At 38.9% G+C, this 58,050-nt stretch overlaps 2 protein-coding genes across 3 annotated transcripts; both read left to right on the top strand.

Moving 5' to 3' along the window:
• The first annotated feature begins 10,539 nt into the window (after positions 1–10,539).
• LOC111720801 (histone H2B-like) lies at positions 10,540–13,952 on the top strand. Its single transcript, XM_031969208.1, has 3 exons — positions 10,540–10,637; positions 11,394–11,536; positions 13,188–13,952. Exons 1-3 carry the CDS (start codon positions 10,631–10,633, stop codon positions 13,368–13,370), a joined length of 333 nt encoding a protein of 110 aa, XP_031825068.1. The 5' UTR covers positions 10,540–10,630; the 3' UTR covers positions 13,371–13,952.
• A 12,813-nt stretch (positions 13,953–26,765) lies between these two features.
• TMEM98 (transmembrane protein 98) lies at positions 26,766–50,927 on the top strand. Of its 2 annotated transcripts, none has more exons than XM_031967605.1 (7): positions 26,766–26,920; positions 32,442–32,619; positions 35,042–35,173; positions 36,406–36,439; positions 37,721–37,836; positions 47,112–47,171; positions 49,950–50,927. In XM_031967605.1, the coding sequence occupies exons 2-7, from the start codon at positions 32,489–32,491 to the stop codon at positions 50,155–50,157; spliced, it is 681 nt and encodes a 226-aa protein (XP_031823465.1). In that variant the 5' UTR covers positions 26,766–26,920; positions 32,442–32,488; the 3' UTR covers positions 50,158–50,927. The 2 variants fall into 2 exon arrangements, with proteins under 2 accessions (XP_031823465.1, XP_003770036.1); XM_003769988.4 differs by having other exon boundaries at positions 26,767–26,920; positions 32,424–32,619.
• Positions 50,928–58,050: the final 7,123 nt, after the last annotated feature.

Below are 58,050 nucleotides of genomic sequence, written 5' to 3'. Positions count from 1 at the left end.
CAGTTTACATCAGGGCCTTTCCAATCCTTCCCCCCAAAGATCAGGGGGTTTACATAATTCTCCCTTCAAGCAGTCACCCCAAATTCATTTGGGATAAAGGGAAGAAGGTCTCATCTTCTATAGATGTTTCAAGCTGAAAAAAGATCATAGAGTTATTCTTGAGTGTTCAAGTCAGTTGTTCCATGATTTTTAGATTGAATAGTAGTTGGAAGTTGGTAGCTTGGAGCCTGGAGGAAGCAAATCTCACAAACAGATTAAAAGTAGGGAGTTATCCAGGGTGGAGATAGTGACATTTGGGAATAGGGCCTTTGCAACTAATGCATCAGTGTACACACACACACACACACACACACACACACACACATACACACACACACACGTATGTATATACACCCTTCTCTCTACTTACAAAATCACTAACTCAGTTCATGCCTTCATTCCCTTTTGTCTGGATTATCACAATAGCCCTCTAATTGATTTTACACCTCTAAATATCTCAGCTTTCTGTTTCATATTGTACTCGGTTATACATGTGATTTTTTTTTTCCGAAAGAGAATTCTGGCCATGAGATTCTTTTACTCAATAAACTCTAATTGCTTCCTGTTACCTTCAAGGCCAAATATAAAATCTGTTCTCATTTAAAACTTTTCATAACCTGGTTTTTTAAATTTTTTTTTTATTTTTCCAGTATTCTTGAAATTTACTCCACTCTATATTCTCTACGAATCAGAGATACTGGCTTCTTGGTGTTCCTTCAATGCAAAACTCCATCTCCCAACTCTTGTGTCTTTTCATTGGCTGAATGAATGCCTGAATGCTTTCCCTCCTCATTTCAGCCTTTTTGATGTTCTTTAAATCTTAGCTTAAATTTCATCATCTACAGCAAGCCTTTCATGCCTCTCCTTCTCTTCCCCCAACCAGTGCCTTTCATCTAAAATTACTTCATATTTATGACATAGGGATGTGTGGCATGTCCAAGAAAAGTAAGTAATTCTGGTGTGAGGGTTTGCTGAGTCCTTTTCATTTTCGTGGCTGTGGCTCCAAAAAGCTGTAGCATGAATAGTGGCCTATCTAGTAAATTATCTCAGCAGATGGACTAAACAAGGTTGAAGTTAACCAACAGGACCTCAAATCCACTGGTGAAATAAGGGGTGTCTAGCTCAAACATGTGAAGATTTTCCTGTCAGAATGGGCAGATGAGACAAGATAGTTCCTAAGGACTTATGCTGTAAAAATGCCATCCATTTTCAGAACTGATGAACTCTGAGTGCAAATTGAAATACAATTTTTTCACTTTATTTTTTGCTTTTAAAATAATATAGCTAATATGGAAGTGTTTTGTATATTCCAAATGTATTATTGATATCATATTTCTTGCTTTCTCAGTAGGGATGGGAGAGGTTGAGAGAGGGACCCAATTTGGAACTCAAATTTTATTTATTTATTGCTGAGGCAGTTGGGGTTAAGTGACTTGCCCAAGGTCACACAGCTAGGAAATATTAAGTGTCTGAGACCACATTTGAACTCAGGTCCTCCTGACTTCAGGGCTGGTACTCTATCCAATGCGCCACCTAGCTGCCCTGGAACTCAAAATTTAAAAGGAAAAGGATGCTGAAAATAAACAAACAGTAAGTTGAAATGTTAAAAAAAAATCTTTCTGAGAAACAAAGCAAGTCTAAACAGAGTGTTGGACAACATAGATCCATGTCATATAATTATCCACATTGAAATGATAAGGGACGAATTGTAAAATGAAGTTTTATCAGGCCCTGAGGATCATTTGACTTGAATGACATTCTGTGCTACAAGTCATTAAAAATATTATTTTATTGCTACATTTTCTTATATATTAATGTCATTTTCTAGTGACCCTCTCTTAGTTATTACTTCTCTCTATATTCAAGAAAGACAACTGAGTAAACCACCCAATATGTTATCTATGTCCAATAATTCATGCCTCATATTGTACTGATATTCGTCTCCCTCTCTGTCAAGGGTAAAGAAATACATTTCACTGAGAGGATGCCATCAATGGAGAATGGTATATGAATGTTATAAGATATTATTGTTCTGTAAGAAACAATCAACAGAATGATTTCAGAGAGACCTGCAGAGATTCACATAAACTGATGCTAAATGAAGTGAGCAGAACCAGGAGATCATCATACATGGCAACAACAAGATTAGGTGATGATCAACTCTGATGGATGTGGCTCTTTTCAACAGTGAGGTGATTCAGGCCAGTTCCAATGGACTTGTGATGGAGAGAGCTATCTCCTCACAGAAAAAAGACTGTGGAGATTGAAATGTGGAACACAACATGATATTTGCACTTTTTTTGTTCTTGTTTGCTTCCTTTTTTCCCCTCTTTTTTTCTTTTTTTGATCTAATTTTTCTTGTGTAGCAGATAAATGTGGAAATATGTCTAGAAGAATAGCAAATGATCAACATATACTGGATTGCTTGCTGTCTAGGGGAGGGAAGGGGGAAAAGGGAGGCAGAAAAACTTGGAACACAGGGTATTGCAAGAGTGAATGTTGAAAACTATCTTTCCATGTATTTTGGAAATTAAAAGCTATTGTTAAAAATAAAATAAAATTTTAAAAAGATGTTTTTGCAATTGACCAATAGTGATGGCAGGATAACAGTGGAAAGAATATTGGAGGACCTGAATTTTTATCCTGCTTGTGAGGATTATCATTTATATGACCCTGGAAAAGTCTCTTTGACCTTCTGAGTCTATTTCCTAATCCTTAAAATGAAGGGATTGTACCAGATGGGTTCTAAGGTATATTCAAACTCTAAATCTGTGGTATGATTTTATGAGGCCAAGAAGTTGAAATGTGTCACTGTATTACTCAAAATTATGTTGCTTTCTTTTCAATTTTTGTAGTCATTGACAAAATTGTTGTCAATCTGCTCACTTTGGTCTGCATTAGTTCATCCAAAACCTCCCATTTTCCTCTGATTCTCCAAATCATCATTTCTAATAATCCACAATATTTTGGTCTAAGCTTTCATCATTAAAGTGAGCATCCATATAGATGTGCTTTAGGTGCTCCAGCAATGTGTTTGCTTGGTGATTGTTAGGGGAAAAAATGGTCATGAAGAAATGGAAGAGCAGAGAAAGCACTCAGCTGAGCTACCCCAATATTTTTCTCCAAACAGCTTTAAGATAATGCCTCAAATTGAACTCTGCAGTAGCAGAGGTAACCAAAAGTCAGTGAAAAAATTTTCCATTCCAAGACAAGATAAAAGGTCAGATAGAGAAATTTATGACATGAGGTAAGAGACTAATCTGGAGCCTTAGAAGATGAAACACCTTAGACTGTGGTTTGTGATTATGTGGTGGTAACAATCATCAGCAGCAATTTCAGGAGTCTCTCAAGCCAGAGGGAGTAAGGTAACATGGCAAAAGAAGAGAGAAAATTGAAGAATTTTTGGATTACCTAAAAGTCATGATCAAAGAAAGAACCTAGGCATTATATTTCAAAAAATTATCAAGGAAGACTGCTAATATCCGAGAACAAAGGGACAAAATAGAAAATGGAAAGACTACTAATCATTAAAACAATAAAACAAAAATAGATAAATCATTGGTTAATTTTGATTTTTAAAAAATAAAGGATAAAACCAAATTACTATTATCAAAAATGAAAAGATGTACCACCAATGAATTTGAAATTAAAACAACTGTATGCCAGTAAAACTGACACTTTAAATGAAATGGATGAGTATTTACAAAATAAAAACTGACCAGATTAACACGCAAGAAAATAGAATGCTTAAATAACCCTATCTTAGAAAAAGATTTTGAACAAGTCATCAATGAGCTAGCTCTCTAAGAAAAAATCTCCAAGATTAGATTCATAAGTGAATACTATTAAATATTTAAGAAACAATTAATCTCAGTGGTATATAAACTATTTGGAAAAAAGGAAAAGAGTCCTACTAAATTCTTTTTATGACTCAAATATGAATTTGATAACTAAACCAGGAAGAGCAAAAATTGAAAAAAATTACAGCTCAATATTCTTAATTAATATTTATGTAAAAATTTAAAATAAAATACTAATAAGGAGATTGCCGCAATGTGTCACAAAGATATATACTGGGATGAAGATCATATACTATGACACAATGGGATTTATACCAAGAATGCAAAGCTAGTTCAATATTAGGAAAACTATCAGTATAATTGACCCTATCAATAACAACAAAAATTGTGTAATTATATTAATAGATACAAAAAAAGCTTTTGACAAAATATACTATCTGTTTCTATAAAAAATAGTAGAATGCAGAAAAATCAATTGATTCTTTTGTGTGTGCATGCGAGGCAGTTGGGTTAAGTACTTGCCTAGAGTCATATAACTAGTAAGTGTTAAGTCTCTGAAGCCAGATTTTACCTCACTGACTCCAGGATCAGTATTCTATTTACTGTGCCACCTAACTGCTCCAAGCTATTCTTAAAATGATAAATAGTATCCATCTAAAACCAAGAGCAAACATTGTTCATAATGGAGATAAACTCGAAGCCTTTCTAATATGACCACGAGTGAAACAAGGATGTCCATTATCACCAATATTATTCCATATCATACTAGAAATTATAGCTACATCAATAAGAAAAGTAAAAGAAACTGAAGGAATAAAAATTAGGCAACAAGGAAACAGAAATATCATTCTTTGAAGATGATTTGATGATATATAGAGAATCCTAGAGAATCAACTAAAAAACTAGTTGAAACAATTAGCAACTTTGACAAAGCTGCAGGATATCAAATAATCCCATGTAAAAACCATTAGCAATTCTATATATTGCCAACAAAATCCAGTAGGAAGAGGTAGAAAAAAAATTCATTTAAAATAATTGCAGACAATGTAAAATACTTGAAAGTCTACTTTCCAAGACAAACCCAAGGATCACATAACACAATTATAAAACAGCTTTCAAACAATTAAAGACAGATTCAACAACTGGAGAAAGAATAATTGCTTATGGGTAGGCTGAGCATTGGTTTCTGGGAAGAATAAAAAGTCAAGATTTTCAAGGGAATCAATGAAAAAAAAAATGTTAAGGAAAGTGACCTAACAGTTCTAGATTTCAAACTATATTACAAAGTAGTAATCACTGAAACAAAGTAGCAATTACTAAAATAATTTGATACTGCCTAAGAAATAGTTATGGATCAGTGAAGTAGATTGGTATATGATATTGATATTCAGTTATTTCAGTCATATCTGATTCTTTAGGAGCCCATTTGGGGTTTTCTTGGCAAAGATACCAGAGTAGTTTGCTATTTCCTTTTCCAGATCATTTTACTAATGAGGAAACTGATGCAAACAGAGTTAAGATTCTTGTTCAGTATCACACAGTAAGTATCTGAGGTCACATTTGAACTCAGGTCTTCCTGACTCCAGCCCCATTCTTACCCCCACTGGGTCAACTAGTAGGACCCAAATTGACTTAGGAAACCATATATTAGTATTATCTACATTCTATCATATTTTCATTTGTTGTTAAATATTTCCCAATTACATTTTAATTTGGCCACAATTGGGAGTGCTGAAGGCTAATGTGTACTTTGGTATCTATGGTGTGGATGACCTCTAAATCCTGTTTAACTTTAAATCTGCACTTTCCCTCAGGGCCCATGATATCTACTTTCTAATCTGAGAAATGAATCAGAACCTATATTAACGAGAAAGGGCTAAACTAACTCTGGTGCACTATAATTTTGGCCTCCAGGAGACATCGAAGATTATCTCTCATTATCTCTCCTTTTGCCATTCTACACACTCATAAGCTCACTTGGCTTCCTTTTTTTATTCTCTTCCCTTCTCATTGAGGGTTATCTCTCATTATCTCTCCTTTTGCCATTGTACACATTTATAAGCTCACTTGCCTTCCTATTTTCATTTTCTTCCCTTCTCCCACTTTCTCCTATAGTGATCACATCATACCGATTCACTGCTCAAAAATGATTCCCAACTGAATACAATTTTGCCTGACATTCAAAGCATCAACAGCTTCAAAAGACCCTATTTCTCCTATATCTCTAGCTGTAGCTGATGCTATCCTCCATGCTCTAGCCAATCTGGAAGACTTGTGATCCTTTAAAAGACCAACCATCATCCAACTATTCCCAAGGTTAAGAATGTTCTCCCTCTTTGCTTTACCCTAAACTGCTTTTGCAGACCAACTCAAATCTCACCTCCTCTCTGAGCTATCCAAGAAGTAACAGCCTTTCCTGCTCCACAGTGCTCACATAGAACTATTTTTTACCCTTCTATTACATTTATTGTGTATTATTTTTTGTATAACAATTATCTACATAGATGACATATCCCCATGCTAAATCACAAGTGTCACAGAGACAGGAATGTTATATTTAAGAGATGATGTGCTAATAGAAGAGGCTAGAAGAATATTTTTTGGGCAGCTGAGTGGCAGGGTGGATGCATAGTATGCTGGGAATGGAGTCAGGAACACTCATCTTTCTGAGTTCAAATCTGGTTTCAGATATTTACTAGATGTGAGCAAGTAACTTAACCCTGCTTGCCTCAGTTTCCTCATCTGGAAAAAGAAATTGCAAACCACTCCTGTGTCACTGGCCAAGAAAACGCCAAATAAGGTCATGAAGAATCATATAGAAAACAACTCTCATAGAGCAAACAATTGAACAACAAGAACAGCACGGTCAATATATCTCCCTCTGTAATCCTTTTCATACAATTTAGTGAATGCAACTGGTCTAGACCAGCCCCTTCATTTTATAGATGAGAAATCTAGATTCCTAAGATAGCAAGTGAGTAGTCCAAGATCACACAGATAATAAGAAGCTGAATTGGGCTTTGAACCCAGATCATCCAGAGAGAAAAAGAGAGAAAGAAACAGAAAGAACCAGAGAGACAGAATCAGATAAAGAGAGAGAAAAAAAAAGAGGGAAAAGTCAGTGACGGGGGTAAAACTGTGTCCCCATTAATTGGTAAAATAATCACTCTGTCCCTTTGATTCCTGGTCTCCCAGGCTCCATAGAGTCTGAAAGAGAGCATATTTTCCAGGCTGGGCTTTTCTGAAGCAAATCACCCCCCACTGATTTTTTGGGGGTGTCGACCCTTTTCAGGAAATTCCAAATTCTTTCAAGCCTTCAAAGTAATCCTCATTCAAATGGAGATCTGGCCTGATACTGAGTCATTGAAACTCCAAGATGAGGAACATACTTCCTCAGGTAAGATTCAGATATAACTATGGAATAAGGAAATAGCAAGTTTTGGGGGTAGACCAGGGTCTCCTGGCAAGATAAGGCATGTCTAAGAAGACTGACCTTTGAGAGGGGTGGGGATCATAAGCATGGGTTGCTCTTTCTCTTCTATTCCAACAATAGACTTCCTTGGTTATCTTGAAATCTCACTTGTCTATTCTCTCTCTCTCTCTTTTTTAAATACAAGAAGGAATTATTTTACATTCTTGCTAGAATGAGTGCCTAGGTTAATAGACACTTTTGAAACAACAAAGGAGTGTTTTATTTCCTATCCTGAAGCATAAGTCCCTGCCCCATTCTCCATTAATTGGGTGCTACAGAAATGAAAGAATGTGAATCTCTTCTCTTTTCAATACATACTCAGCCCTTGCCCTGAAAGAGCTTACCATCACCACCACCACCACCACCACCACCACCACCACCACCTCCTCCTCCTCCTCCCTCCTCCTCCTCCTCCTCCTCCTCCTCCTCCTTTTAAATAATAGCTTTTTATTTTCAAAATATATGCAAAGACAGTTTTCAATTATTTACCCTTGCAAAACCCTGTGTTCCAAATTTTTCTCCCTCCCTTTGCCCCGAGACAATAAGCAATCTAATATATATTAAACAGATACAATTCTTCTATACATTTTCCCACATTTATGATGCTGCACAGGAAAAATCAGATCAAAAAGAAAAAAAAAAGAAAGAAAACAAAATGCAAGCAAACAACAATAAAAAAGGTGAAGATACTATGTTGTGATCCACACTCAGTTCCCACACTCCTCTCTCTGGATGCAGATGGCTCTCTCCATCACAAGTCTATCGAAACTGGCCTGAATCACCTCATTGTGGAAAAGATCCAAGTTTATCACAGTTGATCATCACAAGTTAATCTTCTTGTTGCTGTGTACAATATTCTTTTGGCTCCACTTACTTCACTTAGCATCAGTCCCTATAAATCTCTCCAGGTCTCTCTGAAATTATCTTGCTGATCATTTCTTATAGAAAAGTAATATTCTATAATATTAATAAACCATAATTTGTTCAGCCCTACCCCAACTGTTGGGCATTCACTCAGTTTCTGTTTCTTGCTGCCACAAAAAGGGCTGCTTTTTTGCACATGTGGTACTTGCTAGTTTTTTTATGACCACTTCCATCCCCAGCTCACCAGGCACAGTACACTTTTGGCATTTCACTTTTTAGGGAAGTGGAAGCAATTCTCTACTTAGGATGTGGTAGAATTTCATTTTTGATCCAAATCTGTGATTTCTTTGGTATAGAGAGCTACTGGTGTATGAACTCTCTGTACTTCTATAAATCAGTAAGATCATCAGGCAGCTAGGTGTCTGGATGATCAGGTCAGGAAGACCTGATTTTAGACCTAGCCTCAGATACTTAAAAACTATATGATCCTGGACAAGTCACTTAACTGCTGCTTGCCTCAGTTTCCTTATCTGTAAAATTGAGGGTGGAAGTTGAACTACATGACTCCTTTTTCAGCTCTAAATCTAGGATCTTTGACCTCATGATAATAGAAGTCATAACACGTCCCTGCTCCTAAGGAACCCACAATCTAGTTGAGAAGGCAATCCATAAACTTCATTTTGGAACACATGTACACAGACATGCACACACACGCACATATGTGTATCTATTGACGCATAGATACACATACATATGTGTGCATCTATCTACATATACATACATATATGCATTTATATACACATACATATATGTGTGTTTATATACATATATACACATGCATATGCCTATATATGAATATATACACATGAAATCATTCATACAAACATACCCACGCACTCACAAACATACACAATGAACATTCACAACCACAGGTACATGTTTTAAGAACACAGTCAAGAAGTCGACTGTCTCTGCCAACTGAGCCCTTTAGGGCCAAATAGATGTCAAATCAATGGTGAGCAGTTTGACAGGGTAAATCAGGAAAGGCTTCCTACTGGAGGTGGCTTCTGAATTGGATTTAGGAGCTAATGAAAGGAGAGCACAGGGATAGAGTGGTGTGGAATTTCAAGTTTGGGTTTGAATTCGAATTCTACAGCTAGCACCAGGAGTCTAGGTTTGGGAGAGCCCTCAGAGGTGACCCCAATTCAACCCCCTCATTTTCTAGAAGTGGAATGAGGTCCAGAGACTTTAGGCGCCTTGTCCAAGTTTACACAGGTAGCGTGGTAAGGAAGAGGTAGTTCCCAAAGTGAACAGCATTAAAAAGGATCCTAGAATTCTTGCTAGAACAGACCTTAGAAATTATCTTGTTTAACCTCTTTATTTTACAGATGAGGAAACTGAGGCCCAATTGTGTGACCCTGGGCAATCTACTAGTGCACCCACACCTCTACAATCTACCATACGTTGTAATGCTCTACACTGCAGATCAGTTGTAGTGATGGGAAGTTCCCCACATCTATGGAAATGACCCATACCTATGAAATCACAGTTTCCAATTAAAAAAGAATACACATACACAACTATATATATATACACTCACATGTGTGTGCATACCCAAATCTCCCTCTCTCTCTTTCTTCCCCTCCTTTTCTCTCCCTTTCCCTCTTCTCCTTTTTTCTTTTTTTTCTTCCTTCCTTCCTTCCTCCCTCCCTCTCTTCCTTCCTTCCTTCGTCTTTCTTTCTTCCTTCCTTTCTTCCTTTCTTTCTCTTTCTTTCTTTCTTTGTCTCTTCCTCTCTCTCTTTCTTTCTTTTTTCTTTCTTTCTCTGTCTCTTCCTCTCTGTCTCTTTCTTTTTTTCTTTCTCTCTCTCTCTTCCTCTCTGTCTCTGTCTCTTCCTCTCTGTCTCTGTCTCTCTCTCTTCCTTTCTTCCTCCCTTTCTCCTTCTCTTTCCCCTTGTCCTTCTCTTTCTCCTTCTCTCTTTTCCTCTTTTCTTCTTTTTCTCCTTCTTTCTCTCCCTCTCCTTCTCCCTCTCTTTCTCCCTTACTCCCCTTCCCCCAGATCCAGGAAAGGAGGAAGGTAGGTGACTAAGTACTTTAACCACTTGGGATTCAAGTTGTGTGATAAGAAGGGAGGGGTGGGGGTAGGGTGAGGAAATATTGTCTATTATTATCCAAGGACTTTGATAGCTCTCTTGGGTTTGATATGACTGATAACAGGGCACATTTTCTCCACCTGATATTAATTTAGAACCTTGGAGAAGGTGGGGAGCAGCTGCAGTCAATGATGACCTAATTAGAGGTCCCCCCTTAATGATTTACCTCATATAAACCTGGGATTATCTTTTCTCAGGCACAAACATTTTCAGGTCGGTGTTTGAGCTGATCTTGTGTTGGAGTTTTTTTTTTTTTTTTTTTTCTTTTTTCTTTTTTTCTTCCTTTTGAGTAAAGGCTTTTTATCATGGAGGGTAATTATTATTTTTGTTTCTCTCTAACCCTCTATCCTCTTGATGTTGTTTTCATTTCTCTGGGAAGTGGATGATTTATTTGGTGACTGAGGGAGAAGAGAATAGATGAGAAAAGATCAAATGGATACTGGGAAGAATAGTTGTCTATAGAGACTAGTCCAGGTAAAGCTGTTGCTCCATCAATCCCTGTGCTGTTTCCAAATGTGGAGTTTGATTTGCTTTGAGGATTAAAAGGGATTCCTATTTCTGGGACTAATATTTTTCAGAGATGCTGGGTTTACAACAATAGGATTTTCAGAAGTGGATACTCCCAGTCCAAGAGAGGTGAAATGACTCATGGGCAATCATATGTGTAGTTAAACACTCGTCTGGCGCTCTTTCCATCCAGGCTGTAACCTCAGAACTAACAGCTATTTAATGATTACTTCAAAACCTCGCCAGGAGGTTTTGCTTCTCTTACACCATCTGGCTCTTATAATTTGTAGTTGGGTAATAATAGCAGCATTCCCAACCCCTTCTATGACGATATATTACTCCCTTCCCTCCATCCCATCACCCTCAGACTTGACTTTCTTTTTTTCTTTCTTTTTTTTTTTTTTTCCTGAGGCAATTGGGGTTAAGTGACTTGTCCAGGGTCACAGCTAGGAAGTGTTAAGTGTCTGAGAGTAGATTTGAACTCGGGTCCTCCTGACTTAAGGGCTGGTGCTCTATCCACTTCGCCACTTCACTGCCCCTCAAACTTGACTTTCTCAATAGGAACGGTGGTGAAAATTCCAAGGATAGCAGCTACAGTTAAGAGAGGCTTCATCAGTGCTGAGAAAAGACATGCCTGTGTGAAGACAGTCCCTCCAAAGAAGAAGGAGTTCTATTCCAGTTATATTGCTAAAATCCTAAAGCAAGTGAGTTGGGGCCCCTCGGGCTGGAAGGACAGCTTGAAAGACAAATGGGAGATCAATGGATTGGAATCCCTTTCCTTGAAAGTGACTAATTCCAGATGCAAAAATTTCTCGGTATTTTTCCTCCGAATCATCTTGAAAAGTAACGTGCAAAGATTTTGGAAACAAAATCCTATTTTTTTTTTCCTATTTGACTTAATTGGAATTAGAAAGGGATGGGGGTAGTATTTATATAAAATCTACCGAGTCAGGGACTATGCTGAGTGTTTTAAAAATTTACTTTATTTTACAAATATTATCTCATTTGGTCTTTCCAATAACCCTAGGAGGTAGATGCTATAATTATGCCCATTTTATAGAGTAAGAAACCAAGGCAAACGGAATTTGACTTGGATATTGTCTCATTTGGGTTTTCCAATAACCCTAGGAAGTAGATGCTATAATTATGCTCATTTTATAGAGTAAGAAACCAAGGCAAATGGATTTTGACTTGGCTAGGTCTTATAGGCTGAGGCTATTTGAACTTGGTTCTGACTTCGGGCTACCAGCTGTCTCTGAATCAAGGGATTATAGTCGTAGAGCTGGAAGGGATCTAAGAGGCAATTCCAATCCATTTCCCCTCCTCTATTATTTTGCAGAGGAGGAAACTGAGGCTAATGGAGAAGTGACTTATCCAAGGTCACACATAGGATCATAGCATTAGAGCTGGAAGTGATCTCCAAGGCAATCTAGTCCAATCCCCCATATAACAAAGGAGGAAACTGAAGCCAGAAAAAAACAAAATGATTTTTTAAAAAAACATTTATTTATAATGCTTGGGCTTTTTCTCTTCTCCATAATGGTTTTTTTCTTAGCAATCAGCAAAAAGTTTGAATATGTACCCCTCTCCCTGGGCAACTGAGGTTAAGTGACTTGCCCAGGGTCACACAGCAAGGAAGTGTCTGAGGCTGGATTTGAACTTGGGTCCTCCTGACTTCAGAGCTGGTGCTGTATCCACTGAGCTCCCTACCTGCCCCAGTTTGACTATTCTAATAGATCTTTGTTGGGAGGGGAATGAAAGATTTGTGTTCTCTAATTGCTTTTGATTTGCTTTCTTCTTTCTTCTCCCACCTGAATTTCTATGCTTCCTTCAAGAGGGGGTAACTTGATACAATCAGAGTTATATTTATTTTTCTTTTTAATCATAGCAATTATTATCATAATTTTTTGATGAGGCAATTGGGGTTAAGTGACTTGCCCACAGTCACACACTTAGTGTCTGAGGTAAGATTCAAACTGGAGTCCTCTTATCTTCAGGACTGGTTTTCTATCCATTGCACCAAGTCACAGCAACCCTTAAAGACTTTCTACTAAGACCTAGAGGATGGGAGGTGTAGTAGAGTACAAAGAACACTGGCCAGTCCTGGGTTGTGAGGAGTTGGGTTCACATCTTGCCTATGGTATTGCCTGTGTGATCTTGGGTGAGTCACAATCTCAGACCTCAGTTTCCTCATCAGTAAAATAAGTGAATTGTTCTAGATGGCCTCTGGGTTCCTTTTGCCTGTAGATCTCAGATCCACTGATCCCACATACTCTATTTCTAGAAGCAAACAAAATCAAGATTCCTTAAATTGACAAACTTGGCCTGACGGCTGCATCTTGATTTTCTTCACAGGTTCATCAAGATTTCAGTGGCAATAGCTGGGTGCTGGAAGTCCTGTGGTCACTGGATAACTGGCTGTTCGATCAGGCCATCTTGGAGGCAGTCAGGTTGTCCTTCTTTAACCACAGGCAAGTCATCACCATCAGAGAAGTGATCGAGGCATTGAGGCTGGTGCTCTTGGAGGGATCTACATAAGGCTTCTTCTCTAACAGCTAGCTGGAAATGGAATTGCATCACTTTGGATAAAGTTATCAATAAAGTATTTATAAAAACAAACAAAAAGACCCAAGAATGACTTGATGATATTACGTAGCTAGTCACTGTATGACCTTGGGCCTTAGTTTCTCTAGTTGTAAAATGAAGGGAATGTAAAATGACCTCTTCTGGCTATGACATTCTAGGGATCTCTTCTGAATAGATGTTGAGATGCTTATTCTACCCAGGCTCTGAGTTATGAAATATAATGGACAGAACCAAAATCTAAAGTTTGGAGGATGTGGGTTAAATTTTGTCGGACCTTTTCTTCTTGGATCTTTTTGGGGTTTAGATGTCATGGTATAGCTGGATTAAATGACATGGATAGTTATCTTTGGGGATGTTATTATACTTTGCTTCCTAGAATAGCCACACTAATAATATATCAATATGTCTGTTTTTCCCCACAGCACCATCCAATATTTGTCACTTTCTTTTTAAAGAATCTGTTTTATCAATATGATCAGAAGCCTCAGAGTTGCTTTAATTTGCATTTCTTTAGTAATTAATGGGATATTTAGGTGGCACAGAGGATAGAGCGCTAAAACTGAAGTCAGGAAGAATCATCTTTCAATTCAAATCAGGTCTCAGCAATGTGACCTTGGGCAGGTCTCTCAACCCTGTCTTAAGTTTCCTCACCTGGAGAAGGAAATGGCAAAACACTCCAATCTTTGTCAAGAAAACCCCAAATGGGGTCACAAATAGACATGATTGAAACAACTGAAGAACAATAACAATAATAGTGATCTGGAGATTTTTGGAGACTAAGGGGATGCTTATTGTTGGGGAAATGGATGACCAAACTGTTATATACATGTAACAATAGTATTGAACTGTAAGATATGAGGAAGTCAGTTTTAGAGAAATCTGGGTAGACTTGAAATTTTTTTAGCTTTTTATTTTTTTTAATTAAAATTTATTTTCAAAACATATACATGGATAAACTTATATATTCATCCCTACTAAAACCTGTGTTCTGATTTTTTTTTCCCCTTCCTTCTCCCCACCTGTTGACAAGTGATCCAATATGTTAAACATGTGCAATTCTATACATATTCCCACATATCATGCTGTACAAGAAAAGATCAAAAAGAGGAAAAAAAAGAGAGAAAACAACAAAAAGAATGAAATTGCTATATTGTGGTCCACAGTCAGTTCCCAATGTCCTCTCTCTGGGTATGGATGGCTCTCCATCACAAGATCATTGGAACTGGTCTGAATCATCTCATTGTTAAAGAGAATTGTCGATCAGACTTTATCATCATATAATCTTCCTGTAGCTGTATATAACCATCTCCTGGTTCTGCTCATTTCACTTAGCATTAGTTCATTTAAGTCTCTCCAGGCCTCTCTGAAATCATCATTCTGATCATTTCTTATAGAACAATAATATTCCATAACATTAGTTTCCCATAACTTATTCAGCCATTTTCCAACTGATGGGCATCCACTCAGTTTCTGTTTCTTGCCATTACAAAAAGGACTGCCGCAAACATTTTTGCACACGTGGGTCCCTTTCCCTCCTTTATGATCTCTTTAGGATACAAGCCCAGTAGAAACACTGCTGGATCAGAGGGTAGGCACAGTAGATAGCCCTTTAAGCATAATTCCAAATTACTCTCCAGAATAGTTGAATGGAATTTATAATTCCACCAACAATGTATCAGTGGACCAGTTTTCCCACACCCCCTCCAACATTCATCATCTTTTCCTGTCATTTTAGCCAATCTGAGAGGTATATAGTGGTACCTCAGAGTTGTTTTAATTTGTATTTCTCTGATCAATAATGGAAACTGGGTAGAGGTGAAAAAACTGATGCAGAGTGAAGTGAACAAAACCATGAGAACCATTTATACTATAATATTGATATTATAGACAATAAACAACTCTGAAATACCTAACAACTCCTATTAACCGTGCTTCCATAGGACTAATAAAGAAGAATGTTGTCCAACTCATAAAAGAGAGATGATGGATGAATTTGTTTTGGTCAACTATATACACACACGTGTGAATATATATACACATAAATAGTATGATACAGGGGTTCTCTATTTTACTTTCTCAGTATCTGCCTAACCTCCGTCTTTCTGAATGTGGGAGGGATTTAAAAAAGAAAAGCTTGATAATTGGGGAAAAAAATAGAAGAAAGATTAAATCCCAAAAGAAATGGCCTGAGCCTTGAGTTAATGAGTTTTCCCTCATATAAGGTTTTCAAGCAGTTAATAAATGACCATTTGTCAAGTGTGTTATAAAGGCAGATTCCTTTTGGGTATGGGTTAGACTAGAGAGCCTCTGAGGTCCCTTTTACCTCTCAAAATTCTATATTTTTTTGTAATTTGCTTGAGGTCTCATGGTACTGTATCACTAATCAGTAAGAGTAATTTAGCAAATTCAACAATTGATAGATTATTTAGTTTTTCGTTTGATATATAGTCTACCCTAATTATTAATCCCGTATGTGACAGAACTGCCTAAGGAGAGAAAAGATAGGATCTAGTATAGGGAAGGACCGCAATGATAATCTAGTCCAACATTTTTATTTTACAGAAGAGAGGCTAAAGATTTGTGCAGATCCACATAAATTTTAAGTGCTAAAGACGGGATTTGATCCCAGGCCCCTTGATCCTAGGCAGCTAAGTAGCACAGTGGCTAGAGAGGTGAATCTAGAGACTTATCTTCCTGAGTTTAAATCTGGCCTCAGATATTTAGCTGTGTGAATTTGGACAATCACTTAATCCTATCTGCCTCAGTTTCCTCATCTGTAAAATGAGCTGGGGAAGGAAAAGGCAAACCATTCCAGTGTCTCTGCTAAGAATACCCTAAATGGGGTCCCAGAAAGTCGAACATGACTGAACAACAACCACCTCTGGCTGCAGACCCCAGTGTTCTTTCTGTTTACCAGCTGTCCCCAGAGGTGGAACCCCCAAATACTACAGAATGGAAATGTAAATGTGTTCCTTTCTCAAGTGTACCCACAAAAGCACAGTATCTTAAAACAAATGGTTAGTTTTTAGAATACAAATCTGATCTATAAGAATCTGAAAACTTTATTACTATGGAGTTTGCTCTTTGGGGTCCCTAATGAAGTGAATAGGACCCTTCCCCTAAAAAGTGCTACTGACATCTAGTGGCCACTTCTAGAAATTCACTTTGCCTGAGCTGGTGTGATGTGGGTAGAATTCAGAACGGCCCTAAGATGCTTCCAGAGCTCCCTACATGGCATTGCCCCGAAATTAACCATTTGATGGCACCTTTTTGAGAGAGATTATTGTAGATTTATAAACAGAAAGGACCTCAGAATTACAGGGCCTAGGGTTAAATGTTATTTTCTACCTGTCATCTTTGGCAACTTGCTTCACTCTCTGAGCCTCAGTGGGGATACTGAGCCTCAGTATCCCCACTATAAAATGGAGGGAGGGGCTGGATTACATGACTTCTAAGGTCCTTTCCAGGATCTGATTTATGAGACTATGTGTGATCTTGGGAAATTACTTTACTTTTCTGGGTTTGTTTTTCTATTCCAAAATGAAGGGATTGACTTAAATTCCAGCTTTTTAGACTATGGTTAGCAAGCCCATATAAGGGTCTGATTGTGGGGGTTCATGAAATTATAATTTGTTATCAGTAATTTAATTTTATTTTATAATTTATTATCAGTAAATATTTGATTTAGATACCTATTTCATATACCTCTATAACCGAGGTCATGTAAAAATTTCTCTGGATGAAAAGGGATTGCCGGTAGAAAATGTTTTAGAATCTTTGGACTAGTTTACTTCCCTTTGGGCAATATGCCCTTTTGGGCAAAAATAAACTACTAGTTGATTTCCCTTTCAGCACTAACATTCCATCATTTCACAGTAAGGAAACTGAGGCTGAGAGAGAGGAAGTGGATTTTCTAAGATTGGATATATATGCACAAAGTAGCAGAGTTAGGAATGGAACAGATTCTTTAACTTCAAATCAATCCATTTTTCTCTATACTAATCCCTTTCCCCACTTCTTACCATTAAAGTAGAGCAAATAGCCTAGAATTAGTGGCTGCAGGGAAGTTCTTTTGTTGGAACAAGTACAATAGAATGCATTTTTAAAAAAGGAGAAGAAATGTGAATTGATGATAACCACTCCCTGCTTCAAGGTGGATTATAGTCACTTTTGTGGGTAGATAGGGATGTATAAAATAGACTTGAGGCAGGTAAAATGTTAGGTGCCTCTTTGGTGACTACTTGGTGTGTGTGTGTGTGTGAGAGAGAGAGAGAGAGAGAGACAGAGAGTATTTAGACAAGAGTGGGTTTACTGTTGAGAGTAAGATTATTCTAGTAATGACTAACTACTCTCCTCTTCCAGTCTCTTTCCTCTTTAATCCCTATTCCACACATCTGCTGTTGTGATATTCCTAAAGCATTTCTGATTATATCACTCTTCTGCTTATGAAGCTCCAGTGGAATGATAACTTATGTAATGGTTAGTAAACTCCAACCCCATCATACTCTTTTCATCCCAATAATTCTTAATCCTTGACTGATATATTTTAAACTCTCATTTTGTATCTTTCCACTGACTATCTCTTTATTCTTACCCCTTCTAAATCTCCCCACCCCTCCAATGTTCTGTCTTAAAATACCCACTTCTGAGCTTGGGAATGCCTTATCCACAGGCAACAAATAAGATTTCATCTTGTCCAAAAGGTTGACTCTGTTATGATCCCACTCCTTCACCTTTCTGTCTCTACTGGCAGCTTCCTGACGGCTTACAAACATGCTTACATTTCTTCATGCTCAAAAACCTTCATTAGACCAGCCCTTCCCAGGAGATATTTCTGCATATCTACTCCCTTTCATGGCTAAACTCCTCCAGAAGGCCATTTACAATTCTTCTCTCTTGTTTTAGTTATGACTTTCAACTGAATTTGCTCCCTTTGGTTACCAATGGTCTATTCTGTGAAGTCCGGGTTAGCACCCTGGATACCTTAGAATCAGCCGGAGTCAGGATAAGCAAAAGTCCTTGGTCTTTATTCTTGGTCTCTAGAGGTAGGATTGAATTGGATGGAAGCAGAATCTCTGCAACCTCTCCTCTTTATCTCCTGGCCAGAAGTAACTCTGGCAAGTCTTACTTCACCCTCTAGTCCCTCCTACAATTTTCTGTATACACCAATTATTGAGCCAGCACAGGATAGTGGGAAGGGCCATTTTCCAAGCATATGCTAATAGAGTATTGTCCAATCGGTAGTTAGTCTTAAATGCTCCGTTGTTTGACCTCAGTGCATGAACTCAAGAGTTTCAGCCCTTTACACTATTCTTTGCCAAATCTAATAGCCTTTTCTCAATCCTCATCCCTCATAATCTCTGAGCAACTTTTGTTGATTATCATCTTCCTGATGAAGAAATGGATTTAGTAGATTAAGTCATATGGTCAGAGTCTGGTAGTTAGCAAATGTAGGATTCAAACCCAGGCCTTGCTGGATTCAAAAACAATGCTCAATCCACCATGACACCCTGCCTCAGCCCATTAATGCTGCCATGTGATCTGTAGGTGACAAAATGGCCCTCAGAGAATAACTAGACTTCGTGCCAGAGCCACTGCAAGCACCGCATCAAGGATTTTGCATAAAATATTCAGCCTATTGGCCTTCTACAACCAAATAACATGCTATCAACTGCAGAGGCTGCACTCATGATCTTCCTACTGCATCCCTTGGGGACTAGAAGACCAGCCATCCTGCCAGTTAGACAACAGAGAGCAGGGGTGCAGAAAGAATAGGCATTTGGGAACGGGGATTCTTTATCAAGCTTAACATTGCTTTGTTAGCTATTTAGTAACTATGTCCTGTTACATAATTATTAAAACCAGATTTTCCGCACACCATTTTTTCCAGTTTGGTCTTAATGTAACCATATGAACTATTGTATTCAGCAGGTTCCCAAGTTCCAGCAAGTCGACCATACTCATGATTAGCTTTGCTTGAATTGGCTTTATTTAAAGATACATGGGTGATGAAGTTTGGTGTCTCAAGACAGCCCAAAGTTGTTGCACTGTTCTCTGGGGTTCCCTCTCCTTACAGGGATATCCCAAATCCAGTCCCAAATTTTGAAGAAGTAATGACCTCTTCTGGGGGTTGTTTCGACACAAAGGTTTACCCATTAGAAATTAGGAATTAATAGCTTTGGGTTAAGTGTAATGGCTTACATAAGGGCTCTAGACTATCGATTATGTTTGAAGGGATATTGACTTGAAGGAACTCAGTCTGGTCTAGGTGTTTACCTCACTGAGAGTTCCTTTGCTCTGGTTTCAAGTGACATTATCTATCTACCTACCTACCTATCTACCTATCTATCTACCAATCTGTTTTTTTTTTTTATTTTCTTATTTAATATTTTCCCCAGTTACATTTAAGATATTTTTACATTTAAAATTTTTTTTGAGCTCCATATTCTCTCCCTTATCCCTACCTCCAGCTCCATTATGAAACCACATATGAAATTATGCAAAAACACTTCCATGAAAGTCAGATTATGAAAGAAACGATAGACCTTTCACCCCAATTTTAAAAAAGTTAAGAAAAAGAAAGTTTTAAAAAAGAGAGAGTATTATTCAATTTGTATTCAAATGCAATCAGTTTCTTCTCTGAGTATGAATAGGATTTTTCATCATAAGTCCTTTAGAACAGTGGGGAATCATTTTATTGCTAAGAATAGGAAAGTCACTTATAGCTGATCATCCCAGAACATTGCTCTGACTTTGTATACAGTACATTTCACTTTGCTTGTGTTCATGGAGGATGTTCCAGGTTTCCCCCCCCCCCCAACAGCATCTTGGGTATCAAGTGACATATTTAAAGTATCAGAAGTTGGTATGATTCCCCACTTGCATATACCTTCAGAACAGAACTGTAACTTGTGGATGGCCGCAGGTTCAACTTGAGGATCTCTCTTTTATTTTTGCCCCCCATGCAAGGGAGCTTCCTTTGGGAACATCAGATTTTTTTCCCCTATGTTCTCCCCAAAGGCCTCCCTATGCAAATACTCAGACTAACAGAAAATAGAACATAAGATAGTTTTAGTTAACACAATAGAAAACATTGAGCACTCATACCCATGTCTTTAAATTGTCTTTATATCTTGATTCTCAGTTAGTTTCATCTACTCCCTGGGATCTATAGAATTATTCGAATGATGGTATCACTTTCTTTTCAAAGATACCCTCCATCCCCACCTTCAAATGAAAGAGAACCTGAGCTCGTTAGAGAATCAATCGTCTCTGCTCTCTGGGAGTTCCACCTTCATTCAAGAGCTAGATAATCTAAAGAAATCTCAGTACTAGCAAAGGATAGATTCAGGTTGTTCCCCCACATCATAGCTCCTGCTCTTTGGATCCTTCCCTCTTGTACATGGACACATAAATGTATTTTCTTCAGGTCTGAATGACATTGGGCTTCTCTATCTCTTCCAACTTTAGAAAAGACATTGCCTCTCTTTTGAGCCTCACCAACAATAACTCTTCCCCTGGGAGGTTGTGTAGATTCATGGGCTCCCCTCCAAGTCCTAGGATATGTACTTCTGAATTCAGATCCCCATTGGTTTGGGTGTTTCTGATGGGTCCCCAGTTCTTATTCTCAGAATTTCCTCTCCCCCAAAAAGAGAAAGGGGGGAGATGAAGGGTCAAAGCTGAGGGTCTATTCAAAATTGCAAAATCCAGCTGAGGAATGTGAAGCAATAAAACATCTTATCTATTATTGGTTATTCGTCCTCTCCAAAAAAAAATCTTGTCTTAATCCTTCAATACCTTGCTAAAAGATATCCTCTTTCCTAACCTGGTTAAAAAGACATCCTGACTCCTTCTTATCTCTCTTTTATAATTTACAATCTTATAGGCTCTTAGCCTGCTAGCTAAGCCCCAAATTTTCAATATATAAAGCTTTCCCTGAGCTATTTCTAATTTTAGACTAGAGGTTAGCCCATCAGCAATGGCATAAATAAACTCTTTTGTGACTTTAAGAGAATCTCTTTGAATTCTTTCTGTGTATCATGACTCTCATACAATTCACTTCCACATTGGTAGAGAAAGACCTAACATCCTAACGCAGGCTCTGACCACCAAAATTCAGGCACCAACTTTAACTAAATCAACCATAGAATTGTAGATAATGGGTAAAAGAGGAAAGAGTGATTTGGAATCAGAAAGATGACCCAAGTCCAAATCTTGGCAGACACTTTTATGACGTGGGTCACTCTGGGAAAATCATTTAAGCACAGTGGATCTCAGTTTCTACATCTGTAAAATGAGTTGAACTAGAAGGTCTTTAAGGTCATTTCTAACTCTAAAACCAATAATTCATGACAAGCCATTCAGTTTAGGAATTCACTCAAACTGGACATCTATGGCCTTTCATCTTCTTACTTATTTTTATTGCTAGCAGTCTGGGACACAGTGCAATGGAAACGTGTGTGTGTGTGTGTGTGTGTGTGTGTGTATGTATGTATGTATAAGCATGCAAGCACTTGTACATTTTGTAGATTGCAATTCATTGGATACCCTACTTACTGATTGCTGAATGCCTTATGACAGTCTGGGATCCAGAGTTTGCCCTCTGCTTGCTAGACTATTAATGTCTTGACTCAGAGATCTCCCTGCCTGGACCAGATTAAAATGTAATTGAGAAATATTAACAATGAATGAACCTTCTGGCAGCCCTCTACCTCATTAGAACTCCCCACAAGAGTTCCTTTGATTGGAAAAATCTCAAAAAGTTTGCTTGTGGGTGGTGATGAAATAAATGAATCCTGGGCTCTAAGAGCAGAAATCTAAAGGATTTTTCTTTCTTTCTTTCTTTCTTTCTTTCTTTTTTTCTGACTATGGAAATCCTTTTAGCATCCCTGTTGGAGTCCAGGTTGGAATCAGAGTCAGAAAAAAACAAGTCTAAATCCTGACTCAGACACATTATTATCTGTTGTCTCAGATACATCGGACAAATCACTTAAAGTCAGCCTCAGTTTCCTCATCTGTAAAAAGAGGATAATAAGTAAAAGATACAATAGAATATAGATAATGTTAATATGTACTTTTCTAAGTAAATATGCAGCCAGCAAAGATCTTTGTTTTATAGGTTAGTGGCCCCTCATTTTTATGTGCATTTGATACTTCCTTGACCCATATCTTGAAACTTAAATTACTTAGGGGAATGGCAAATGTTCTCTTGGGAGAAGGACTACAGTCATGCCCTTGGTTAATAATTAGAACCAGAGATCTGATAGACTCCCAAATAGATTGGTTTTTGTCTTCTTGGGTCTGGGGTGAAGACTCTAGAGCACTTGGATTGAACTGGGCTTTTCCAGATTCATTTAGTAGCTTAAGGATGAGAATTTTGGAAGTACTCTGGACTAGAAGTTGGCTCATTTGGGGGAGAATCTCGGAGGTTTCTTTTCAAATTTTGCCAAACATTTTAAGGACAGGACTTGGCTTTGGGACCAGGAAATGAAGTTTTCTTTTGAATAGAAGCTTCTTGCAGGAAGTTAAGTTACCTAGACTGCATCAGTTAAATTCTGTTATCTAGAGCTGCTGAAGTCAGTGAGTTCTTTGTCAAAGTTCAAGTATGGGATGGCTGAATGGGTTATAGAGTGTTAGTCTGGGAAATATCAACACTGGGGTGGGGCTGGTGAGAGAACTAATGCTTAGTTCTTATAGCTTCATGAAAAGCCCTGATCTCCCCAATACTCCATGCTTCATTGTGATGGGCTTGAAATTGGACAACAGGGTCTTGAATGACATATAAGGGGTTAGGGTCCTATGAGGAACAAAGTGTATGTATTCTCCTCCCTTCTCTTTTGCACTTGCCCACAGTAGCACCAATGGGAAAGTCTTAAGGATCCTGCTTGTGGGTGGTGCTGGAGGTAGTGAAATAAATCTTATGGGTGGGGCTCTAAGCTAAAACCCAAAGGATTTTTCTGTATTTTGATCATGGAAATGCTTCTGGTAGCAGGAATCAGATAACATTTTGCAGCTTGGTGAAGTGGATAGAGGTGCTAGCATTGAAGTCAGAGTAACCTAGATCTATGTCTTGACTTGGACACTTAAATCACTACCTTCTGCCTCAGAAAACCTGGACAAGTCCCATAATATCTGAGTCTAGTGTGCTTGTTAGTGAAAAAAGAATAATAATAGCCATTATAGAACTGTAGGTTTTGGGGAAGAATCAAGCAAAGTTATGCATAGAATGTGCTTTACAAGTTTTAAAAGACTTTTATTATTTTAATAATAATAATTATTCTCTTTACTCTGTTTAGAATGTCCTAAGTGAGAAATTCTAACTTGGGGTACGCAGATGCTCAAGAGATCTGTACTTTTCCTCCTTCCCCCTCCCCACCTCAGGGGGATTGGCCTAAGTCTGTGAACTTGGACAGAAAATAATTTCATCTTTATTTTCACTAGTAGTTAATAGTTCTTTTTCTTTGTAATCTTGCATATTTTATTTTATGCAATTAAAAAGAATATTCTTTGAATGGAACCTTAGGTATCACTGAGTTGTTAAAGAAATCTATTGTAACCAGAAAGTTGAATCCCTGTTCTGAGTTCCTAACTTAAAACAAGAGATTCCTGTTGGTTTTAAAGACTTTACCTAGCAGGTTTTATACACCATGATAATAGCCAGCATTCAGTAATTTTAAAGGCTGCAAAGAGCTCCACACCCTTTCTCTCTTTAGAACTTCACAAAAACAATGTGATATATCACAGGATTAGAGATAAAGAGCTGGAAAAAAAATCTCAGAAATCAAGTTGGCCTACATCTTCCCCCATTTTAGAGATGAAAAAATAAGACCAGAGAAATTATTTGTTCAATAAGTGACACAAAAAGTTGGGTTCTTTTCCTTTTTTGGGGGAGAGGGGTATGCAGCCTTAACATGAAGCCCATGGGCCAAATGTGGCCCATAATATTTCTGAATGTACCTAAACTCAGATTAAAATGTAATTGGGAATTTGTTAACAAAATACATGAAAATAGAATAAAACATAGATAATATTACATTTGTAAATTTTTGTAATTTAGTCATTTTTCAGTTGCATCTGACTCTTTGTGGCCCTTTTGGGGTTTTCTTGGCAAAGACAGTAGAATGGTTTGCCATGTCCTCCTCTGGCTCATATGACAAAGTGGAGTGACTTGCTCAGGGTCACATAGCTAAGTAAATCTCTGAGGCAGAATTTGAATTCAGGTTTTTCCTATCCACTCTGTCCACTGTACTACTTTAATATATAGTCTATAGGGATTCTTATGTATGATTTTTATTTGAATTTGACACTTCTGGTATAGGGAACTTAGTGTAAAAACTTCCTCCTCAAATGCAGATCAGCCTTTCCACTGTTGATTATTTCCAATTTATCTTGTTTGTAGTTTGTTTGTACATAAGTATTGCTTGTTTGTTTTCCCATTAGATTGTCAACTCCTCGAGGGCAGAGATTGTTGGTTTTTTTTGTACTTTCAGCAGTTATTACAGTGGCCTGTTTATGAATTGACTTTATTGACCAACTAAGTGATTTAATCTCTGGGCATTGCTTGGGGATACTGAGATTCTGAATGAATGGCCAATGGTTGTAAAGTTACATGAGACCATAGGACTAGAATTGCAAGTAACCTTAGAGGCTGCTGAGTCCAACTTCATATTACAGATGCAAAAACTGAGGCCTAGGGAGCTTAAATAACTTCTCTGTGGTCACACAGCCAATATATGAGATGGAATTTGTACTCAGGTCTTCTGAACTCTAAAACTGGTTCTGTCCATTATGTCTTATTGCTTCGGGAGTCGGTACTACAAGTATTTGGTAGGTTAAATGCTTCCCATGGTCACATTGATAATAAGTGTTAGGGGTTGGTTTTGAACCCAGTTTTTCCTGACTCCAAATCCAGTGGTTTTCACTATGCATGGTACCTGTCAACAAGCCTCCAGGGGAAAGAGATCTACAATCAGCATCTGGCCATTGGTTCTACCTCTACTTTCTTGAAGGGAAGGGTTAGACTAGGTGAATATTCAACTTTTTTTTTTTTTTTTTTTTTTTTTTTTTTTGTATCTTATGCTTTGAGCCTGCCAGGGAATCCCAGAATGAGATATGCTCTCCGGAAAAAGAGTATTCTTCCCACTGGTACCACAGAAGGTTCAATGACTCATGCCATTTCTTGCTTCCCACCCTCACAAAAATATATAGAATAGGCTTTCCCTGGAATCTGGAGCATATAGACCATCAAGTCCAACCTCCTCTTTCTAGAGATGAGTAAACTGTGGTACAGAACGATTAAGGATTTGTCCAAAATCATATAACTAGCAAGTGTCTGAGGCGGGGTTTGAACTCAGGTCTTCTAGATGCTCAAGTCTTTAGTGCTCTATCCACTCAACCTCTCATTGTCCTCTGGGAAACAATACCATGCTTCATGGTTCAGCTGCCTGTAGCTATTTCAAGATGATTTATTGGAGACTCTACCCAGAGAAAACGAAACCCTTGCATCCCTCTCTCCAGAGGTCAAACTTTCTCTGATACTGATCTAGGTTTGTTCCTTTTCCTTACAGCCTCTTTGCAGATTTTATCCTTTTCTCCTGTTTCCATTCCTTGCCTTTTACTACCAGAGTTTTCACAGAAATTAGAGTTTGTTGCCAGATACTCTTGAACATACCCATCCAGGGCATGATTTGAATCTAGACTCTCGATTTTAATTTCAGTCCTTATTAAGTCACAACATGGATCACATCTTCCCGGTACTCTCATCCTAATCCTTGCAGAGAGTCATCAAGTTAATTAGCTCAGCCCTTAGACTTCCCATCTACAGGCTAAAAAGCCCATTTTCTTTAAGTCTTTACTCAGAGGACCAATCATAGCTATTCTCCCTAGGTCATTCATAACAGGGCCATCCTTGTTTATTTTTCTCCTTAGCCCGTCTTGACGAACCAGTTCTGAAATGCAACTTGGCCCTTCCTATCTATTCATTCTCCTTGGCAGAAATGAGATGAGATGATGACCAGGATATCTGGTAATGGGACGTGGAGGAGATGTTGCAGATTCTCTGCCCAAGGCATAGTAGATAGGGAGCTGGATTTAGGATCAGAAGGGCCTGAGTTCATATCATATCTCAGACATTAGCTGTGTGTCTCCGGACAAGTCCTTCCTTGTGCCTCAGTTTCCTCATCTGTAAAACAAAGGGGGTTGGAAGTGATGGCTTCCAAGATCCCTTCCAAATTTAAATCTATGATCCTATGAGGTCTTTAGGAAACCCCTTCATGGGCCTCCAACCTCACCCCCAGGAGTTTGCCTTTAGTCTTGGGAATTTATCATGATTCCTTCTGTCAACCAAGCTTACTTCCCAGCATGCCCCGCTCTCTTGGGGAGCTGCTACGGGGAGCAAAGCTCCCAGCCGACTTTTCTAATCAGTCTGGCGGCAGTTTGGAGCCTGTTCACTTTTACTCTAAACACCAGAGCCAGGAATGTGTCCCGGAGCCCGCAGGATTGGGGTAAGGCTCACCTCAGCTTTACTCGTCCCACCCCCGGCCGGGCAAGGCCACCTCCACTCTGCCCCTTCGCCATGTGCTCTTAGGAAAGGGACTCGTTCGGGGAACTTGGCGGAGGCGAGCACCTTTTGTGCGAGGCTCGGGCTGGGGCTGCTGCCAGCCCAGGCTGGGAAGGGCTCCTCCTCCGAGGAGGGGGAGGGGAGGCCGGCCCGTCGGCGGGCTCGCCGTGACCCGTCCATGCCAGGCACCGGCCGGATAACTTGCATTCCGATCCCACGGCGGCTCCCGAAGAGCTGAGCTGGGAAAGAAAACTCCGCGTTAAGCTGGAAGTTTCCTGGGGGAGAGGGGGAAGGAGGGGGGTGGGCAATTGGGGGGAGGGAGAGGGGAGAGAGAGAAAAGAGAGAGAGGGAGAAAGAAAGAAGAGAGAGAGAAGCAGAGAGAGAGAGAGAAGAGAGAGAGAGACAGAGAGAGACAGAGAGAGAGGAGAGAGAGAGGGAGAGAAAAGAGAGAGAGAAGAAAGAGAGAGAAAGGAGAGAGAGAGAGAGAGAGGAAGAAAGAGAGAGAAGAGACAGAGAGACAGAGAGAGAGAGAGGAGAGAGAGAGAGAGAAGAGAGAGAAGAAAGAGAGAGAAGGAAAGAGACAGAGGAGACAGAGAGAGAGAGAGAGAGAGAGAGAGAGAAACAGAGAGAAGAGAGAGAGAAAGAGAGAAGGAAGAGAGAGAGAGAGAGAAGAGAGAGAAGAAAAGAAAGAAGAGAAGAGACAGAGGACAAGAGAGAGGAGAGAGGAGAGAAGAGAGAAGAAGAGAGAAGAGAGAGACAGAGAAGAAAGAGAGAAAGGAGAAGAAAGAGAGAGAAAAGAGAGAGAAGAAGAGAAAAAGAGAGAGAGGAGAAGAGAGAGAGGAGAAGGAAAGAGAAGAAAAGAGAGAAAAAAGAGAAGGAGAGAAGAGAGAGAAGAGAAGAGAGAGAGAGAAGAGAGAGAAGAGAGAAGAGAGGGAGAGAGAGAAGAGGAAGAGAGACAAGAGAGAGAGAGAGAGAAGGAGAGAAAAAAGAAGAGAAGAGACAGAGAGACAGAGAGAGAGGAGAGGGAGAGAGAAGAAGAGAAAGAGACAGAGAAGAGAGAAGAAAGAGAAAAGGAGAGGAGAAGAGAGAGAGAAGAGACAGAGAGAGAGAGAGAAGAGAGAGAAAGAGAGAAGAGAAGAGAGAGAGAGAGAGAGAGAGAGAGAAGAAAGAGAGAGAAGAGACAGAGAGACAGAGAGAGAGAGGAGAGAGAGAGGGAGAGAAAAGAGAAGAGAGAAGAGAGGAAAGAAAGAGAGAGAAGGAGAGAGAGGAGAGAAGAAAGAAGAAGAAGAGAGAGAAGAGGAGAGAGAGAGAGAGGGAGAGAGAAGAGAGAGAGAGAGAGAGAGAGAGACAGAGAGAAAGAAGAAGGAGAAGGGAGGAGAGAGAGAGAGAGGGAGGAGAGAGAAAGAGAGAAAAAAAAAAAACAGAGGAAGAGAGAGAGGAGAGAGAGAGGGAGGAGAGAAGAGAGAAGCAGGGGGAGAGAGAAAGAAAGAAAGGGAAAAGACCGGGAAGAGAAAAAGGGAAGAGAGAGGGGGGGGGGGAAGGGGGAGAAGAGAGAAGAAGAAGAGAGAAAAAGAAGGGACAGGACAAGAGAAGAGGAGGAGGAGAAGGGGGAGGAGAGGAAGAGAGAAGAGAGAGAGGAGAGAGAAGAAGAAAGGAGGGCAAAACGAAAGTTGAAAGAGGGAAAAGGAGAAAAGAGAAAGGAAGGAAGAAGGAAAAGGAGAAACAGGAAAGGAAAAAAAGGGGAAAAAGAGAGAATAGTGGAAACGAAGAGGAAAAAAAAGAGAAGGGAGGGAAAGAAAAAACAAGGGGAAAAGAGAGGAAGGGGAGAAAAAAGAAGAGAGGAGGAAGGAGAAGAGAACCCCCCGGCCCAGCAGAGGAGAACGGACAGAGAAGAAGGGGAGGGGGAAAAGAGAGGATTTTCTTCTACTAAGGACAAGAGGAAAAAGAAAGATCAGCCATTAGGGCTGTCTGAGAACTCTCACCAATATTCCCAACAGTGTGGATTTCACCTCCTATTCTTTGCTCTTGCTTTCCTTTTACTTTCTTCTGCCCTCTCACATTTTCTTCTCTTTTTCTGCTTCCCAGTGGATCCTGTAATTACCAACAATCATAGAAGTATAGAATGTTGGAGTTGGAAGGAGCCATAGAATATACAATGTCAGAATTAGAAGAGATCTCAGAACACAGAATGTGAAAACTGTGAGAATTCTCACAATGTACAATGTTAAAAATGAAAGAGATCATAGTACATAAAATGTTATAACTGAACAAAATCTTAAAAGATAGCAGCAGAACTGGAAGAGACCTTAGAACAAAGAATGTCAGAGATAGAAAGGACTACAGAACACAGAATATTAGAATTGGGAGAAGTGGGGGGAGCGAACAAGTAATTATTAACCATGTGTCATGTATAAATATGATCTCATTTTATTCTTACAGCAATCTGGAAGGCGAGAGCTATTATTATTAACATTTTATAGTCGAGGAATGAGGTAGACAGATTAAGAGATGTGGCAAGGGTCAAACAGCTAGTAAGTGCCTGAGACTGGATTTGAATTTAGGTTTTTTTTTTACTTCAGACCCATGGATTTATCCACGGTATCATCTAGCTGTTTGAGAACATAGGATGTGAATAATGGACAAAATCATAGAATGTCAGAAGAAACCTCAGACAAGGGAATATCTGATCTGGGAGAAATATTGGAGCAGAGAGAGCCGAGATGAAAGAAATCTGGATACAAAGAACATCGGAGCTTGATGGGATATTAGAACATAGCATTTTAAAGCTGCAAAGGATATTAGAACATGTAATAATAAAGCTGAAAAAGACCTTAGAATACAGAATGTGAGAGATGGAAGGTGCCCTGGTCCGAACATATATGGAATATTGTTGATTACTCAAAGTTCAAGTTCTAGACAATCCATTTTTTAGGAAAAAATTTAGTATACAAGAGAGTAGTGACCAGAAGGCTAGATGTCCTTAAGACCATGCCCTATAAGAATTAGTCGGAGTCAATGATATTTTCTGTTTGATTTTTTTCCTGCCACGTGGGCTAATTGTTTGATATGCCTTATTATTGTTCAGTCATTTTTCATTATATCTGACTGTGGCTCCATTTCGGGCTTATGTTATGTTTGTAAAGGCTCACAGATCCCTTGAAAAAACAGACCAACTCGTCATAATTTGCAGATGAGAAAACTGAGCCCAGAGAGACTGTGACTTATCCAAGATCATAGAAATAATAAGTAGAGGGAATCTGAACCCAGGTCCTCTGATTCTTTAGTGTTTTTAGTACTGTATGAGGCTGTCTTGTGTTAAAAGCATTGCAAGACTGACCAAATCCTTTGACTGACTGATGCACACTCAGGTCTAGCACTAGAAGGAGCATCAGAGATCATCTAGTTCAGCTCTCTCATTTTACAAAAGGGGAAACTGAGGCCCCGTGGTGAAGTGACTTCTCCAGGCAAATAAAATAATCAGCAACTGAAAATGTAAACCCAAGCCTTATCAGTTCAACTCCAGTGATTTCCATGACACTAGCAGTGAAATAGAAATTATTATCACTTTGTGTACTTTTTAAGTCTTTCCCTCCCCACACTGTACAAGGAGGTTAGAGCCCAGGAGCAGAGTGTACCTCACTGGAACCTGACGATGGAGTTGTCAATTCCAGCTCTTGATAACAGACATCCTTTGCCCACATGTTCATTCAGAAGTGAGAACAGTGTTGCTACAAATAAAGTTTCCATTCAAAGCTTGACAGGGCAACCTAGTTCAAGGCGGGAAGAACAATTGTGACTGAAGAAAAAAGCCAGATTTTGACCCTGACCTATCGTAAACACTCAGCTTTCCCAGGCTCTGGGATTTTTCTAGAGATCCTTAGATTGATGGAACTGAATCCAGACTGGAAGGGGGAGGGGTGGCAATTTGTAGCATCTCCTAAGCTCAGGGAAATATTCCTGAGCTGTCACATTCTTTTCTGGAGCCCAGATACATCGTAACTCTCTTTAAAACTATTTGTAAACCTTATTTTATTACCTTTCGTTTTGATGTCCCTTCCCTTTAAGAATGTAGCTTTTCTTCACTCCCTCCATCTCCCCGTTCCCCCCAATCCCTTTCATACCTTGTGACATATTACAAAAGAGAAAGGTTAAAAAAAAAAAGTAATTCAGCAAATTGTGTGACTGCCTCTGATAGTGTATACTACCATACACATCCATGGTTTCCTAATTATGTAATGAAGGGAGGGAAATGCATTAAAAAAAAAAAAAACCCAACTCCACAGTCATAACTATACAATGCCAAGTTTTAGAGTTTTTTTTTTTTTTTTTTGTTATTTGGATTCATGTTCCTTTAATCATTGTATATATTATTTCCTTGGTTATGCTTTCTTACTCTGTCTAAGTTTATATGTCTCCCCATGCTTCTCTAAAACTTTCAGCTCCATTGCTTCTTATGATGCCATAGTCCTCCAGAGAAAGAACTGATAAATAGGTGTCTATAGAATAATTTTACATAGATAACCTATTTGTGTCTAATGGTAACCATCTCTAGGATAGGGAGGAGGGAAGAAAAAAAATTAAAAAAATTACACGATAACTTTATTATATATTTAAAACAAATTAAATGAAACATACTAAATGTGTTAACCATATTAATGTATAATTAATGTATATTTTTTTAAAAAAAAACTTTTCTCCCAGGACCAAGCTCAACAATTGTAACTGTGCAATGCCAAGTTTTAGAGGTTTTTTGTAATTTGGATTTATGCTCTTTTAATCATTATATATATTATTCCCTTGGTTAAGCTTTTTTACTCTGTATAAGTTTATATGTCTCCCCATGCTTCTCTGAAGCTTTCAGCTCCATTGCTTCTTATGATGCTGTAGTACTCCCGAGAAAGAACTGATAAATAGGTGTCTATAGAATAATTTTACATAGATAATCTATTTGTGTCTAATGGTAACCATCTCTAGGATGGGAAAGAGGGAAAAATGAAAACAAAGATAAATTTATTATATATTTAAACAAATTAAATAAAGCATATTTTATATGTTAATAATATTAATATATAACTAATCTATATTATGTAATAAATTTTAAAATGAAAATATTTACAAAATGATAATTGCTAGTATTTATCTATTTATTAAAGTTGCAAAGTATTTTACATATGTTATTTCATTTGATCCTCACAACAACCCTGGGAGATAGATATTATTTTGTAGATGAGAAAACCAAAGCCCAGAGAGAGAGGTAAAGTAAAGTATTTGAGGCTTGATTTGAACTCAGGGTTTTGTTTTTTTTTTTAAATTTCAGGCATTTGTATATCACCATTTCTTTAGCTATTTCTTAGTCAAAGAATATACCTTGTGTAATATTCATTTTCACTAACCCTTAGAATTAATATTTATGCTTTGATTTTTCATTTGCTGTTATTTGATTTCAGTGACCTAACATGTTTTAGGGGAATCCTGGGATGTAACTGAGTCTAGGACGAGCAAACTTGCGATCATGGAAACCGTTGTGATTGTCGCCATTGGCGTGCTGGCTACCATTTTTTTGGCCTCATTTGTGGCCTTGGTTGTGGTCTGCAGACAACGTTACTGTCGGCCCCGAGATCTGCTCCAGCATTATGACTCCAAGTGAGTTCCCTGAAGGGAGGGGAGAAGGTTCAGAGATACAAAGCTGGAAGGGACTTCAGAAGCCATCTAGTTGTGGAAACTGAGGAGATTTAGTGAATGGCTCAAGGTCACACAAGTTTGGCTCTTGGAATAAGAAACATACACTTAAAAAACATCAAGTTGGCTCTATTCAACCCAGAATTATATGTTTGAAAGTGATATGAAAGCAGGTTTTCTGGTTTATGATTCATGATAATGCTCTGCACTGATTAAGGAAATATCTTCAGAATCAGAGGACTTGGGTTCAAATCATACTTCTGATAATTTACTACCTGTGTCACTCTGGACAAGTCACACAACCTCCTGGAGTCTCAGTTTTCTTATCTGTAAATTGGACTAATTGGACTCTGAGGTTTCTTCTAGTTCTTTATCTGCATCTTATTCATTCTGTGGACCTCAGTTTCCTCATCTTATAACAAAGGGGTTGGAATAGATGATCTCTGAGGTTTTTTGTAGTTCCAGATTTAGGATCTTATGTTCTTTTTTTCCCCTTTAGCAAACCAAGATTTTCGTACATGACCTAAAACTAAAGTGAACCCAGTTTGTGTCCAAACTCATGGGGAAGAGAAGGCATCAGTGGATTAGGGTTCAGGGAAGGTTGGAAAGCAAAGTCCTCAGAGATATTGGATCCTATTGAAACAAAACCTACTACGATAGAGATCTTTGTTAGACAAAAAGGTGTTGGAACCTTGGCTGATGGACCACTTGAAGCAAGGGCTGCTCAGTATACTAAATCCCCGACATTCTGCTTTATACAAATAAAGAGCTCATGAAAAAGCATATGTAAGCTGATCTCTATGATCAAATCAGTGATGCTTTATCTTCATTTCTGAATATTTCCCAGTCACAGTGGCTCCTACTTCCTCAGTTCTAAGTTCCCTTCATGGGACCAGTTCCTAGGGGTGTATTGGAGTGGATTGTTACAATTTCCATGTGAGAAATTATACCTTGAAAATCACAAAGGTGCTCAAATCAGGACTTGATTTATTGTTTTTTAATTGTTAGGCTTTAGAAAATGGAGAAAAATGTTAATAATGCAGATTAAATTTTAAAAATGTATTATATATACTTTTATTCTTCCTGGAGAGCCAGTTGTTAAACATTTATCAGCACATACCTTCCAATCTCACTTGTCCCAGCCTCTTATTCTATTGGTTCCTAATTTATAATTCACTCTTGTCTTCATGATTCATCCATTTGGGGTTTTCTTGGCAAGGAGAGGTATGATTTGCCATTTCCTTCTCCAGCTAATTTTACCGATGAGGAAACTGAGGCAAACAGGGTTAAGTGACTTGCTCAGGGTCACATAGCTAGTGAGTGTTTAAGGCCAGATTTGAACTCAGGAAGATGAGACTTCTTGATTCCTAGCCCAAAGGACACCATCTAGCTGCTTCCCCAATTTACAAACAGTGAAATGTTCCAAGGGATCCTATTATTTAAGAAATATTTATCACAGAATCTCAAATCTGATGTTAGAAAGGACCACAGAAGTCGTCTAATCTCAAATCCCATTTTACAAATGAGTAAACTGAGACTCTGCAAGAGGAAGTAACTTGTTAGATTAAAGAAGTAGTACTTACTACTTCTTTTCATACATGACCAAAAACTAAAGTGAACCCAGTTTGTGTCCAGACTCATGGGGAAGAGATCAGAGGCAGAATTTTAACTGAGATCGAAGTTCATAAGCAGGGAATGTTTATATCAAACAAATACCCATTATTTTGTATGTTTAAATTCAATTTCTCTTCTATATTAAGGATGACATGCCTGTTTTCCTGAAAGAATGTGAACTGTTCCTTGGACTTCATTGTAATGAGATTTGTCCTACATGAGACTCCTCAAGGGATATATATTTCTAGGGTTGAAGTAGAGAAGGACTGGGGTAGATGAGAGGGACTGAGACAAAATGGCGGGGGAAGTATTTAAGCTGATAATTTTGAGGACAGAGTTAGGTGAATGTAAAAGTGATTCTGATTAATTCAAGGAAAGGATCAGAGAGAGGAGGAATGGGGAAGGGAAGGAGGTGGGAGTGAGATCTGTATAACAGCAGAACAGTATGGACCACGCACCCTCTCATGATGGCGCACAATCCTTCCTGATTTGTCTTGTGGGTGGTGAAATGTTTTGGACTGACTCTGGGCATCTGGATCTCAGGCTTTTTTCTTTTTGGCTCTGGCCTCCTCCAATCACGATCCAACAGGGGAGTTCCATCTAAAAGGTGAAGCTGTCCTGAAGTCTGGTACTCAGTGGGGTTGCCAGATATAGGATGAAGGCCTTTTCCTGTTCTCCTCACCTGCTTTTTTTGGATGAATTGTTCCCTCTCTGGCAGATAGTCAGCATGAACTCTCTCCATCAGCCATTTAACTATGTTGTTTCTTTGTAGACCAATCGTGGACCTAATTGGTGCTATGGAGACCCAATCAGAACCTTCCGAGTTAGAACTGGATGACGTCGTTATCACCAACCCCCACATCGAGGCCATTCTAGAGAATGAAGATTGGATTGAGGATGCCTCGTAAGGCAGCTTTTTTCCTTAAATTTTCCACAGGTCCTCTGGGATGGGCGCCTGCAAGTCTGGGCTTCTGTTCCCTCATTGTCAAATAAAGGGATTGAATGAGAACTTTTAAAATATAAAATTCAATTTCAAATCCTATAAAGGTTTCATCCGCCAGGGAGCTTCACTTTTGACTAGCAATCCATCACTTTGTAATAGGACTTGGAAGCTGGGGACCTGAGTTCTAATCCAGATGTTAGCAGTTTCTAGTTTTGTGCTCCTAGGCAATGCACTTAAGCCAATTGAACCTTGCTTTCCTTTTTATGTCTTCTCAAGAGTACATACATAATAATGTATGTATACATAATAATGTATGTACTACCTGCTTGATAGAGCTGTATGAAAAATAATTCATAAACATTAAAGTGCTATAGAAATGGTACTTTTTATTATTGGAGAGAAACATCAGTAGAAAGAGAGCTCTGTGAGTCAGAGGATCTGGATTCAAGGCTACTCTCTGACCTTGGGCAGATTATTTGCCTCAGCTTCCTCATCTGTAAAATGGGGATAACAATAGCATCAAAATCCCAGGGTTATTTTAAGAACCAGATAAGATAATTCTGAAATGCTTAGCACAGTGCTCAGTACATAGTAAGCATCATGTAAATATTAATGATGATGATGACAATGATGATGATGATAAAAAGGAAGAAAGAAACTTCATAAGCTCAGAGGAGAGGGCCTGGGTTTCTGGGAGGTATTATGATGGGGAGGTTGGGAGGAGCTTCTACAGATAGGACCACCCGACTTTAGTCAATGAATTTATTTAATTTTGATTATATTGGTTGTTGTTGGTAAGGGCAGTAGCTGGTACAGTGGATAGAGCATCAGCTCTAAATTCAAATCTCCTTGAGTTCAAATCTCTATTTAAATACTTACTAGCTATGTGATCCTGGGCAGGGCACTATATCTTGTTTGCCTCAATTGCCTCATTTGTCAAATGAGCTAGAGAAGGAAATGGCAAAGTATTCTAGTGTCCTTGCCAAAAAAAAAAAAAAAAAAAAAAAGCCCAAATAGGATCACAAATAGTCAGACACAATTGAAAAATGATGAAATAGCAGCAACAAATTGCTGATAAGGCTGGAAACCCCATCCATGGATCAGAGGCTGAGGAGGTTGGGATGTTGGGAGGGAGGAGGGAGAAGGGAGGATGGCTTCTCTCTTAGACACTGACAAGCTCTTTTTTTCTCCAGGGGCCTCGTATCTCATTGCATTGCTATTTTGAAGGTAATCATTTCTTATTAGCAGATCTTGACTATAATGACTGCATGCCATCCATGGGGTAAAGCCTGAGGAAGAATCTTACTTTGGCTGCTTCTCTCAGAGGATGCATTTGGTACTTGGGAGTGGAAGGTGGGGAATGGTTCTGCATGGAATGAGTTGAACTTGAGTGGAATTGATAAAAATGATCCCAGGTCTATCTTCTCTCCATAGTGACTTGTTCTATCCATTGCCCTTATATAAAAAAAGATCTGCTCTTTTCTAAACTTCTGAGATAGATAGAGCATGGCAGAATGACTGGATACAGCAGACCTGGGTTTAAATCACACTTCTGGCAATACTCACCTGTATTTACTTCCTTAGACCTCAGTTTCCTTACCTGTAAAAAGAAGGGGTTGGACTAGAGAGCCTCTGAGGGGGTCTTCCAAATCTTTATTCTATGATCCCTGCTCTGTCACCAACTGGCTGTGTGACCTTAGTATATAAATTAATTTTTCTGGGCCTCAGTTGTATCACCTGTAAAATGAAGGGATTAGATTAGAAAATGCTTTTTTTTTTCTATTGATAGATCTAATATTCTGTTTTTTTGGGGGCCAGTTCCTTTCATCTCCCTAGCTCTAGGATGGGGGTAGGGGTTTGGGCATGGACTAGGCTCCTGGACCTTGATGATTAGGTGTGTCTGTGCTGGGGTCTTGAGGGAATACAAGGTGGGAGTGGGGGAAGCTTTTGCTAAAGGCAAACCTTGGAGAAAAGATGAGGGTGAAAACTTTTCTGCTAAGCTCTAAGGGAAATTCAATCATATGATTTTTCTCAGGGTTCTTATTCTAGATTAGAGTTCTTTGATCCAAAATTCCAACCCTGATCTCTGATTCTCAGCCCCACCCCCATCTCACTTTGCATTTGCTTCTTCCCATTCCCCTGTACAGTGTTGATTCCAAATTCACGGTAAGTTTGGGGAATGAACAGATAAGGAACCAAGAATTCTAGCTAGGGGTTCTGCAGGGGTCCTCAAACTTTTTAAATAGGGGGCCAGTTCACTGTCCCTCAGACTGTTAGAGGGCTGAACTATAGTAAAAACAAAAACTTTGTTTTGTGGGCCTTTAAATAAAGAAACTTCATAGCCCTGGGTGAGGGGGATAATCGTCCTCAGCTGCTGCATCTGGCTTGCGGGCCGAAGTTTGAGGACTCCTGAGAGAGTTAGCTAGGGCTTAACTGTGTTCCCCCCCAAAAAGACAAAGACCTTTGGATCGTGGTCATTTTGTAACTGCCTCCTTTCCTTGCCATCAGATCTGCCATACTCTGACAGAAAAACTTGTTGCCATGACAATGGGTTCAGGGGCAAAGATGAAGACTTCTGCCAGTGTCAGTGACATCATTGTAGTGGCTAAGCGGATCAGTCCCAGGTAAGGAAGGAACGGGCCAGGTCTCGGGTGTGGGCATGGGGGTAGGTGATGAAAAGGTCTGGGGGTGAAAGGGGATGAGGAGGGGGGATACATTCACCTCATAGTTATTCACACTAATGGATGGGTATGTTGACAAGGATAGTAGCCTTGTTCCTTTCCTCCCTCTGCACAAATAAAAATCAATAACGACAATAGATTATTCATAATGTTGTGAATTTTTATCATTGACTTCATAATATATTCCATGGTACAGTAGGAAAAGCATTAAACAGGTCTGGAGACCAGAGTTGGGCAGTAGGTGGAGCCCTGAACTTTGGAATTCTGCATTCAAATCCAGCCTTAGGTATTTATTAGCTGAGCAATAACTCTGATTCTGGACGAGGCACATCTTTGTCTGCCTCAGTTTCCTCATCTGTAAAAGAAGATAATAATAGCCTCTACCTCTAAGATTGCTGTGGGAAATCAAACAAGATAATGTTTGTAGAGTGTTTTTCAAATTTTTAAGGGCTATATAAATTCTTGTATTTTAGTAATATGTACAATATATCATTGCACATATTAAATGCGCTTTGGTCTATTATATAGCATATATGATATATATCTACCTATTGTATAGACAATATTATACCTGTATTATTATACAATGTATAAATCAAATAGATATGCACATATATAGCATATTTATGCATATAACATACATATATAGGTTGACATATATACATGGATAAGCTATATATGTACATATACATATAATATTGTGATGATATTTTGATATTTTGATGATGCGATGATGATCATGATGATAATTTGATACCATATACTATATGACCTTAACTATTCTGAAATACAATTAAAAACACTTGGACTGGCTATAGTTATATAATTATAGAATATGAGAAATCTTAAAATACCATGTTATGATTATAAGATTAAAAAAAAGTAGATCTTTCTATGATGGCCATCTTCAGCTCACTCAGTAGATTTTCCCTAAATATTTCCAATGCTTTACAGGCAGTTTCAGGGGATGAAATCCTCTGCAACTGCTCTGGCTGCTTCAAAGATGCCAATTTGCGATTAAACATTTTGCCTGATGCACATTGTGTTGGGATGAATAGAATGATGGATTTGGATCCCAACAGACATGAATTCCAATTTGACTTTTCCCACTTAGTAGCTGTGTGACCTCAGACAAGTCATTCAGCTTTACTGAATATGTTTCCTCATTTCTGTAATTGGACCAGTAATGCTTGTAGAGCTAGAATAGCTTGTCTTATATATATATGAGCTCATCTGATATGCGCAGTAACCTTGTGATAGAGGTCCTATTGTCTCCATTTATACAGATGAAGAAATTGAGTTTGAGAAAGAACTTCTTTTACTATTTGTTTGACCTTGGCCTGATTTTGAGTTTCATCCTCTGAAATGAGGCAGATGGTAGTGGTGGTGGTGATGGGGTGGGAATTGGATGGGAAGTTGTTGGATTAGATCAGGTTAAAATTCTGAGGCCCACAGACGTCCAAGGCATTAATGTTTAGATTTTAAGGGATCTTTGAAGTTGGGGAAAAAAATTGCATCTCTATTTTGACAAGCCACTAAATGAAATTGAGCATCTCTTTCAATTATAAATTTTAAAAAATCCCCATCCATTATTTCAAGAAGGGATCAGCAAACTGATTGACAAATGGGTTCATCACAGAAAAGATTAAGATCTCCCAGACTAGAGCTTCTTGAAGGTCTTTTACAGTTCTAACCTTCATGATCCTAAGTGATCATGTACTTCTTTTTTCCCTTCCCTTTTCTCCCTGATATATCCCATACTGGATCCCCTTTGCGTTTCTTTGCCCCTGGCTTTCATGGAGATGAAAATAAATGGGGGGCGGGGGGGGGGGGGGCAGGGCGGGACAGTGTCCCACAGCAGATACTGATATACGAGACATCTTCTCTAATTCTCCATTTGTTAACCCCTTGGGTGATCTGATCTCTTTGGGCTTCAGTTTCTTTCCCAGCCCAGTGAGGGAATTAGACTAAATCTGGGTTCTATTCTTTGAATCTATGATCTCTGCTTTAAGCATCAAAGAACCAGAACTGGAAGATCATCTAGTCTAACAGTTTCACTTTTCACTTGAGGAAACTGAGGTTCAGAGAGATTAGTTTGTCCAAAATCTGTCAAGTGGCAGAGACGGGATTTGAACCTAAATTCTGACTGGATCAGCTTCCTATGATACTATATCAACTCTCTGTTGTCCCCCGCCTTAGTTGATGAGGGGAAGGAGGGTAGTCTCTATACTGTAGAAATTCCATACGCTAGGTGGCAACTTCACCTCAGGTGCCAGCAAGGACCCCGATTTGCACCTGATATTTTGAAGAAAAATAAAATCAGCCTCTTCTAGGAAGTCTAGAAGTTTATGGTGGCACTGCCACCTAGCGGTCCCTTGGTGTACATGCTTGAACCATGAAATAGTTCATCTTCTGTTCTGGTGGTAGATGGAAGCTCCAATGAGAATCATTCTCCAAAGCAGACCACCAACTGCTTTGCTATTTAGAATCTGTTTGGCACTCAAAGCCCCCTTCTACCTTTCCAGTCTTTTCCCATCTCATTCCCCAGCATGTATTCTTTTATCCACTGATACTGGTCCTGACCATTCCAATGAACAAGATCCTCCATTTCTCAGCTCAGGGCAGTCTCTCTGGCTGTCCCCCACGCCTGGAATAGTCTCGCTCCTCCCCTCTGGCTGCTGACATCCCTGGCTTCTTTTAACTCCCAGCTAAAATCTCACCTTCTGCAGGAAGCCTTCCCCATCCCCGATTAATCTCTTACATCTGTTAATTATTATTTTTGGAGTATTTGTTAGGATTTTCTTTTAAAAAAATTTAAATCTAAGTATATATTGTGTGTATGTGTGTGTGTGTGTGTGTGTGTGTGTGTGTGTGTGTGTGTAAGCTGTTTTCCTTCCTTCCAGTTCTGCTTACTGGAGAAGGCCAGCCTTTGACACACAAACCAACATTTGTGTATTTACATATACACAAATGAGAACTGTACAATACATAGTTTAAAATAACATTTGTGTATTTACACACACACATGGATGTGAAACTATACAACACATTTTAAATAACATTTGTGCATTTACACACAAGCAGATGTGAAACTATACAATGCATATTTTAATAACATTTGTGCATTTATACACACACAGATGTGAAACTATACAATATACAGTATAAAATAATATTTGTGCATTTATACACACAAATGTGAAACTATACAACACATTTTAAATAACATTTGTGCATTTGCACACACACAGATGTGAAACTATACAATACAGTTTCAAATAATATTTGTACATTTACACACACAGATATGAAATTATACAATATGCAGTTTTAAATAATATTTATGCATTTATACACACAGATGTGAAACTATGTAACACGCGGTTTTAAATAATATTTGTGCACTTACATACACACAGATGTGGAATATACAATGCATAGTTTTAAATAATATTTGTACATCTACACTCATGTATGAAACTATACAATACATAGTTTTAAATATCAGTTCCCTGTCTAGAGGTAAGTAGCACCTTCTTTCATAGGTCCTTTGTTGTAGAGGGCTGAAACTCTTGAGTTGATGCGCTGAGGTCTCGGTTGGAACACTTAAGGCTTTTTACCAATTGGACAATACTCTATGGGCATGTGGTTGGGGAATGGCCCTTCCCACTATCCTGTGCTGGCTTGATAATAGGTGTATATAGAGAATTGTCGCAGGGAATAGGGGGTGGAGTAAGATGAGCCAGGGTCATTTTGGCGATAGACAAGGGAGAAGGAAGGTCGCGAAGATTCTGCTTCCATCCAATTCAATCCTACCTCTAAAGACCAACAATAAACACTAAGGACTTTTGCTTATCCTGACTCCAGCTGATTCTAAAGTATCCAGGGTGCTAACGTGGTCATCACGCTTTGTAGTTGATTTGAATCTGTTAATTATTTCCTATTTGTCCTGTCTATAATTGACTTTGCATAGATTTAGTACACATTTTTTCTTTTTTTGTGTTTTGTCTCCTCTGGTAGATTGTAAGCTCATTGAGGGAAAGGACTCTCTTTTGCTTCTTTTTGTGTCCTCAACACTTAGCACAGTGTCTGGCACACAGTAGGTGCTTAACAAATGTTTCTTGATTGATTGAGTCTAACAGAGTTGCTCAGGCACTAAGAAGTTAAGCCATTTATCCATCTCACTCAACCAGTATGTGTCACAAAGTGATTCTAATTCAAAATTTGCTCACTCTGAGAACATCTCTCTAACCTCTAAGGTCTCTCTACTTTCTATTTCCCAGAGGTAGGGAAGTCTCAGATCCTGGAAAAGATGCAGAATTCTGTATTTCAGCATTCTGTGAGCGCTCCAGAAGTTCATTTAATCTTTTTGCCCTTGAAAAGCTGGATAATACAGTTTAGAGACTGTTGAATTTGGTGTCAGAAAGATTGACTAAATCAACAGAAAGATTGACTAAATCAAGATGACCGAGTTTCCAAGCAGTTAGCAACATTGACTGAGACAACAGTACATAGTCTTGTGGGTGGAATATTAAAGAATTAGCCAGGCTGAATGTCTGGGAGGAGCTTGAGAAGGGGAAGTGACCATAGAGATGCAGAGGGAAGGAGGGAAGGGAAGAAGTAGATCTGAACAGAGAGAGACATTTCTGCCTTCCCTTTTGGTGTTGTCCCTAGCTCTTGGGTATATGTCCCATCTACACCTGCCTAGATGGACCCTGAACCTTAATTCCTAATACCAAGTGGGAAGGAAAGTAATAGCTGATTTAATACAACCCCATCCTTGTCCTTTCACTCTTGACCTTGGAGACTCAGCTTTGTATAATCTGGATACCATTCATTTATTTCTTCTCAGAGCTAGCTAATCCTCCTTCTTTCCTTCCGATCTTCCAGCTCTGCTTAAGCAGTTCAAGTGAGTTTCTGAAATACCAATCTATTAGTGAATAATAATGGGAGCTAATTGTAGCATTTTTAGTGCTTGCAAAGCACTTTACAATATTATCACATTTTCTCCTTACAACAACCCTGGAAAGGAGGTACTTTTATTTTCCTCATTTTACAAATGAGGAAAGGAGACAGACAGGTAAAGTGACTTGTACAAGGTCATACAGCTAGTAATTTGATGGATTTGAATTTAGGTCCTCTTGATTCCTGGTCTAGCTTTTCATCTACTGTACCACCTTGGAATTTAGTGTTAGGTTAACTGACTGATGAAGATGAGTAATGTTAAGGAAGCACAATGTGCTCGGGGCTGTCTGTAATGGATAAAACTGAGGTTGGGTGAGTGAAGAGCTCGGGAGTGGGCTGCTGCTCTCTTGATCTCCTCTCTTTCCCTCAAGAAAAGCAGAGAACACAATGAAGTCCCCTATATATCTTTTCCTGTCTCCATACATATACTTATAACTCTAGCACCAAAAGAGACTAGTCCAACTACTTTCATTTTACAAATAGAGAAACCAAGGAACATGGAATTATAAAATAACTTGTCCCAGGTCACATAGGCCATAAGCAACAGGGCAAGGATTTGAACTAACATTCTTTGACTCTTTCCTCTTCCCTATCCCCTTTCCCTTTCTTCTTGTTGCTCAATTCCTCATTCCCTATTCTCTCTTATTTCTGCTCTTGTCCACTTACTCCAGGGATCGTGTTTATCTTTTGTCAGATCTTATCTGTCAGGAGACAGATTTGAAGGCTCGCAGAGAAAGCAAGGGGCCTTCTTTCTCGCCTCGCTTCTAATTTTCTCAGAGAATGGTCCCAGCAGGCTGGTTTGAGGGCTCAGTGCTTTCTCACTCAGTAGCTCAAGAGCTCCTGGAAAACATTTGAGTAGAATTCTTCCTCAAACATTTCTTGGAAATGAAACAATACATTTTTCCTGTTTCCTGTCTGACTAGACATTAAGATGGCTGTGAGCAGGGCCTGGAGTTAAACCATGTCCTTAAGTCAGAATGGACAGCATTCATTTATCAAATCCATTTTATTTTTAAATTAAAGCTATCATCTGCACGCAAGGAACCATCAACTGATTTGAACGAGTATTTAACTTATTTGCAGCCTGGTACAGTGGAAAGAGAAATGTCTGTTGACATTTGAATGTGGATCTCCTAGATTCTCCCTCTCTGATGTTCACTACTCATGTGATGTTAGACAAATCACTTATCTTTCACAGGACCTCAGTTTCCCCAAATGTATAATAGGGATGTGTTTGGATTAAATGAGTTCCAAGGTCTTGGCAAGCTTGGGATTGATGATTCTTTTTATTGTTTTGTTGCTGTCTGAATCTTCATGACCCCATGGACCAGAGCATATCTTCCTTATCTCCCAAAGTCTATCCAAGCTCAAGTTCATTTCTCCCATGACACAATTCATCTATCTCATTCTCTGTCATCCCCCTTTTTTCTTTTGCCTTCAAGGCAATTCCTAACATGCTAGGATTGGAGCTTTTATCAGGTGGGGACCTTCTCTCCATTACTGCAGAATGCAGCTCTTCCTAAACATTCCTGACTTTATAGATCATTATTCTACTGCTGGAAAAGACTTTACCTAGTCCACTCCTCCCCTTCATTTTACATTCGAGGATATTGAGAGAAGTAGTTGATCACAAGACATTCAGATTCATTGACTCATGTATCTAGACCTTAAAGGTGACCTCAGAGGCCACCTAATTCGACCTTTTACTTGCCAGGGATATATAGAAAGTAATTAGCAGACCTGGGATTGGAGATTTCCAGTTGGCAGAGCCCTTTGAGGCCATTTAGTCTACCTCTCTCCTCATACTTTATATTCAAGGAAACTGAAGTCTAGAGCAGGGAAATGATTGACCAGAAATTGCATAGCAATCAAATAGTGGAACCAGGTGAACCCAGGCCCTCTGGCTCCAAATCTGGTGCTCTTTCCACCCTACTTCATTCTATCCAACTTCAAGTTTATTGGACAAGCTTTTGGTGCTGAATTCCCTTCAACCCTGTTAGACTGGTTTTTGGATGACAGCTATATCATCCAAGGATCCCTGGCCCATACTCAAAATTCTTTGGCATAATAGGACCGTCCAGAACTGGCATCGCTTCATAGTAGAGGACCAGGGTGGCCAGGGGACCAATGGGGAGGCATCCAAATAGGACATCAGTGGGTCAGTCCAAAGTTCAATACTATTTTTTTTATTACATGTAAAGTTAGTTTTCAACTTTAATTTTTTAAAAAAGATTTTGAATTCCAATTTTCCCTCCTTTCTTTCCTTCCTTTTTCCATCCCCAAGATAAGTAATTTGAGATAAGTTATACATGTACAATAATTTTAGAGGTATTTCCACATTAGTAATGTGAAAGAAAAAGCAGAACAAAAGGAAAAAGAAATGAGAGAGAAAAAACAAACAAAAAAAGGTGAAAATTGTATGCTAAATAGTCTCCATAGTTCTTTCTCTGGAGACAGATGACATTTTCTATCCCAAGTCTGTTGAAATTGTCTTGAATCACTGTATTATTGAGAAAAGCTAAATCTCTCATAGCTAATCATTGCAGAATCTTGCTGTTACTATGGACAATGGTCTCTTGGTTCTGCTCAGCTCAGCTGATGCTCTTCATTCAGCATCAGTTTGTATAAGTCTTTCTGGGATTTTCTGAAATCAGTCAGCTCAGTTCTTATAGAACAATAATATTCCATTACATCCATACTATAATTTATTCAGTCATTGCCTAACTGAAGGGAATCTACTCAATTTCCAGTTCCTTGCCATCACATAAAAGTCTACTACAAACATTAGAGTTCAAATCAAAGCCGCACCAGGTACTAAAATAGAATTTAATGAACTGAACCTTAGCAGCTACTTCCCTTTACAGGAGTATTAGCCCCTCATGCTGTAAACGTGCTCCAAGAGAACCCCCAAAGATAGGTCTTGAGTTAGTGATGTGATGAAAAGAATGTTGCCTTTGGAATCAGAAAGACATTCAAATCCTGGCTTTTGTTTTTTATTTATTACTTATATTACCATCAATTGTATTTTTTTCTCTGGACCTAAGTTAAGCCCTGTGGCTAATGCGGGAGCTGAAGTTGATGACCATTAAGGTTCCTTCAAATTCTCTATGGGATTAACACTTAATATGATTAAGATCATAGAATCGTAGATTTATAGCAAAAAAAAGTTCTTGGAGTTATCCAATAAATGGCCTCTAAGTAAAAGAGAAACAGTTCCAAGAGTGAAAATATAAGAGAGGAAGAGATTGAGCAATAGGAAGAAGAAAAAAAAAAGTAATGAATGGAAAGAGTCAGAGGTCTTAGTTCTGATTTTTTTCCTCTCTGATAAAAGACTCTTTAATTTTCTCGGCCAAATATCCCCTTGTTTCATAAATGAGTAAATTGAGGCTCAGAGAGGTGGTTTTGCCCAGGGCCACACAGATAAGTGTCATGGTCTTGTGCATAGTAGGAATGATAAAGGGAGTTTCTACACTGGGAGCTCTTTTTGTTGTTAAAAGTATTGGTCATGGGCCAGCTAGGTGGTGTAGTAGATAGAGCAGCAGCACTGAAATCAGGAGGACCTGAGTTCAAATCTGGCCTCAGATACTTAACACATCCTAGCTGTCTGACTTTGAGCAAATCACTTAACCCCAATTGCCTCAGCAAAAATAAAATAAAATAAAAGTGTTGGTCACCTCCCCTTCCTACACTTGCAAAGAACAAGAAGTTCGAGCTAACACTATGGGACCATAGGTTGAGAGCTGGAAGAAATGCCATCTTGTGTAACCTTATTTTAGAAAACTGAGGTATAAGTTGGCCAGAGTCAGTGCTAGTGAGGGTAAATACTAAAACTTGAACCCAAATCTTTCAAACCTAATGCTTTTCCCTTTGGATAATGGTGCATCAGCAGTGTGCTAAGTGCTGGGGAAGGCTAGAATGATCACCATCATAAAAACTCTCACTTTTACTGTGTTTCATAGAAATATGATCTCAATTCATCCTCACAATGATTTTGGGAGGTAGCTGCTATCATTATCCCTATTTTGCACATGAGTCTCCTCTGAAATGACTTTGCACATATTTTAAAAAAGTGTTATATATATCTGTGTACATGTTGTCACCCCTAATAGATTATAAATACCTCGAGGACCTGGATTTTGTTTACAGCCCTCATGCCTTGCACAGTGCTTGACCCACAGCAGATACTTGATGAATTCTTGTTGATTAAATTTCAAAGTTAATAGAATATTTAAAAAATGTTTTTCTCTTCTCAGAGTGGATGACGTTGTGAGATCCATGTACCCTCCGCTGGACCCTAAGCTTCTGGATGCCCGGTGAGGAGGCACATATGACTTGGGCTATTTGCCAGAGGTGGCAGTTGGGTAGTGAGTCAACCAATGAGTCAACTACTCTGTAACCAAGCAACAGACTGGTCACTTATCTAATAACCTAAAAGTTACCTCTAGAGCATATGTCCCTCCATGGGAGGTAGTGAGGCTCTAGAGTAACCATCTTCTTAGTCTTGAATCACAGAGGAGCTCCTTCAGGCACTGTCCCAGCAATAGAAACGAGATCTTGTTACAAATCTAAAGTCACTTCAGCTCTGCCTGGATCCTGAATTGGTTTTTGAAATTTGAGAGAGCATTTATTAAGTTTGGGGATTTTACATATTGCAAACATGGTCAGGCTAACTAGTTATCTTGTTCTGGTTCAGGGGTGAGATAATCCCATTTCAAGGTCCTGGAAGTAGAGAGATCCAGTCTTAAGTTTTAGATTTTGATATCTAAAAATAGGCTTGTGTCTATTTTTATTACTAAAACCCCTGGTGGGGGTTCCCCTTCTTATACCCTGCAAAGAGAAGGAAATAGGGACCAAGTATTGAGAGCTGGAAGAAATCTCAGATCACGTCTCTACCCCCAAACACTCCAACTCATTGTTAACCCAGGAACAGTGCCTGGCACATAGTAGGCTCTTAATAAAAGTTTGCTGATTGATTGCACTTCATTGGCTATTCCACATACACCAAAGGCTTGCCTCCTTTGGTTCTGGCCATTGTCCAGGTGACAACCTTTGGCATATGTTCATAGGATGATAGTATTACACCTCAGAGGGCATCAGGTCCAATTTCTTCATTTTACAGATGGGAAAACTGAGGCTCCAAGAGATTGACTTGTCCAAAGTCACACAGACAGTAAGTTAAACTCAGATCTGGTAACTCCAAGCTTAGCATTTATTTCATTATAGCATATATCTTCCCTTTGTTTTGGGTCTAGAATTTGACCAGGTCAACAATGAGTGGTGGTAGCAACTGGGTCTCCCATGTTTATCTCTCCCCATACCCACTATTGTTATTCTGTCATTGGGTTTTTTTGGCAGAGATATTGGAGTAGTTTACAGTGTCCTTCCCCAGCTCATTTATAGATGAGGAAACTGAGGCAAATAGGGTTAAGTGACTTGCTTAGGCTAGTCTGTGTCTGTAGTAAGTGTCTGAGGCTAGATTTAAACTCCTAAAGATGAGGTTTTTTTTTTTACTCCAGTTATGGTGCTTTCTCTACTTTACCACCTAAAAGTAGTACTTTTACTACTAGTAAAGTAGTAAAAATCTACTTTACTAGCTGATCACCTAGTTGCCCGTGATCAGCCCCCAAATTAGACACTTCCCCTTTCTGAGGTCCTTTGGACTTTAATTATGGTACCACTAACTAATTCTGGGTCAGGGCATGCATCATGTACCTAGCTTGCATCCTTCTGTCACATGTATAATTGATTTTTAAACCATTAAATCCTAATTGCTCCCCCTCCCCCATTGACTCACCATGACTTCTTCAGAGATACTTCATCTTCACTTTTTGATGGATTTTCAAGATACAATGTTGGATTCAGAGTCAAATTCCAGGCTTTGCCTCTTACTCCCTGTGTTCAAGTCAAGAGAGGCAGCAAGGTGGTATCATGGATTTTAGTATTGTTTTGGAGTCAGAAAAACTTGCATTCAAATCCTTCCTTAGATTTTACTAATCATGTGATCCTTGATAAGTCATTTCACCTATGTCTGCCTCAGTTTCCTCATCTCCAAAATGGGGATAATAGTAGCACAGCAATAATTGTAAGACTCAAAAATGTGTAGAACACTTTATAAACCTTAAGATCGATATAAATGGTAGTTAATAATATTAATTAATTAGTCAATATTAACATAACAACAATAATAGTAGGGTAAACAACAATAATAATCTCATTTCTTTTAGTAGGGTAAACAACAACAACAACAATAACCTCACTGTTTTTATTTGGGTAAACAACAACAACAACAATAACCTCACTGCTTTTATTTGGGTAAACAACAACAACAATCTCACTTATTTTATTTGGGTAAACAACAACAACAACAACCTCACTTCTTTTATTTGGGTAAACAACAACAACAATAATCTCACTTCTCTTTTTTGGGGAGTAAACAACAACAACAATAATCTCACTTCCTTTATTTGGGTAAACAACAATAATAATCTCACTTTTATTTGGGTAAACAACAACATAATAATCTCACCTCTTTTATTTGGGTAAACAACAACAACAACAACCACACTTTTATTTGGGTGTTTTGGGCTATTGTTTAATAGCAACAATAATCTCACTTCTTTTATTTGGGTAAACAGCAACAGCAATAATCTCACTTCTTTTATTTGGGTAAACAACAACAATAATAATCTCACTTTTATTTGGGTAAACAACAACAACAATAATTTCACTTTTATTTGGGTCAACAACAACAACAACAATCTCACTTTTATTTGGGTAACCAACAACAACAACAACAATAACCACCACCACCACCTGACTTTTATGGATAAACAACAACAACAATAACCTCACTTTTATTTTTTTGGGTAAACAACAACAACAATAATCTCACTTTTGTTTGGGTAAACAACAACAATAATCTCATTTCTTTTATTTAGGTAAACAACAAAACAATAATCTCACTTCTTTTATTTGGATAAACAACAACAATAATAATCTCACTTCTTTTTTTGGGTAAACAACAACAACGATAATAACCTCAGTCTTCCAGTAGGGTAACCTGATCCTGTTTTTTTTTTTTTTTCCCCTAGCACAACTGCTCTCCTTCTGTCGGTCAGTCATCTGGTGCTGGTGACCAGGAACGCCTGCCACCTGACCGGCGGCCTGGATTGGATCGACCAGTCATTGTCAGCAGCCGAGGAGCACTTGGAAGTGCTCCGGGAAGCAGCTTTGGCCTCTGAGCCAGAGAGGGGTCTCCCAGGTGCTGAGGGCTTCCTTCAGGAGCAGTCTGCCATCTAGCTGTGGCTAGCTTGCCACAGGGGAGCAGACTTCTGGCACTCCAGTGAATCTTTAGTTTTTGGGTTTTTCTGTAGGATTTAGTCGGCTCGCTCAGCTCCCAAGTGAAGCTCTTTGTGCATACGTGAGTATGGCAGCACGACCCACTGGCAGCTATGGTTACCACTGGTGGCCAGTGGTAATGTGGTGTAGAGATCATAGTGTTTAACTGGCTGTCACTTTTAGGGTTTGAGCATTTCCTCTTGGCCCCATGCCCACACATTGGGTACGCTGCCACATCTGGATTGTCCCATCTTAGCAACGGTCTGGTGGTCTGCATAATTAAGTGCTTCTTAGTTAACGGAATTTCATTGATATGAGACATAATCCTGGAAATATGGAAGGAGGGGCTCCTTTCTCCAGAGATGTGTTTGGCAAATAACAAAAGAAGTTGGTGGGAAGGGGGTGGGTGGGTACTTTTCAGTGGGTACTTTTCAGTCAATGAACCTTAGGGGACTCAGAATTGAAGACCTTGAAGTCTCAAGGATATATAATGGAGCATCAGTCATAGAAAAGTGGCTTTGGAGCCAGGAAAAACTGGGTGCTTCTCTGTTTCATCTCTGATAAGCTGATGGGGTGGACAAGTTGCTTAACACCTATGTCTTGGGCAACTGGACTAGAAATCGAAAGCAATTTCCAACCTGGGAGAGGGAATTTCCTTATAGAGAATTTCTTATACCTGTGAATGAGGGAAGGAAATAAGCATTTATTAAATCTCTATTATGTACCCATAACTCTGCTAAGTGTTATACCAATGAAATGCTAGGTTCGGTTAAAAAAAATTTATTCAAAACCACTAATTTATCAGGATAGGCATGCTGTTTGTTGTCATGGATGTGACCCATTTTTGTCTGCTGTTCAGTTATGAGGAGGAGAGGAGTCTGTTCTCCCAGTCACCCCGAACATATATCTTAAAGTTGAACTTTTGAAGATGTTGGTCCTGCTCAGAAATTTAGATGAAGTTATAGAGGGCAGAGTCACATCACTTCTGTAGTCCTCAAATGCCTTCTCTCTAATATGAAAAGAATTGGACTACATTGGCCTCTAAGGTCCCTTCTGGCTCAGAATCTATTATCCTGGAATTCACTTTGCCTTCCTGGGTCTCAGCTTTCCCATCTGTAAAACGGGGAAGGGGAATTAGATGGCCTTTATTTCCAGACTCATAATCTCACCAGCATTTTAGCCTTTCTTGGCTAATTTCCTTTCTCTTTAAGTTGTAAAGGCTGGATCAGATAACCTGTGAGGTACTTTCCAATTTTAAATCCATGAGATACTGTTCTTTAGCAAGTGATACGATGCAGGAACACTCAGGGCCCTTTCTTTTTCCTGAGATCTGCTTGGCAAATGACAAAGGATCATTTGGTAAGATGGGTGAGGGTGGGTACTTTTCAGTCATTGAGCCTTAGGGGACTCAGAAATGAAACTGGAAAACTTTGATGTCTCAGTATTTGTTGCCATGTTATGGGATAGTCCACACTGCCAGGTCTACTGAGAGCTGTTTTCTGCCCTTGGAGGGTAAAGAAGGTACTTCTTCAGCTCCCAAGTCACTGGTTGGGGGACAGAATTGATTCTGTACCAAATACTACTATTTATTACAAGGAAGATGAAATCTATCACTTTAATGTTTAGCCCCTAGGCTGAGATGTCACAACTAAGACCTGATTCTGGAAGATAAAGGCAATTTTGATGTTTTTTTCAACATACCCAAAGGCCATAGTGTTCTGGTGTTCTAGTTGGGAAGTCATGTTTTTAGGTAATGGGAACTTGTGGGTTGGTCCATTGATCCATTGTTGAGACTGGGGGAGATCTTTGGTTAGGGAGGGAGAAGGAGAAAGGGAGGATCCCTTATGGTCGTCTATGGAATATATAGCTAGTTACCCAGATTTCCATTGTAGAGCTAGGGCTCAGGGAAATGAGGTTGAATTTCAGCATAGAGTCAAGCGTTGTCTTCCAATCTTAAATGAGACCCTTATTATCTTGAGCCCCTAGGATTCTCACTTCAGAGACATTGATTTCTGGCTTTCTGAAGCTTGGGATAAGTGAAATCAGCTTGTAGTCATAAGGTCAGTCAGTTCTGAAAAAACTGAAAAGTTAGATTGGATGGTGGCCCCTTTCTATCACTTCTCAATTAGGTACTGAGATCACCATTCTTTTGTTTGGGTTTACTCTCAGAAGAACATCTAAACTCTCTTTAGCTGTAATGTAAATGATGTGATCAGATGATCCAAGGACATCTCATTTTCATTTTAAAAGAGATCAGCTCCTTAAACTAAGAAACTGAACACCTGACCTGGAATTTCAGTCTTTAGCCAAGTAATGGGAGAACTTGGGGGGACCTTTCCAATGATCTAGAAAACACATGATATCCCAAATATCAAACCTGTGGACTGAGATCCTGAGTGCCAACACAACCAAATCCACATTGACTCACAACTGGAAGTGTTCCTAATTTCTCCATATATGTTGCGTCTTACTGGCCAGATATGATTCACTTGTGCTCCTTGCTGCTTTGTAGTTTTGCTTTTATTTTATGTGTTGAACAAATAGAAATCACTCAATAAAATGGATGCTCATGAATGACAATTGAGAACTAAAATCTGTCAACTCAATCATCCAGACTCCTTGGAAATTGGATTCAAGAGATCCCTTGCTGCAGCAGAGATGCATTTGCCTTTGAACAAACCAACTTCCTGGAGGTGACTTCCTTTTTGTGGAAGATCCAGCTCAAGGGAGGTAGAGGGAGAGACTTTGTGTTAAGTTGCCAATAGATCATCTGGGATCATCTGGGTTCTAGTCTTCATCTTGTCACTATCGTCCTGTTCGACTTTATATAGAACATTTTACTTCCCACCTTCAATTTCTTTTTCTGTAAAGTGAAAAGTGTGGACTAGAAAGTCACTAATATTATTTCCAGGTCTAACTTCTTTTTTGGTGTGTGTGTGTTGGGTGATTCACCAGAGTCAGAGACCTTGAATTCATATCCTACCCCTGACCCTTGTTACCTGTGTAAGTAACAAGATTGGGCCCATCACTTAACTTCTCTGTGGCTTAGTTTCCTTATTTGTAAAATGAGAGGGTTAGACTAAATGCTCTCTAGAAGCCTCTTCAAACTTCAATCTATGATGCTATGACTTCCAATACTGAGCCTATAAAGCTCTAATATTCTTTTACTGTAAGAGTAAGTTGGGTCACTTATAAACCAGATGGGGACATGATTGATCAAAAAGTAAGACTCATAGTATTTTGTTTTAATTTCAGTTATTTAGGGCTGCTGGTATCATTAACACAATCAAGATTGTTCTAAATTCCATGAGGGAACCTTCTGGAGAAAGATTTGTCTGATGTTTTCTCCTCAAATGATAATGTACACACTTATCTGTGAGAAGCACAATTGTTAGTAATAAACACCAAATCAATATCAGTACCAAAAAACTAGAGGTTTATCCCCTCTCTGACATACCCTGCTTTCATGACAATTTCATTTATTTATCTCTTATTTAATTTAATTAATCTCTTATTACTTTTAGGTAACTCTCTTAAGAAGCATCTCAGACCTGCTTTGGCAAAGGGAATTTCCCCCTCTTGGAATGCCCTATCTCAAAGGAGTCCCATATCTGGGTTCTATTTGTATACATACTATTTCTCTCCCAAATCCTTATTAGATCATTAACTTCTAGACGGAAGGGAAAGCTTTTTGTTTTATCTTTGCATAGCAGCAAATAAATTGATGAAGTAGATTTTCTGGAAGTTAAAGAAGTCCTATAATATTATAGAATATCAGAGGTGAAATGTGGCTTAGAGATGAGTCAGTCTCTAAACAGTCAACTAGCCTTTATTTAGTATTTACTGTTTACCAGGTGCTATATTGAGCCATGGCAACACAAAAAAAGCAAAAACCAGTCCCTGCTGCTCTCAGAGAGCCCACAGGCTAATGGGAAGACAACAACAAATAATTATGTACAAATAAGCCATATAGGGAACAAATTTGAGATAACACTGGAGAGGCAATTGGAAAAGACTTGTAGAAAGAAGGACTTATAGCTGAGATTTGAAGTGAACCAAGGGGTCTAAAGAAGGGAGAAAAAGGAGGAAGAGAATTCCAGGCATGGGGGACAGACAGTGGAAAGGATCCAAGTAGGAGAGATTGGAATGTTTTGGGTAAGGAATGGCAAGGAGACCAGTGTCACTGGATCACTGAATATCTGCACATATAAGGTGAAAGAAGACTAGAAACGTAGAAAAGACCCAGATTAAGGATGGCGTTCTATGCCATATTTTTGATTTTTGATCCTAGAGGTAATAGGAAGATCATTTTGAAACAGGGAGAGCAGCCAGAAATTTATTGAAGCAGTCAAGTTGTGGGGTGATGAGAACTTCACCAGGTTGACAGCAATGTCAAAGAAAAGAAGAGCATATCTAAGAGAGATTACAAAGTTAGAAACAGTAATATTTGATAAATGACTGAAATGAGAAGGTAAAGAATGAAGATAATACCTAGGTACCAGCTTGGGTTACTGGGAAGATGGTGGTGCCCTCAGTAGTAGTAAGAAAGTTAGGAAGAGGGGAGGGTTTGGTGAGAAAGATGAGTCCACTTTTGGAATATTGAGTTTAGCTTTATAAGACATCCAGTTCAAGATACCTGAGAGTTGGAGATGCAAGATGAAGCAGTACAGAGGTTAGAATTGGATAAACAGATCAAAGAGTCATCTGTGTAGAGATGTCCATCTGTCATCTACCAGGGATTCTTAACCTGGGGTTCTAGAAGGGTCCATAGTTGGGTTTAAAGGAATTTCAGAACTTGGGCCTAAAAAAATATTACATTTTCATTTTCACTCACCTCTAACTGAAATTTAACATTTCTTTCAAATATAAATGTCAACAAAACATGATTCCGACAAAGGGTCCCTAGATTGCTAATGGGGTCCATGACACAAAAAAACCCTAAAGAATCCCTGGCTAATCTTTTGACAGAGGAGGACACTGAAACAAAATCTGATGTATGATTCCTCTGAGGTCTTGCAGAAAGAATCATGGGAAATTAGCATGCCAAAAGACAATTCTTGGGGTTTGGAGCAGAAAAGAGCTTTAAAGAATTCTTGCAGAGAATGGTTAATATATTAACTGAAAATCGCTCCCGGTAATTAGGCTAGGTAGAAAAACCATAGCTGGAGGGCATTAAATGAAAGGGCAAAGAATTCGAGACCTGCTAGATAAAACAAGCTCCATGGATTTCTGCTTTTTATTCATTTTGGGAACTGAGGTCTATCTTGTGATCTCCTCCTCATCTTTGCTAGCATGTGTACTTTAAAGTTTGTAATCCACCTTGCAAATATTGTCTCATTTGAAACTAATAATAACTTTAGGAGCTAAATATTGCCAAGGTAACCAAGTAGTAAATGTTTGAGATTGGATTTTTTTTGGGGGGGGGGGTAATTGGAGTTAAGTGACTTGACTAGGGTCACACAGCTAGTAAGTATCTGAAGTCAAATTTGGTCCTTAAGACTTCAGCACTAGTGCTCTGTCCACTTTGCCAACTAGCTGCCTCTCCAGACTGAATTTGAACTTATGTTTTGCTGACTCCAAGTCCATCATCTGTACCACTTAGTTGTCTTATCTCTTCGGCCTTTAGAATCTTGATATCGTTCAGCAGAATCTGAATAATTTTGGATATTGTATAAAGACTATTGGGAGAAGACAGGACCCTGGGGATTAGGGGTAATTCTTGAGGAGGCAGGTCCACCACTAGAGGTTTCAAGGGTTTCCCCCACTCTTGTTCACTCTAATCTACAATATCAAAGCCAAGCAACAGAGACCAGGACCGTTCTCTATTTTCCCCAGCTCCATTCTAGCTAATGGAGACCACCTCACTTACACTCAATGACTAAATTTACTCATTCCCTTTCCCTTCTATTTCTATCTTCCCTATTCCCTCCCCAAATTTTCTATCCATTCCTTACATTTTGATACTTCTTCCTACTCCCACTCCTAACTCCCAAAGTTCTTCAATTCATCCCAGAAACAGGATCCAGTACCACCACTACCATTCATACTCTTACTCATTACTCCTAGTTTCCTAGAGCACTCTTTTTCTTTCACATTCCCAGATCTGGCAATTTATAGGCAGAATTCCCTGGCAGACTCATGACCATGTTAATTGGCTCCTATCCTTTATACTTATATAGTTTTAATATATATATATGCATATATATATATATATATATATATATAATTATGTATTGAAACTTTTGCCTAAAACTTCCCCTACATCTCCCCTTATTTCCTACAAAAAGTCATCTCATATAACAAAATGTAAACTCAGATCCTCTGCTTTTTTTTTTTTTTTTTAACCATTGGACTTATGGTAATTGTAAAGGCTGCCCTGAGAGGACTTAATTAACGCTTCCTGGATCACATCCCAATGAGTACTTGTTGTTTTCCTGTCGAGTGACTTAGAAAGGGATGGAGCTAGGAGCTTCAGGACAGGGATGTGTTCATGGCCTCTTGGAGTTCTGTTCAAACCCAAATGGAGCCTTTTGGGCCTGACTGAGGAGGGCAGTGGTATGGAGGAAAACTGAAGCATGGGAGTTTGGAATAGGTAGCATGGTGGAGGTAGGTAAGGGAAATCTGTCCTCTTTTCCTTTTCTTAGGCACTTGGGAATTCTTTCTCCACTGTGCCTCTGGGAATCTCAGAACATTCCCAGAAGGGAACTCAGAAAAGGGATAGGGGCATCATTACTATCTAGCCAGACTTCAGAGTGAAGTTACTTTCTGGCCTGTGGCTGCTCTGAGGGCCAATAAAATTTCCCAAGAGGTAGCTAGATGGGGTCCCTTGTGAGAATAGCAATAAGATTGCATTCTTCTCTCTGAGGCTAGATCCTCTTTGAGGATCTAGCTTGACCACTCACCCACAACACACACCACTCTAACAATATGCTTTTCTCAGTTCTCTGACTTCTGACATCTCAGCATAGGGTTATTATAAGGGATAGGAAGTCCTGGAGAAAGGAGAGAATTCTGACTCTCCAAGTCATTAATATAATCTTTAATACTTTTCCACTCTGTGTTTTTATGTGTATTTCTCTCCAAGAAAACAGAAAAAAACAAAAACCCTCAACCAAACTTCTGTTTTCCATGCCAAAAACCTACCCCTCAAAAAGAATAAATTATTTTTTGTGTCTTTATTGAAACATGACTTATTTTCTTCTCATTCTTCCAGATTGCCTTCATAATAAATGCAAATATGCTTCTGTTTTTCCTTTTTCCTTTCCTCCCTTTCTCCTTTCCTTCCTTCTTTCCTTCCATACTTCTTTCATACCTCCCTCCTTCCTTCTTTTTTACTTTCTTCCCACCCTCCCTTTTCCTCCTTTCTTCCTTTCTCTTTCGTTCCCTCCCTCCCTCTATCTTTTCTCCTTTCCTCCCTTCCTCCTTTCCTCTTCTCTTCCTTTTCTTTTCCATTCTTCTCCAGACAGGGTTTAAGAACCTTTCATCTAGGATTACAGAATTGTAGTTCTAGAGCTGGGTAGAATCCTTAGAGACCTTTGAGATTTTGTGCTCTTTCCTTTGATGCACAGAATCCCTTGTTTCTTTAAAAGTTTAGCTTAAATGCTTCTTTCTACAGAAGGACTTTCCTAGTTATCCTTGTTAGGCTTCTCCCTAAATCATCTTATATTTATGTTTTTATACTTATTTTTCCTATACTGTATATATTTCTCATGTTATGCCACAGTTCTCTTTTATTGTCCTGACTCAGTTTCCCTAATTATCCTGACTCAGTTTATAATTATTCTGCTCAATCCTGCAAAACCACCCCTCCCTCTTAATCAGAATATTTGATAAGGATAAAAGATCTTATGTTTT

The sequence above is a fragment of the Sarcophilus harrisii genome, chromosome 4, assembly GCF_902635505.1.
Source record: "Sarcophilus harrisii chromosome 4, mSarHar1.11, whole genome shotgun sequence".
NCBI lineage: Eukaryota > Metazoa > Chordata > Mammalia > Dasyuromorphia > Dasyuridae > Sarcophilus > Sarcophilus harrisii.
The sequence above is the reverse complement of the archived record's forward strand: the minus strand, read 5'-3'. Positions and strand labels throughout refer to the sequence as shown.

Excerpts from the sequence above, each read along its gene's own strand:
- LOC111720801 (XM_031969208.1), top strand. Across the intron at positions 11,537-13,187 it reads TTGCTAAAATCCTAAAGCAA|GTTCATCAAGATTTCAGTGG; the intron begins GTGAGTTGGGGC and ends TTTTCTTCACAG.
- TMEM98 (XM_031967605.1), top strand. The coding sequence starts at position 32,489 with ATGGAAACCGTTGTGATTGTCGCCATTGGCGTGCTGGCTACCATTTTT. Across the intron at positions 36,440-37,720 it reads ATTGCATTGCTATTTTGAAG|ATCTGCCATACTCTGACAGA; the intron begins GTAATCATTTCT and ends CCTTGCCATCAG. Across the intron at positions 47,172-49,949 it reads CCTAAGCTTCTGGATGCCCG|CACAACTGCTCTCCTTCTGT; the intron begins GTGAGGAGGCAC and ends TTTTTCCCCTAG.